The sequence below is a fragment of the Lactuca sativa genome, chromosome 5 (assembly GCF_002870075.4).
Source record: "Lactuca sativa cultivar Salinas chromosome 5, Lsat_Salinas_v11, whole genome shotgun sequence".
Classification (NCBI taxonomy): domain Eukaryota; kingdom Viridiplantae; phylum Streptophyta; class Magnoliopsida; order Asterales; family Asteraceae; genus Lactuca; species Lactuca sativa.
Window position 1 is genome coordinate 357,427,954 of NC_056627.2, and position 72,089 is coordinate 357,500,042.

Here is a 72,089-nt window from a genome sequence, read left to right on the forward strand (position 1 = left end):
CAGATGACTAGCTTCTACCCCGAGGGGTCGAATGTGAGGTTCATAGCAGGCTGTCTGAGGGAGCGAGCCCGTGATTGGTGGGATGAGGTTGGTTATGCTCTAGGAGAACCAACCATCGAGGCCATGACTTGGTTGGATTTTGTGACCGGCTGTTAAGGTACCACAATTGGTGAGGGAGTTCCATGATGTGTGTCACACGATTGAGACCATGGTGGATATCACCTCCAAGTTCCAAGAGATAGCTTTATTGGTACCCCAGTATGTTGCAGATGAGGAGATGAAGAAAACTCGATACCACGATATGCTGAGATCAAATATTAGGGAGTTTGTTAGCTATTCATCTTGTCCGACATTGGAGGACATGATATCCAGGGCCTAGGAACGGGAAATCAATTTGGAGCATATCAGAAAGAGGAAGGTAGAGCATGTGTAGACGATTAGGGGTTCAACAAAGAAACCCAAGATTTTTTTCTAAATCGAGGGGTCAGTAGGGTCGGGTCCATTGTAGCAAGTACGACAGGATGCATAATGGGGTTTGCATGGCAGGTGGTTTGGGTTGCTATAAGTGCGACAAGAGATGGCACTTCGGTAGAGATTATACTGCCACCACCACCATCACCCATGATTCATGTCTGATATGCTTCCATTACAATTAGAGGGGCCATAAGAAGGCTGACTGTTGTGAAAGAAAAGAACTGCACGGACAAGTTTTGAGAAATCAAACCTTGAATTAACTTAAGATCAATTTCTTCTAGTAATAAAGATACGGTCAAGTCTAGTAAACCAATCTTGTCTCATAATTAAGATAATCAAAAAAGTGGTCAATATGAAAAGGATAATGATAAGTATGAATAATGTAAAGTGATTTAACAACAAGAAGAATGTAAGGGAATGATTTAAATAAATGATTCTCGACAATGGTGAAAAAAGGTGTACACTTCTTAATATGAGATACAAGGTATATGACTCCTTAAATAGATAAGGAGTAACTAAAAGACAAATTAAGAAAAGGTGCACATAGACTGAGAGACATATGAAAATCAACAGACTGACACATCTGTTGTTGTTGATCTTGTATCTTGTACAACACTAGAAAACAACAAGAATCATACAAAAAAAAATTACTTGCAACATTAAATATATTACTAAAACAAAACATTTCTAAACAAATATTCTATCTCAGACTAATCTTGACTTTGGAATAGACTCCAATGCAGTTATCTCAGACATGCTTCACCTCGGATTACATAAGGATCACTTTTCATGTTCTAACAATCCCCCCCTAAGTGGCCTTATAAATCTTGCACCATTTTACTTATATTCTTGATGTGTTCGGAAGAATCACTTTTGGCAGCATTCGAGATAAACTTCTAAAGAATCTTGGTGGGAACGAGATGTTTGTCAAGAACTTGGAAAATTTCTTTTTGATTAGACTTTTTCTTGAGATAGACATAACCAAGTTCAAGTTCTTCAGTGGGAACTTCTTCTAAGATTTGAGCTTCAGGAAGCTCATAGGTGATTTTGGCTAAAAGCTTTTCAGTTCCAAAAAGATGAGCAAATCCACATCGGATCTACAGTACTCAATAATGTAGTCCTTGAGAAAGCGGAGTGTGGAGTTGTAAGCTCCAATTCTTGATTCATTCGTTTGATGATCTATGGGATGAGCGACTATAATGATAATGTCATTTGGATTCAAAAAGGGAAAGTTTGTATCTATGATGGTGATAAGTGATTGCTTGTTCAGAGATACGAAGTATTTGTGAAGAAGACAGTCAATATCAAACTTGCTTTAAACCTTATTACCATAGCCAAAAATATTGGTAACTCTTTTATGAGACAAGAATTCCTTTTGAGGTAGTGCGTTGGTGGAGTAGAAGGTTCTCAATCTCTCACGCTCAGTTCAATTGATGGGTTGAGGATCATCTGATGGATGTAAAGGTGCGCACTTGATGTAATAATGTCCACGAGGAGAGATTGGTAAGTCAAGTTGGTATGCATCGTTTGTTGGAATCAAAGGACATGAAGGGCACAAAATTGATATTGTGTAAGATTCCTTCTCGGAAAAGAGGATATATGCCCAACATCAGATTGAGATTGTATTTTAGAGATTGAATTCCGATACTTTCTTCTAGTGCTTGCTACAAGTGTTCTTTGGACCATCCCTCAAAAGTTTTAAACTTCACTGGGATGTCCGATTCAAATGTGATCCTTTTTCCTTTGTCTTTTGATTGATCTTCAAGAGTAGATATGACTGAGATGATTTGGTGACCTAATTGAGTTATAACTAGCTCGGATGGAGGAGGAACTAAATTTTCTTCAATAATTTCATCAGGTTTCCTGATAGGATATCCTCGTCAATTTGAACAACCTTGAAATCTTGAGTGAAGAAGATCTAGCAACAATTATGATGATATTTGTGTAAGGAACCCATGATTTGAATGAAGAAGTATGGGATAATAAGGTCAAGGATGAAATTTACTTACCAAAACTGAAGTGAAAAGCTCAAGAACAACCTTGAAATCTCGAGTTCTAGCGAGGGAAAGTGAGAGAGAGGTGTTTGCTTTTTGGTGAGAGAGAGTGAGTATAGTGGAAGGAGATATGAGAGTTTCCAGCTTTTGAAGAAGCTATGCAGCTGGAGGAGGGGTGTCAAAGGACAAATAGTTACCTAGGTAAGGGAGGAATAGTGATTGAGGGTTGTCCTATGAGGGTATGGGTGTTAACTTGTGTAATACATTAAGGTAAAGTCAACACTCCACCTCAAAATCTTACCCACTAGATTTCATTCTTATGCAATGATTTTCCTCCAGAAATGATTAAAATATGATTATATAGGGTCTCATATGCCAAAATACGAGTTTGGGTGAAAATCCTGCGTCAAAATCATGAAAAATGGGCTTAAAACGAAGTTGGGGTCGAAAACCGGGAAAAGGGGCGAAGTCTGCGTAGTCAAGGTCGGAGGTTCGGTCCTAGCCATTAGAACCGAAGGTAGGTTCACTTGATGCATTAGAACCGAGAGGAGGGCTCGGTCTGAGCAGTCTCGCAGGCGAACACGAAAGAGGGACCGAAGGTATACTGAACCGAAAGTGCTTGTTTCGGACCGAGAGGACTTAACCCGAACTGAAGGTGAGTTCGGTCCTATAAGAGGAGTTCGGTTCTAAGAGGTTTCGAGTCTAGGAGGTTTTGGTTCCTTAAGGGAGGTTCGGTTCCTAAGAGTTTTCGGTTCTATATAGCTGATTTTCCGTTTATCTTCCCGTTTTGAGTTGTTTTTGACTAAATTAAGGGTCGGGATGCCCCGAGTGATTATAAAAAGTTAAGAGAGATTTGGGAGAGATTTCACATACTTAGAGAGATTTGGGAGAGATTTCACATACTTGGAGAGATTTGGGAGAAATTTTGAGATAGAGAGAGATAGAGCGAGAGAGGTTTGAGAGAGACTTCGTTTGTGACCTTTTTGGATGTTTAGCTTCGCTACACAAGGTTTGTAAACCTCGTTAAGCCTCATTATGAATGCTATACGTCCCCCGAGGGGTATGGAATAGTGTTTTATTGAGCTGTTCCATCTGTTACACTGATTAGAGTTTAGATTTTCTGAACACGTGAAGACTCAAAGTGATACTTTGCATAAAGATAGTGCGTTGTACAACAGTAAACACGATGTAAACCCGAATACACAAGGGTTAATTGAGTTGACCGGTTTGACTTGTTGACTTTATTTGACTATGACTTAACCGGAAATTGACGGTTGTCACACAACATACATCGAAAATTACAGGATTCAAATAACATTACATTCTTCCAAAGTATGGAAAAGAAGAAATACATTGTTTAGTAAATCCCAAACGACGACTAATACATAATCCAATTTCTTTAAAGCATATATCAAGAGGACCGGTTACTCGGTCAATAGTTTATTTAAGGAGAAATATTCTCCGTACCCTGTAGGCGTTCCTCCAACTTTTAAGTTCCTGAAGATACATACATTTTAAAAACACATCAACAGAAATGTTGGTGAGATTTATAGGTTTAGACTCCAAGGGTTTATAATCAAAAATACATTTGTGACCTTTTAAGATTATAAGTATGTATTTAGTCCGCACTTGTAATCCCATACAAGTAAAATAGTTAGGTTCAATGTTCATAACCAAGAAATCATGAGTCGTGAGTATCGTGTTGAAAATATTATAAATACGAATTATATATAATAATGTTTTCAACACTTATCCATTTTGTTCAAAAGTTCCCTTTTAACGATAAAACTTCTAGATTAAAATTTATGGGTTCTAGTATGAGCCTATAACTGAACTATGTACGTGCATGCCTCTGTAAAGCCGTACGGTGAGCAGATGTAGTGTGACCATCACGACGCTTCATCAACGTCGTGAAATATATAAGTGACTAAACGATTACGCCCGTTTTGACTCGTTAGATGATGGTTGTAGCTAGCAACCGCAGGCCGGACTATCAACCTGTATAGATCAATACCAATGTTCCACGTTCCTTTCGGATTAACGGTTATAGCACAGAGGGCTTTGTACTAAGTTTTTGAGTTCTTAGCAATGAAGTGTTTCTCATATAGAATATCCTTAAATTTTTAAGTCTATGATTTTTGTCATCATTTGCATTTCGAGCCTTAACAATGTTTGCATTTCTTTGTCGTCACATTCGAATATATAGTTGTACATACACTATTATACATATATTTTAAGAGTATGTAAATATGTATGTATATATCATTGAAGGCATAAAAATATTACTTCAATTCTTTGTTTTTTTGAAGCGTTAATAGCATTTTCATAAGTTTTCTTTTTATATAAAACTAGACGAATACCCGCGCGTTGCGCAGAAACATCTATATAGTAGAAGTCTTTCCAAATATATGTTTTTTTTAAATATAACAATAACGTTATTGTTAAATTTGATATAATAATTTGTATACTAAATTGATATAATATATAGATTATTTTGAACTATATGATAATATATAAATTTATTATATCTACATAATCTCAATCGTTTGAATGACTTCTATCAGCGAGTTACTCGTGAATAAATTTAAATATAATATATGGTTTAATGTTATTTATAGTTGTTGTTATTAATAATTAATTTTTAAAATTTATTTGCTTAATGTTTTAATTTATATCATTATAACTTGTTAAAATATCAAACATTGTTTTTTTTTTATTTTAAAGGTAACAATGTAATTATTTATATAGATTTATTTTTAACTGTTTTTATTGTAAATTATTTGAAGCTACTTATTTGAAAATTTTTCATGATTATAAAAATATCTTTAGGAAATATTTTAGTTAAATTGATATTACAATTTAGTTTTTGCATTTATCACTACAATTTATCATTTTTAACTATTTACAAAATATTCTTTGGTTTTTTAAGTGGAACTGAAATTTATATTTAAGTTGACACTGTAATTTTATATTTAAATTAACAATTTAAGTATTTTGTCCAAACTGTTCAAAAGTTGTAACTTTAAACTGATAATGGTTTACATATAACAACATTTTAAATATATTAAATTAAGTATAATATGTTAAAACTTAAAGACATAAGTTTATAAGTATAAGTAAAGATATTATTTTAAAATTGAAATTTAGTTTATTTATGATTACACTTTAGGTTTGATATTTATTTCACCTTAATAACCAACTTATAATTATTATTAGAAAGACACTACAATTTTTCATTTTGTCTATTTACAAAATATTTTTTGGGTTGTTTAAGTTAAACTAAAATTTATATTTAAGTTGACCCTATAATATTATATTTAAATTAATAATGTAAGTATATTATACAAATTGTTCCAAAATTGTATCTTTAAAATGATAATGGTTTACATCCAACAATATATTAAAACTAATAAATTAACTATAATATGTTAAAAGTTAAAAAAAATAACTTTATAAGTAGAAGTAAATATATTATTTTAATATTGAAATTTAATTTATATATGATTACACTTTAGGTTTGATATTTATTTAACCTTATTAACCAACTTATATTTATTATTAGAAAAAATTGAAAAGTCAAGGAAGTTTCAAATGAATGTGGGGAAAGGAAAAATGCATGTGAGTTTCAAATGAATGTGGTGAAAGGAAAAATGCATCATTTATAAGTAGAAGTAAATATATTATTTTAATAAAAAACATAATTTTATAAGTAGAAGTAAAGATATTATTTTAATATTGAAATTTAGTTTATATATGATTACACTTTAGGTTTGATATTTATTTAACCTAATTACCAAATTATAATAATTATTATTATTATAAATAAATTGAAAAGTCATGTGAGTTTCAAATGAATGTGGTGAAAGGAAAAGATAATGGATGTTTCAAATGCATGAGATTCAAAAAAAAATGTTAGCTTTATAAGTATGTATGATATCTTATTTATATAAACAATCATATTCTATAAAACTACTCATTTTTATAAAATACTACAAGATCTCCTTATAAACTCCATTTTTATATAAAATATCATTTTTATATAAAAATTATCATATTTTATAAAAACTACTGATTTTTATAAAATGTTACAAAATCCTTTTATAAACTCCATTTTTATATAAAAAATCAAATTTATATAAAAATAATCACATTTTATAAAAAAACTACTTATTTTATAAAATGTTACAAGGTCTTCTTATAAACTCCATTTTTTATATAAAATAACATTTTTATATAAAAATAATCATATTTTAAAAAATCATTTATTTTATAAAATGTTATAAGACTTTTTATAATCTCCATTTTTATATAAAATAACAATATTATATAAAAATAATCATATTTTATAAAGATTACTTATTTTATAAAATGTTATAAGACTTTTTATAAACTCCATTTTTATATAAAATAGCGATTTTATATAAAAATAATCATATTTTATAAAAATTACTTATTTTATAAATCGTTATAAGACTTTTTGTAAACTCCATTTTTATATAAAATATCAATTTTATATAAAAATAATCACATACAATTCTTTTTTTTTCCCCATATATACATAACATTAATCTAGTTAAATCCTTATGTATATGTAAATCTAGTTATGTCTTATTATATTTATGTTTTTGACCTTGCTTGTAATTATATTAACAATTTAGGTCCTAATTCCATATTTTTCTTGTATTATCCTACTAGAGACCATTCTAAGACCAATGATTAACTTTAAATATCTCATGTATATTATGGCACAAGGATGATACCCAAATAATATATATTTATATCTATGTATAATAACTTTATACCAACGTTTTATTACGTCATAATATAATATGAAAATTTGTTTATAATGCATGTAACCATTTCATAGACTCATTTGCATGTCAGTTCAATATAAGTAAAGTGCCGTGTGCTAACCAATTATAAATAATGTTAAATATGTATCATATAATGATAATAAAATTTCATATTTAGCATGCAGGACATGTATGTATCTCCCTCCAAATGTTTATAAAACTTAAAGAAAATGGGGCCATAAAGACTCACTTTGGTTGCGTGTTTTGTTTCGTTTTTGAGGAGTGTTTCGTAGTGAAATGCAAGGGATGATCCGGGGTTGTTTTGGTGACCTTTTATCGTGATAATTCTTCTTGTTTTGCAACTTGTCGAAGGAGGAAGAAACCAAAAATCAGCAAGGTTGTTTACCTGTGGCAGTGGGTGGCGATGGGGTTGTTTTCCGGCAAACTCTTGTTGCTTTCTGCTTGCTGCCGTGACAGGTAACGAGTAAGGAGGGCAGCAACGGTTTTTGACAGCTTCCAAAGGTGTTTTTGGGTTGTTTGGTTGTTGGAACAGGAAGGTGTAATATAAAGGTGTTGCACTCTTTTATTTTCTGTTGGAATATTCAGATGTGTGCCTCCAAATGGGTGTTCTTTGGGGTGGTCACAAATAAGAAAAAAGGCAAAGGAATGAGATGTTTACGTGGGTTATGGTTGCACAAATGAGGAAAAGTATTGGGTTTATATAGGCTTTTGGATTCCATCAACTTGCTCCGGTGTGTGTGAGGGTGTGGTTGCATAATTGAGGTCATATGCATTACATACTCAATAGAAAAGAAAAATGCATGGGAACTATTTTTCATGATGATCATGGCATTTACACCCTGTTCCCAAGTTCAACTTAACGAGAGAAAGGAAAGGAAATGAGTGGAAATAAGAAGAAAATAAAAGAAATTGATGTTCCCGTGTTTCATTAAAGGAGGGAAGTGGAAGGAAATGGAGGGGAATGAGAGTATCACTTTCCCTCCTAACTTTCTTTCCGATTTGGGAGGATTTGGAAAGAAAGAACAAAATGATTCACTTTCCTTCCACTTCTCTCCAACTCGGGAACACGAAAGAAAATTTTGTTTTCCTTTCCTTTCTTTTCTTTTCTCTCATGACTTTCTTTTATCTTCTTCTCTTTTCTTTTGTTAAACTCGGAAACGAGGTGTTAAAGACACGACGTACACAACCTTTAGTGGTGATTTAAGATGTGAGCATTGCTTGGATTTGACAATGCATCTACGCACACTCTTAAATGATAACACAAGGAACCATGAAGGTGAATAGAGTTTTTGCATGCAGTCGAGTTTTTTTTACAATGATTCAACTAGTAGTGTCATAGCTTAAACTATTCCCAACATTATTGATTCTAGGAGGTAAGTTCCTAGTACACTATTTAAATTATCATAAGAATATTAGTACATCAAATATACTAGCACGTTTTTATGGGTTGTGTGTGATTGTTTTAAAAGTGGGAATTTATATAATTGAATTGAAATGTCTTTTCTTTTTAAACAAATAACATTTAACCATTTTTTTAAAACATTATTAACAGTTTGGTTTAACGATAAATTGTCAAACCATATTTATATAACGATAAAATTTCCAAATTTATGTATCGTTGGAAAGCTTTTTTACCACTTGAGATACTTGGTAAGTGTTTAATAATTTAAAATGTTCCACATATATTTTATCATTCCATCATTTTATTCCTTGGTTCATAATAAAATAATTTTATAACGGTGGTTTGGTTGACGCATTCCGACCTAAAATTACCAACTATTACAACCTTGGAGTTGAGAGGACTATAACACGTTTCGAGCAATTTAAAATGCTTATTGGATCTCATGAACTATGAAAGTTATTATCTTTTGCCTTCCCAATAAGCCGTGGAAGTTGTCCTTTAGGCCATTTTGGTGTAATAAAGTTTATATATTGAATGTTTGGCATGTCTTAATGGATAGATGTGGGAACTTTATCCATTAATACCTTGTTAAGGAGCATATCTAAAAGTTTGAGCTTTGACTTAATGGATTAAGTTGAGTTTCCCTCGTGTTTATGTCTTGGACGAGATGTGTCTTTCCTAAGCGTGACGCGTCTTATGAAGTCTTCTGATGCTTGTCTGATTTAGACTAGAAACTCGACTATATTGTCTTGTAATGGGCATGGGGTGTCCCTTACAGGGCGTAGGGTGCTTGTTTGACCAAATGTTGACATGTTTACTTTTTAACTAAGATTGACATTGGGTAAACTTTAGGGCTTTAGGTCACAGACTTAGGTTTGAACTTTTATTTAATGTTTAGGTGGTTTGTGAGACCAACATCTCGAATAACTGCTCCAAATATAGCGAAAATGGAAAATAATAATATCTTTTTTCGTGAACTCATCTGTGATGTTCCTTAGATAACTTCAACCTCATTCTCAACTATACATACTTGGATTACTCTTCCTATCACATGAAAATTAAGGCATGATGCATTCCAACATTACAAAACAATATTGTTAACACAATTTATATTAAATTATTTTTAAACATAAAATATTATAATATTACAAATATTATATATTTATTAATACTATAATATTAAAATGATTCATTAGGAAAAGACAAAACTGCAAAAATGGTCCCTGTGGTATGCAATTTTTCCGAGGTTTGGTCCAAACCTCGACTTTTTTGGATTGGTGGTCATTTTCACCTAGTTCCGATGCATATTTGGTCCCTCGGTAAACTAAAATGACTGTAATGCCCCTCATGTATTTATTTTTCATTTTTCTTTCATTTTTTTAATTTAATATATATATATATATATATATATATATATATATATATATATATATATATATATATATATATATATATCTATTTTAATACTTAAGGAATAAAGAGAGGGCTCTCTTTCTCTCTCTCTCTCTTACGCATTCTTCCTACCCATCACCCACTCATGAACACCAAATTATGAAGATTAACTACATATTTTTCTTAATGATTCAACATTGCGATTCTATTTTCTTGTTTCGTTTTAAATAACACTGCAACATGTCCAAATACTTCTTTCCAGCATGAAGGAACCCAAATCAAAAGAACCTCAATCATCATAAGATCCAAAAATCACACCAGCCACCACCACTGTCACCCACCTCTATCTCCATACACACAAAATCAGAAATCGAGATACCGTCTTCATGAGTGTGTTTATATATTTGAAGACAAACCCTTTTAAAATCAAGATACCCTCTCGAGGCCACTTATTGAATTATTGACTTTAGTTGTTGAAGAATTACAACTACCGATGAACTTTCACCTGTTCCAACACCACCTGGCGGTAGTCCTCTCCTCTGTTTTGCGACAAATTGCATCGTTTTTTAGGTTGATTGTTCTTCCCCTTTGATTTAACAACATGCCAAGACTCCACACTTTTTTCCTCACTAGATTTCATCTTTTAAAACAAACCCTAGAATTTAACCCAAGTGGTATCATTTGTCAAACTCGTGTCCAAATCAGAATCGAAGCTCCGCTTGGAACGAGGATATGTGTCCAAATCGAGTTGATTCATCTCATCGGAGGTGGGTTTGATCGAACTCACTGCTCTGATTCTTCTTTGTTGTTGTATGTGTTTGATGACGAGAACAGGCGAGATGGCGGTGAAGATTGACGTCATTGCTAAAAAGATAGTGGTGTTGGAGGTGGGTTTCAACAAGAAAGGGAGTGGCAGAGCAGGAGGACCACGATGGAGGTAGGGGCTAAGGGTTTCTGGGTTTTTTCTTTGAGTGGGTGACGGTGTAGGAAGAATGCGTCCAGGAGAGAGAGAGAGAGAGAGAGAGAGAGAGAGAGAGAGATGACCCTCTCTTTATTTCTTAATTATTAAAATATATATATATATATATATATATATATATATATATATTAAATTAAAAAAATTGAAAGAAAAATGAAAAATAAATACATGAGGGGCATTACACTCATTTCAGTTTATCGAGGGACCAAATATGCATCAAAACTAGGCTAAAAGGATCACCAATCCGAAAAGTCGAGGTTTGGACCAAACCTCAGAAAAATTACATACCATAAGGACCATTTTTGCAATTTTGTCTTAGGAAAAAATAGTCTTACGAATATCAAAAAAATAAGTCCATCTCACATAAACATTTCTCTCTCTCTCTCTCTCTAATATATATATATATATATATATATATATATATATATATATATATATATATATATATATATATATATATATATAAAATCATAGAATAACTACAATAACAATAACATATCGATGGTTGATCCGCTGATAGGAATCCATCTACTATCAGCATACAAGTTGAGGTTAGTTTATTTGGCTAACAAAGTATCTAATAAAATATTTTTAAAAAGATAATCACGAGTTCAATCCCTTTTATATATATATATATATATATATATATATATATATATATATATATATATATATATATATATATATATATATATATATATATATATATATATATATATACACGCGCTAACTTGTCATTTTAAAAAAATACTATTGGCAAATTGTCATTTTTAAATTTACTTTTCAACCACTATTAAATATTAACGAACAATGATAAAAGAAATATATTTACTATTATTGGCATTATCATAAATAAATCGATGATGCTGGTTACTCTTATCACATAAACATACAATTTCTTTTATAGATCAAGATGATATGATAATGATCATTCGGAATTACAATATTTTATAATGATACAATCAATGTTTAAATACTACAATCTATTGATTCAAGTTTATAAGTTCTAAATTATGTCTTACAAGACATAGGTGTATTTAAAAGTAATATAGTAAGAATAGATTATATATATATATATATATATATATATATATATATATATATATATATATATATATATATATATATATATTATGAATTTAATTTATAGTCAAATATATTATTACAGTATATAATCATTTAATAGTTGTACGTTTCAAGAAGAATGATGGGGCATTTTGGTTGCTGGAATATTTTAAGAGGGCATTTGATACACTAAATACTTTTAAACTAAATACTTTTAAAGATAATGAAATTTGACAGAACTAAAATCTGAATGAATAAAATTTCAAAAAGATTAGAATTTATGATTTATTTGGTTGACATAAAATTGATTGGAATTATGTTTTGTTCTTTGTTTGAGTTAATTTTATTAAATAAAAGATACAATGTTTCTGGATTGTGGTAGACTTTTATGATATAATTTTATTAATTAAAGTTAATAGAAGACTATAGGGAAAAAAAATTAGAACAAAGATATTTTATTAAGCTATTAAGGAGCTAAGCTAAACAAAAACAATTATATCAAGAAAATAAACTCTTATCTATCTAATTGTTTCAAACGTATTATCTTTAATTTGTTGATTTTTATGTAAAAGTCATATTTGATGTTGATTTCATTTTAATATGATATATAGTTTTATAAATAAAGGACAATAAATTTATTATATGATTGTAATGTTATGTTTATTTGATTTGATTATGTTGACTATTGATCAATGTATTTAATAAATATTATATATATATATATATATATATATATATATATATATTAATTTTGATTTTGCATATAAAATAAAATAAATTACCTAGTCAAAAAATAATTAATATTTAAATTTGTATTACTATTAAGAGGGAAACAAATTATTATTAAAAGTGGGGATAAAATATATAAATAATATAGACGATCAAATGGTTAGAAAAAAAATAAATGGTTGGCTAAAGCTTCATAAAGAATATATACTTAAATGATAATGATTGTATCAAATTATTTTAAATAGTAAAAAAAAACTATAAAAATACCTTCTATAAGAGTTGCTATTGCCTTTACACTATTTTGACAATTTTAATAACCCTCACAAAATTATATCTAGAAAATTAAATTAAATTTCATTTAATTTTCTATCAATAAAACACCTAACACATTTCTGTTTTTCTTTTTGTTCCTTTTTCTTTTTTAATTTGATTATTTTCAAAAGCAACTTTTGTACCACATATTTTTCTGAGTGTTTTATATTTCGTTAAAGTATATAATATCTTTTTTTGGAAAGAACCCAAGTCTCGGCAAAAAAGTATATAATATCTTATTAAACCAAATAGATGAATAACCAACTAACTTATAATTATTAATTATCCCACCACTAAAAAGAATCGACATATCATCAATTGACATCATACCCGATTAATTAATATACATAAAGACGAGAGATAGCAAAAAAAAAATAAATAAGATAGGACTTGCTAAGTCGAAATAAACTCCATACAAAAGTTCATCTCATATTAAGAATGTCTCAAATAATGATAATAATAAAAAAGAATATTAAAGAGATCATATATATTTTTTCTTTTATTAAGATCGAAGGTAAGTCTCATATGAGACATAAGGTGGAATTAGAAATAGCTAGAAGTAAATTATGTTTGAGCGTTAAAAAAAATAATAAAAAATCATAGATCAAAACATTATTATTACTTAGTTGTTTCAAAAAAAAATCACCCATTAGGAAAAAAAGAACAAAAGGTATAAGAAAAGTTACAAATAAAAATGTTATACTGTTTATTAAGATTACAGATAAAATATTACTATCATTGTGTGCTGTGTTAATGAAGGAAAGTAAAGTATGGGGGTTTTAAGGAAGTCAAATAAGGAATGTGGAATGTGGAATGTGGATGTATGTATTTTAGTTACAGTGAGTGGAGATACAGCAAGGATCCATCAGCGAACACCGTCCAATTGAAAATAACACTCTTTCTTTATGCCCTAAAAATGTAAAAGCTGCTGATTATGATTCGCAATATCTCCCCATTGGACTCAATTTATATACGTCGGTAATATTCTCATTCTCAGTAAAACTTCAATTCACATTTCGATTCTTTAACCCACTTGATCCTATTATATTCCCACTTCATGATCTGCTGTTTTTTCACACTTCTTTGATATCTTCACTCAACACCGGTCGTCAAATCAGAATCAGTCCCTGTATTGTATCTCTCTATTAATTGCTCCGGTGCCGGCTCCGGTGAGGTCTGGAGTGGGATGAGAGTGTGAGCTGCTTTCCATTATAAAGTATAAACACTCTCTTTTGTATTTGACAATAGGAAAGCCCACAGAAAGTCGGTTTTTTGTATTTTTCTGTTAGGGTTTTGATCAATTTTAATCTTTTAAATTCAGAATTCTCTCTCTTCCTCTCTCTTGTGTTTGTTTGTGTCTGTCTGTCTATATAGAGATAATCACGCAGAGGAGGAGAAGAATACAAAACAAGCTGAGAGGAGAGAGAGATTTGAAGGTTTTGTTGTTCATAGAGGATGAAGGTGTTGTTTGTCTTCATTTGCTAATTCCCTGCTATTGCTTTGGTCTCTTTCTTTACAAACCCCCCATCTGTAAGAATCAGTGCCACATGGTAAAATGCTCTTGCCACGATTTGAAAGCTATCTCACTATTAAACTACTCACTGTATCATCGTTTTGATTCCAATTGCAATTCCAATTGATGATTCCTACGAAACTCATGGGTTCTGACAAGGATTTGAAGGTCTTGGAGAACAGTGCAACCGTGTTCAATTTGGCGTTGGTGGTTTTATCTCTTCTGATTGTATTGGTGAGGAAGATTGCGGTTTATACTTGGCACAATAGAGTTTCAAAGGAGGAAGCTGATGAAATTGGGAGTAGGGTTTCTGCAGTAGAAACTCAATTTCTCAATGTCGAAATCGGTAAAGTTTATAAAGCATCAGTTTGTTGTTGCTTTTATGTTCTCCTTCTACAGGCTGTGGTTTTATGTTATGATGGTGTTTGTTTAATCACAAAATCTGCACAAGGGGAAAAGGGTGTGAGCTTGGAACCTCTGTTCTTGCCCGCATCACAGTTTTTCGCTTGGTTTGTTTTGAGTTTTTCAACACTTAGTTGTAAGGTTAAGACCCTTGAAAGACTTCCATTACTTATCAGGGTATGGTGGGTTACCTCTTTTATGATCAGTTTACTTACCCTTTATCTTGATGGGAAAGAATTTGCAATTGAAGGGCTTGAACACTTGAAAAACTCCCATCTTTTAGCTAATCTCGCAGCAACCCCAGCTTTGGGTTTCCTGTTTCTTCTTGGTCTTAGAGGTGCGACTGGCATACACATCATTAGAGGTTCTGGTCTTCAAGAACCATTGCTGGTTGAAGAAGATGCAGGGTGTCTGAAAGTGACACCATATAGTGAGGCTGGTATCTTTAGTTTAGCCACATTATCATGGCTAAACAATCTTCTTTCGATTGGTGTAAAGAGACCACTCGAGCTTAGAGACATCCCACTTCTTGCTCCTGAAGATCGCTCTAAGTTCAATTACAAGATCTTGAACATAAATTGGGAACGTTTAAAGGCTGAAAATCAAGCTTCATTAGCTTGGGCTCTTCTTCGATCATTCTGGAAAGAAGCTGCCAAGAACGCGATTTTTGCAGGGTTATACACACTTGTCTCATACGTAGGCCCTTATATGATATCCGATTTTGTTGATTACTTGGGTGGAATTGAGCATTACCCTCACGAAGGGTATATCCTTGCTGGTGTGTTCTTTGTAGCAAAACTAATTGAAACTTTAACCACACGCCAGTGGTACCTTGGTGTTGATATTTTGGGAATGCATGTGAGATCAGCTCTCACAGCCATGGTTTACAGAAAGGGACTCAGGCTTTCAAGTTCAGCTAGGCAAAGTCACACCAGTGGCGAAATCGTAAATTACATGGCTGTTGATGTACAAAGGGTAGGTGATTACGCGTGGTATCTCCATGACATATGGATGTTACCATTGCAGATCATTCTTGCCCTTGCAATTCTTTACAAGAGTGTTGGTATTGCCTGTATTGCAACCTTAATTGCAACCATCTTATCTATAGTTATAACCATCCCTCTAGCACAAGTCCAAGAGCTTTACCAAGATAAATTAATGGCTGCAAAAGATGATAGAATGAGGAAAACATCCGAATGCCTTAGAAACATGAGGATTCTGAAATCACAAGCATGGGAAGATAGGTATAAGGTGAGGCTGGAAGAAATGCGAAGTGTTGAGTTTAAGTGGCTGAAGAAGGCTTTATATTCACAGGCTTTTATCACTTTCTTTTTCTGGAGCTCACCTATCTTTGTAGCTGCGGTTACTTTTGGAACATCAATCTTGATTGGTGGACAGCTTACAGCTGGTGGTGTTCTTTCGGCTTTAGCCACATTCCGGATTCTTCAAGAACCTCTTAGAAATTTCCCTGATTTGGTTTCGATGATGGCTCAGACGAAAGTCTCGCTTGATAGAATCACAGGGTTTTTACAGGAGGAAGAGTTACAAGAAGATGCAACAATTGTATTGCAACGAGGCATGTCAAATGTGGCAATAGAAATCAAGGATGGTGAATTCCAGTGGGACTCATCTTCTCCAAGGCCCACATTGTCTGGTATTCAGATGAAGGTGGAGAGAGGGATGCGTGTGGCGGTTTGTGGCAGTGTTGGGTCTGGGAAATCAAGCTTTCTTTCTTGTATTCTTGGTGAAATCCCAAAAACTTCTGGTGAAGTAAGTCCCAACTTTGTATATTTTTTTAAAGTTTTTTTTGGTTGTTTTGCATCCGTATTAATATTAACATCTTTCTTTGTGTTTTTTCTGTTTTGATTCAGGTTAGAATATGTGGTTCTGCGGCTTATGTATCTCAGTCAGCATGGATACAATCGGGAAATATAGAAGAAAATGTGTTATTTGGTAATCCATTGGATAAGGCCAAGTACAAGAGGGTACTTCATGCGTGTTCCTTGAAAAAAGATTTGGAGCTTTTCTCACATGGAGATCAAACAATCATTGGTGATCGAGGTATAAACTTGAGTGGTGGTCAGAAACAAAGGGTGCAGCTAGCAAGGGCGCTTTATCAAGATGCTGACATTTATCTACTTGATGATCCATTCAGCGCTGTTGATGCACACACGGGTTCAGAACTTTTCAAGGTTTGAATTATTAAAAAGAGTATCAAACAGTGTCTATATGTTATTGAAACTTTTGAAAGTGATCTGACAGTGGAATTTGGTTTTCCAGGAGTACATACTGACAGCATTAGCTACTAAAACAGTAGTTTTTGTAACTCACCAAATTGAATTTCTGCCAGCTGCTGACTTGATTCTGGTAAAACCTTCTTCTTTTTCTATCTTTAATGCATAAAGATGTGTGTGGGTCTTGAGAGTTAAGAAATGTAGATGAAAATGGAAGCCATTGTCACCTTTATACAAACGTTTCCCTTGCATTTTTCACCTTAGGGTTTGTTTCTGCAACTCAAAACCATGAGTTTTCAGTAAAAAAGGAATAAACTTTATAGCGTTTAACTGTTTTCATGGGGTGAAATGCATACTTGTTTGTAATATTCTTGGTTACATCATAAATATAGGGTGGTATTACTATTATTTTACCATGGTTAATCTTTCTGTAGGAAAGTTATCAGAAGCTAATCTTTTGTTTGAATGATGATTTGATGATATACTTTTTCAGGTTCTTAAAGAAGGTCAAATCATTCAGGCTGGAAAATACGATGAACTTCTGCAAGCAGGAACCGACTTTAACACATTGGTTTCAGCTCACCAAGAAGCAATTGAAGCTATGGATATCTACAACCACTCAGACGATGAGTCAGATGATAACCATGGTTTGATTAAGAACTGTGAGTCAGCTGTAAGCAGCATAGACACTACAACAATGGTTCCAAACGAAAGCATGTCCGCTTCAGACAAAAAAGCCATCAAAGAAAAAAAGAAAGCAAAACGTTCACGAAAAAAACAACTGGTTCAAGAAGAGGAAAGGGAACGAGGGAAAATCAGCATGAAAATTTACCTCTCGTATATGGCTGCAGCCTACAAAGGCTTATTAATCCCACTTATCATCATTGCACAAACTCTATTTCAAGTTCTTCAGATTGCTAGTAACTGGTGGATGGCTTGGGCTAATCCACAAACAGAAGGGGACACAGCTAGGGTTAGTAATTTGGTCCTAATTGCAGTTTATATGGCCCTTGCTTTTGGGAGCTCTTGGTTCATATTTGTTAGGGCTGTTTTAGTAGCTACATTCGGTCTAGCTGCTGCACAGAAACTGTTTATGAAAATGCTTACTAATGTGTTTAGGGCACCCATGTCATTCTTTGACTCAACTCCAGCTGGCCGTATACTAAATCGGGTACAAATGAATCATGATTTATCGATTTAATTTTCAGTTTTCTTTCATTGGTTAATAATAATGTAGTATGTAATGTTCAGGTGTCTGTTGATCAAAGCGTTGTGGATCTTGACATTCCATTCAGACTTGGTGGATTTGCTTCAACAACAATCCAGCTTCTTGGTATAGTTGGGGTGATGACTCAGGTGACATGGCAAGTGTTGCTTCTAATTGTCCCAATGGCAATTGCTTGCTTATGGATGCAGAAGTATTACATGGCTTCATCTAGGGAGTTGGTGAGGATTGTTAGCATACAGAAATCTCCAATTATTAATCTTTTTGGAGAATCGATTGCTGGAGCAGCCACAATTCGGGGTTTTGGACAAGAAAAAAGGTTCATGAAGAGGAATCTTTATCTTCTTGATTGCTTTGCTCGTCCGTTCTTCTGTAGTATTGCAGCTATTGAATGGCTTTGCTTACGCATGGAGTTGATTTCAACATTTGTATTTGCTTTCTGTCTTGTTTTGTTAGTCAGTTTTCCACGTAAAGCTATAGATCCCAGTAAGTTCTTCCTTCCATTTGTTTAGTTATATTATGTTTGATCATTGATGTGCAAGTGCAACTTGTTCTTATTACATGTCTACTTGTTAATCAGGTATGGCAGGGTTGGCTGTGACTTATGGGCTTCAATTAAATGCGCGTTTATCAAGGTGGATACTTAGCTTCTGCAAGCTTGAAAACAAGATTATTTCAATTGAAAGGATTCATCAATATTGTCACATTCCAAGTGAAGCTCCCCCAATCATAGAAGGAAATCGTCCCCCGCCCTCATGGCCTGTCGAAGGAAAAATTGAAATCATAGATTTGAAGGTATTTTTAATAGTTTTATTGGCGTGCTAAATAAATAGAAAAAAAATGAGCTTTTTTACTTTTATAGGGTTAAAAGGGTAATTTTGTATTTGTTAGGTTCGTTACAAGGAGAGTTTGCCAGTGGTACTGCGGGGAGTGACATGTGAATTCCCGGGAGGGAAAAAGATTGGGATTGTCGGTCGTACGGGAAGCGGTAAATCAACTTTGATTCAGGCGCTATTTCGACTGATTGAACCAGAAAGCGGGAGAATTATTATCGATAATATTGATATTTCCACTATTGGCCTTCATGATCTACGTGGCAGACTTAGTATCATACCCCAAGATCCTACCTTGTTTGAAGGCACCATTAGGGGTAACCTTGATCCCCTTGAAGAACACACAGATCAAGAAGTTTGGGAGGTTAGATATCTACTTTCAACTTCATGTTAATTTACACTTTTGTAAATATATATATATATTTTTTATTTTGTTATATGAACAGGCACTTGATAAATCTCAACTTGGAGATACGGTTCGTGAGAAGGAGCAAAAGCTTGATGCACCAGGTATTTATTTATTTTGTACCAAAAAAAAAATAGAAATAAAATGAGGAATGTTTGGTATGTGGTGATGAAAATTGTTGAGAAATGTTGCAGTTCTTGAAAATGGTGATAATTGGAGTGTGGGTCAGAGACAGCTTGTGTCACTGGGGAGGGCTTTGCTAAAACAGGCACGGATCCTGGTGCTTGATGAAGCAACTGCTTCTGTGGATTCAGCAACTGATAATTTAATACAGAAGATCATCCGAATGGAATTTAAAGACTGTACTGTTTGTACAATTGCTCACCGCATCCCCACTGTAATCGATAGTGATCTTGTCCTTGTTCTTAGTGATGGTATGTTCGTTTCCATTTCCATCATGTCTTTTATGCTTTTAAAAAAGTTGCTTTCTTGATTTTGTAATTGATATTGGTTTGACATGTTTTTATAGGGCAAGTTGCGGAATTTGATTCGCCAATCCGGCTATTAGAAGATAAATCATCAATGTTTTATAAGTTGGTAACAGAATACTCATCTAGATCAAATGGTATCCCAGATTATTCATAACCATGATACAAATGTCAACTTGGAAAGGAATATACACACCCTTCAACACAAATCAAATGGGGGACCATGGGACCATGGCACGTGCACGGGCCCACCTCAAGCTTATGTTGACCAAACTCAAATCAATGAGGTAGTACCCACACACGTGCCAAAATCGTACATTCTAAAGACCCGAGTCTATGAATCTTGTGACTGATTCGCATGTTGTTGACATAATTTTGTAACATAAAATAAACCTGGACTAGAAACAAACTTGGGATTATTTTGGTAATAATAATTAGTGAAAAGAAGCATTCAGCAACAATCTATTTTTGTTATACTCCTTACTAATGATTTTGCAGACCTTTTGACTTTTAAGTCCAAAATCTAATTTAAGGGATATTCATATGCCTTTAAACTTAATAGAACCTGTAACAGCAATTGGGTAGGTTTTGTTAGAATTTAGAAATACCAATAGTCAAGACTTTATTCGAACAGTAGCATAGTCATTGACACATAGTACATGAAGATGAGGTTTTACAAATCAAACAGCATTGGACTTGCAATGTTGCCAAGTGATATGGGTCATGGACATTTCTGGCATCTCTTGTTCATTATAATTTTGCATAATTATTTAATATATTTTGGAGTAGTTTCTTCATTCTTGTTCGTATATTTGGTATTCAAAACATAATTCATTGGGGAAGGTAAAAAAAATATATTAAATTAGAGAATTGGTGGAAGGAAATTTTAGGTTTCATCAAAAACTAAAATTATTGGCATAATTGATTTTAATAACCCTGTGTCGACATAAAAACTTGTAACGTTTAACAGTACATGTTGCTATGAAAATTTATTATTTTCTTAAAAACGTCACTTTTTGTAAAAGGTTGTTAAAGAAACTTGGTTTTATTTTTTAAGATAAAGAAACTTGGTTTAGGTTTATTTTTTAAGATAATTAATTTTAATAACCCTGTGTCGACATAAAAACGTGTCACGTTTAACGATACATGTTGCTATGGAAATTGATTATTTTCTTAAAAACGTCAATTTTTGTAGAAGGTTGTTAATGAATTTAGAAAAGTAATCTTTAAGTTTCAATTTCGGGCCACGGTGATCTATCTATCGGTAGGACTCTCTCGGATTAATGCGGTATAAAGAAAATTCGAGATAGGATGATATTTATTCTCATATAAAATCTATCATTTTAGTTTCATTTACACTAACATTTATATTTACACTAACATTGGTGAAAAAAATTAGGAAATCACACTAGTCAAATAATTATGTTTTGTATGGTCAAATCATAAAAGGTAGAAAATTTTAAGATTTTATGTATTTTATCTTAGAATTGACAAAGATACGGGTTTGGAACGAATCGACCTTGATCCAAACATTTTTACCAAATTTTAAAATTTGATCCAAACTCATTTTGTCACCCGCATGATTTTGAATAATCAAACTTATACTCTTATCTACTGAATCAACAAACATCCAAATCTTCCCCATAATCCGTAGGTTTTTTTGAATAACCAAATATATTTTATTTAATTCTTAAAGTTACATTTTTAAATAAAAAATGCCTACTATAACTTAATATCTAAAATAACATTTCTTAAATAAAACAAATGTTTGTTTAGAAAATATATTACGTATTCGAGTATTTACGATTGGAATTAAAAAAACATTATTACAAAAAAAAAAAAACTTCAAATTGATTTCTGATTGTCGAGATTGCAATGATAGATAATAATGCTTGCAAACTTTATTCAAATTGATAAATGATTTTATTGGTTTATAAATGACATTGGCGGTTGCTTGATGAAATTTAGAAGGAATGACATCATGATTCTCTACAGAAAACTGAAAATCTTGATTTCGACTCTTCGAGCCTTTCATAAACACGGTTTGGACTTTCAATTAAAATTAAAAATATAAAATATAAATATATAATTCGAAAATTTATAGGGGACGAATTATAAACGGAGCAGATCAATAATGATCTACATCCGATCCTTATAATAAGAAATGGTTATTGGGTACGGGTCGTTAACGGGAAAACAAATAAAAAATTACGCTCAAAACTCATATAATTCTTAGGCCCCGTTTGATAGTTGCTAACTAAGAAAGAGCTGACTGGTAAATGTCTGTTTGGGTAAGAAATCATAAATGAGTAAGAAACCATGCTGTTTGATTGTATATCAAACTTAATGTGCTGACTGATGAAAAGTGATCATTTTACACTTCTACTCTATACAACGATAGATGAAGTTGTTGAAAAATTATAAAAACATACCAATTGTCATATTAAAATCCAAATAAAAATTATAAAAGGAATCATTGTTTTTATAAAATTATATGGTATGTATTTCAAAAGGAGAAATGGACTTTGAAGCACAGTAAAAGGGATAGAAGTCTACATGGTATGTAGAGATACAATTGGTTTTCATTGAGCAATCAATCAAACACATGATATGTATTTCAACAAATACTAACACATTAAGATGATTAAAGATAAAAGAAATCCATATATAATAAATATATAAGAAATCAATTAAATGTGAACCTATACATGCATATTGAAATCAAGAATAAAGAAATAGTTCTTGATTGAAATTTATAAGGAATAATCCAAGCGCATAGGACCAAATAGCACGTCGTCATTTACCATATCCAAGGTTGTAAAAATCGTTCGGCAGTGGACTTGCGATAGACGATTAATCGGACTAGATGAGTATCAATCGGAAACTAATCGGGGACCCTTAATTATTAATAAAATTATTTAAAAAATTAATATTCCCTAAAAAACTAAGTATTTGAAAATTTAAAATTTTGAAAACTTTAGTTTAATATTTTAAAATTTGAAAACATAAAAATTTGAAAATTTAAAATTTTGGTGTAATATTTGAAAATTAAAATTTTTTGAATTTTTTTAAAAAATTTCCGCCTATAACCGCCGAAACCGCCAAGCCCGACTTTGACCGATTTCCGCCAAGCAGCCTAATCGTAATCGGCTGAAGGCCGTCGAACGATTAATCGACCGTCAATGCCGATTTCTGCAACACTGACCATATCCAATACAAAGCATATGAATTGATTTCATAATCACGTAATCCAATTCGGCATGTCAATTTTGACTTTTTATTTGATTTTTGTATTTCAAGATCAAAACTTTAAGGCTTCAATCAGGTGATCATTAGAATCCATTACATCTTCGTTATTGACCGGAAAACCTTGATAACATCCAAATTCACCAACTTAAAAAATTTATTGATAAAAAATTCAATGCATGTATGTGTTCAGGCACCCACATAACAAATAAGAACAAATATGTATGTATGTGTTCAGGCATGAAATAACCAACAACAGAAAAATCACTTGATAACTCGAAACTTTTATTCCTCTCAACAACAAATGACATTCAAGAGCAAAAGAACATTCAAGAACAAACAACAAAAATTGGAACTTGTCCATTCAAAATGAAAAATCAAGAGCATAAATCGGAACATTCAACAACAAAATAATCAGAACTTTTATCCCTCTAAACGGAAAAAACCGGAACTTTCCCAAAAATCGGAACATTCAAGCGTACCTGATGTGATGAGAAAGGAGCTTCGATCGATCGATGGGTGGAAGAGGAAGAATGGGGTCGACGATGCTTGTTGGTTGGGGAGAAGAAAGGAGCAGCTGAAAGAGGATGGAGAAAGGAGTTGTTGGAAGAGACACGTTAGGGAAGGGTACTATTGAAATCTTTCTCAGTCAGCCTATTTTTCACTTCTTTCTCATTCAGATATTCCTTTGAGAGTAAGATGCACAAAAGTTGATTATCAAACACTTATAGCTGACCGAGTCAGCTAAAAAGGTCTAACTCGGCTCGGTCAGACGATTCTCAAACACGACCTTACAGTGTTGGATCGGATCAGGGTCAAATCCGCTCTATTGTCAGGTCTAATTTAATATTCATTTCTAAGAAATTGTTAACATGTACTGTTTTTTGTCACGAGCAAACCGATTTTTATTTATTTATTTATTTATTTTTTTTTTTGGGGGGGGGGGGGGGGGAGGTGTCGAACCAAGCTTTGCCACCTAAAAACCAACTTTATTGAACTAACAAATGTGACAAAACTTACCAGACTCGAATAAATCGAAACTTTGAGAAGGCAAACAAATAAGATATTCAGTTGATATTCACCAATATGATCAGTCCAAAACCAGGCGGGCCTTTAGGAGTTTAGGTGGGTTCTTATGGCCCAAAGAGTTTAGGGGGGCCATGAACCCTTATTATATCTGTATATCTAACACATAAATATACAAATTTCTTAGTTAGAAATAAAAAAGCCGTAAAAGCAAATTGTTTTGTAAATAAAAAAGCCCAATTATTTAATCCATAAACAGTTAAACAAATTCAAGAAGCACTGTATATAAGCACTATTTTTTAGTTCAACTTGAACACACCTCAATGGTCATTATTCCGAGTCTTCGAAGTTGGCGAGTTGATGTTAATCAAACTCTTTTTGTGTGTTTGTGTAAATATGACTGAATGGTCAAAAGACGATTACAAAGAAGAATTTTGTTAGTGAATTGTCCTCATGATAACATGATTATTCTATTGTTATCTAGTATTATGAAAGCAGTGATCGTAAATATTAAACCTATAAATCCATTTAATTTTCCAATCGAAATCAACCGTCACTATCAGTCATGTATCTTCCAATCGTAAATGTTAAACCTATGCACACACATGGACCAATGTATCAGAGGACCTGACCTAAGGGTTGACATCAACGAAAACGGGTCATCTTTTTGAAACAAAATCACCTAATGGTTTCTCAACGAAATGAATCGAAGTCGCTACCGAAACAAAGATCAAAATATCAAATCTACACCCACGAACAAGTGGTACTAGAGTTTGGCGTTGTGTTTAGTTTGTAAGATGTAGGTGCTAACAGTGCGTTTGTTACATTTTTCCAAGAAAAACGAAAATTTTGAAGTTTTCTAAGGTTGCTAAGAAAATAAAAAAAATTCATTTTTCCAAATTGTATGTAAATTAGAAAAGTGATTTTTATAGTTTTCCAAAGTTTTCTAAAATTGTAAGATGAAAAATGAAAACTACATCGTTTTCAACCAAACACGTTTTCTAAAATTTTCATTGAAAAATAAAAATAAAAACCTAACTTTATTTTTTGAATACATTTTTTTTTGAAAAATGAAAACAATTTTTCACAACCAAATGTATCCTAAACAATGCTCTTGCAATTTTCTGTGAAGAAAAGAACAAACTTTTTCGGTATGTAGAGCTTTGGGAAGTTACCAAATGTTGCGCAAAATGGCGTCAATATGTAAATTGAACTATTTTTTTAATGGTTCATGTTTCTTCTTATTATTTTTTTAATTACAAGTGTCTTATCTTTTATTATCATGTAATTGCCCATTCAATTTAATAAAAATTTAACTTTTATATAAATTAAATTGATTTAAATAATAATTAAAATAAAAAAAAATATTGTATGGAACCCCCCCCCCCCCCCCCCCCCCCCCCCCCCCCCCCTCAAATGACAATAAATTGAAATAGTGTGACAAAAGGTGACACTACTCCGCATATTTGTATGTTGTATGTTCGTTTGCAAAATGAATTTGAAGCTTTTAAAAAGTGGATACCATCTTTCTTGGAAAGGATTTATTATTAGGTCAAATGAGTGAGTTACCTGACACTCATATCCAACTTCAAGATTACGGTGAAACAAATTGTTTGAGTGCATCAAGAAGGTGGAAAACAAAGTGATTATTGGGTATTTCAATATATATTTTTAGAGATGTTGGTTAGCGATAGGATATTGGCTAGAGGTGGTATTGACAATATAACTGTTATGATGTTTCATAGTCGATTAGTGAAGATTTATTAAGGGTCTCGGGAGAAGAAGACAAACATTTTTTTTGTACTTTATTTTTCAAATAATTTGATAAGACTTTTTTACCTTTGTATTTTATTCATTGAAAGCTTATATTATTGCAATAGATGTCATGTTACATTAATTAGTAAATAACCATATAATAATTAATTTAATTATTAGGATTCACGAAATTGTAATGGATATAATGATTTTGAACCATTAATAAAACTTTTCCTATTCCCAATAACATTTCAAGATGATTTTGCTCTACAAGAATTTTAGAGAGGTTTATATCAACATCATAAATCTATTTTCATGTAATTTTATTTATTTTTTAATATTAGTAACCTATATTTTTAGAATCTCTATTATCTAATGTGGGGGCATTTTTTAATATTAGTAACCTATATTTTTAGAATCTCTATTATCTAATGTGGGGCATCTCTGCATGTGTTAATTACTGATATCATTTTGGGTTTGTTCTTGTAACATCCGAATATTCAGGTATTTAAACTTTTAACCCTTAGTGTGAGAAATTGTCACACCCCTAAGCCAGGATGACAGAAAACGTCTGGGGGTGGATGACTTCATGAACAATATCACAACATAATGTACAATAGTGATCAAAGCAAACAAAATCATCATAAATATAATTGAAAATGCTACATTGTTTCCAAGTGTTGTATGTTCCAAAACCAATTACATTATGATGACAAAATGAATAGCACGACGTCGTAGCGTCCCATCCTCAAAAGCCTTGTGACTACCTGTTTAACGGTTTCCTGAGAACACAAATAGTTTTGAAAAGTGTCAACAATTAAGTTGGTGAGTTCATAAGGGTTTTGTATGTAAAAAATCTGTAATTTTTTCCTTGTAAAATGATAGTGTTTGTTCCCAAAAAAATCCAATATTTCATTAAAAATGAGTTGTAGTCTTAAAAACCCTAAGACCAAAAATGTATAAGTATTTCTATACTTAAAATAGTATTACGTAGTTTTATTCTTATATAAAACCATTTGAACACATGTTACCCCGTAAACTAAATGTATCGTTGATTTCCCATGTGAGTTATTACAATCATGCTAAAACCGAAGTTGGCCAGCTACGACGTTCTTCAGGCATCAGAATGTTAGACATTTGTCACCCCAGACCTGCCGGCCTAGCTGTAGCTAGCAACTTAGGTACGAGATTGTCAGTCCCGTATAGATTTATACACAAGTATCACGCTCTCTTATCGAGATTCTTGTTATAATTCAGGACTTTAGTGTGTACTCTAAAAGGTACGGTGAAGACTTTGTCTCACATAATTGTTGCAACATGTTTACGTTTTGTTGTAATGAAAACCCTTGTAGGTGTAATTATCATTTTTCCATAGTATTAATATAGTGTATAATAATTATATACTTTTATATAATTATTCGTCTTGTCCCAAAATATTATAATAGTGTTAATGACCCATAAACTCCACCTATTATAGTTTATTATAAATATTTCGTTGTACCTATAAATACACACACACACACATACACACACACATATATATATATATATATATATATATATATATATATATACACTTAGGTTAACATGTTTATATGTTCATAAATAACATATATTATATATCTAACACAAGTATATGAACTTCTAATATGATAAAGTTAGTTTTCTAGTTTTGACTTTTTACGTCACCAAACGGCAAATATTTAATTTTAAACTTTGTAAAATTTATTTTTACCTTTTTGTGACGTTTAAGTCAAGTTAACCTTATATGTTTAAAACAACATATTTTATGTCAAATCTCACAAAAATGGTACCATAACCTGGTTATGACCATTTTTGTTAGAAAACTCTAATTTTTACATAAAATGATAGATTTTTAGGTTTTCTATTTGTAAAATCAAATTCTTAGTATTTATAACTAGTTTCGTAACATATGTCTAAAATAACATGTTTTGATTTATATCCCACAAAAATGGTGTAATAACTTAGTTATAACCATTTTTACTAGAAAAGTCATATTATGTTCATAAAAACTATAGTTTTTTTATAGCTTTGTTTTTATGACTTTTTCTTAAGAACATATAGCATGTTTATACTCATTTTTCATAGATTTGTATTTTAAAAAACATACTACACATAAATGTTCATAATACTAGGTATTAACATTATTTCATGTAGATAACATTTTTACACAACATGAAAGTAAAGCATGCATAACAACATGTACAATTATACAAGTTTACTTGTATTCTCCCCCTAAAACTTGGATAAAGATGAAAATGAGGGGTATGAACTCACCTTGAGTGTGTTTCTTGGTGGATAAAGAGGTGAAGATGAAAGATTTCAAGTTAAGAACACTTGAAGTGAAAGACCCACAATTTCGTATTTCTGAAAGACCCAAACTTTCATACTTGACAATATAGTTACTCTAAAACATGTTACTTGTAGATTCATAAAAACAATATTTTACATTGATAAAGTGATTACAAACGACTGGATACAAATTGACTATTACAAAGTGTTATATATTACACAACTACCTAGGATATTATACTTTTATACATACATGATCCCTAAATACTAAAGTAATATTACAACTATTCTAAACCTTCCAACAGTATATGACTATACTGGTTACTTATCTCCTGTAAATTTGTTAAAAATTGAGATGGTAAGCGGTGACGCTTAGTGAGTTCAATAATAGATACAATATAACATTATGCCATATATATACTTTAATATGGCAGAAGCAAAGATGAACAAGGAACAATAAAGGCATATGTGAATCATGTAACAAGCTTTCCATATCAATCAATGATTTGATTCAAAGATATACAGTCAATGAGACATAACGGTTTTCATACTTGATATACATCAATAAAGCTTTGGCCCAAATGACACAGAAGACATACAACTTCTGATTAACATTTTGGTAGATTTCAGGCTAATAGCTTTGTCTAACCTTCTGCCAATGCCATAGAATAGAAGTCATTCTCTTACGGAGACATGCTCTACATGGCCAAAGGTTACATACCAAAACCAATGTGAATCTAAGTCCTTTCACTGATCACATGGTCAAAGGTATTACTTTGCTATTAAAATAGCGAATAAAAATAACACGAGAAAATAACCCAGAATAATAATATTGAAAAACACATAGCACATATAACACATAACAGGAAATTGTTCCTATATATTGAAACTCACCGTGATATAACTGGGGGTTAAAATAGTAATTTGTGCAACACTTCGTTATAATAAATAGCTTTCTTCGTTGAAAACCGGGAGCTTTCTTGAAAATCGGGCTTTACGAAGGTTGAGCTTCAAACCGAAAAGATAAATTTCTCGGGCACTTTGGAAAGTATTTCGGGTGTTAAAATTGATACCAGGGCTTCGGGGGAAATAGAAGTAGTTAAAATATGAGTTTAAGGGTGAAAAGTGACAATTTTCCAACATTTACCGGGAGGTCTCGCACCCTTATATATGTACGAGCCTCGGATCCGAAGCAAGAGGAAAGGAAGGCAGGTAGCGCGAGGCTCGGTACATGCGACAGAAGCGGTGAGGTTCGGACGACAGGTGGCTCGGTTCGGACGGAGGCACGCATCCGAGTTCGGAGGCTACAACGCGACGTCACGCATCAAACGAGGAGAGGGTCTCAGCTTCGGTCGAATCGATAGCGACGCGTGTTGGATTCTCGGCTGCACAACTCATCGACGTCAGACGCGCGACATGCTCGAAGCGAGGTGATGTGTCCGGTCCGAATAAGGCTTATCCATGCGAAAATTCTCGGAAATTGTGTCAAAATCTTCTAAAATCCATAACTATCGCATACGAGCTTCGTTTTTGACGTTCTTTATATGCACGCGTAGGCGAAAATATATTTTACAACTTTCGTTTAGACTCCGTCGGCTAATTTTGACTTTATTTTTAATATTATTATTTTTAACACACAGAGACAAGAAAATCCGTTAAAATTCATAACTTTTTCATCTGACGTCCGTTTTCGTCAGTCTTTTTACCGTTGTACTACTATTGACGAGACCTTCGATTCTCGTTTAGGTTGTTTCGGCTAAATATCGCTTGATCTTTATTTTGAGTTTTTAACTGTCTACTGCTATTCAAAAACTTAGAAAAATCATAACTTCCTCATACGAAGTCAGATTTTGGCGTTCTTTTTATCAAAATTCTCGGTTTAACAAATACTACGACTTTCATTTAGATCACTAAGGCTAAAAAGTAGTTTATCAAAAACTCACTTTTTACATCATTCGGTGTTGTGCCGGTTTTATCGCGGATATTCGATTGGTCATAACTTCTTCGTTATAACTCGGATTTCGATAAGGTTTTCGTCGAAATGTTTCTAACGAGATTCTTTACAACTTTCAGTAATAAAATTTTACTTATTTTAAATATTATATTTTCGTTAAATTTCAATATTTGCCTTTTGATTGGAATCTCATAAGACTTCTAATATTTTTCGAGTGATTCTAAACATAGTTTTACTTCATTTTAGTAAAAACTATCTGTTAGAACTCAATACTCAATTTACATAATATTTCATAATATTATTTACTTTTAACATTTACAAAACACGATTTCAAAACGTGTATGTTACATGAAGATTGAAAGATCCTGTGTATATTTGAAATAAGTGAATTTTATTACTGAAAGTTGTAAAGAATCTCGTTGGAAACATTTAGGCGAAAACCTCATCGAAATCCGAGTTATAACGAAAAAGTTATGACCAATCGAATATCTGCGATAAAACCGGCACAACGCCCGAATGACGTAAAAAGTGAGTTATATATATATATATATATATATATATATATATATATATATATATATATATATATATATGTATATGTATGTATAGAATCACTAGATTAGTAAGGAAAAACTTACCAAGAGATCAAGAACTATCTTATGAAAAATTAGTCGATATCGAGAGAGAGAGAGAGAGAGAGAGAGATGATATAAACAAAAAATGAAGAAGATGGGAGAGGGTGGGGGGGGGGGGGTCGGCCGAAATAAAGAAAAAGAGTGTGGGGGGGGGGGTGGTTATGGGGGCATGGAAAGGACTTCTTGAATTTAATATTCAAGTATGTCTCATTTACTCAGATAATTAAAGTTATAAATGGGTAATAATCATTTAAGACAAATGTGGTGTTAGGTTTATTTGTATAAAAAATGGATAATATTTATAAAAGTTGGTGATTTTATAAAAAGTGTGGTAGAAATGATGTATAGTAAAAATCATTATCATAAAAAATAATAACACATTACACGGAAGTTAGGATGATTCCTAATTGTTTTCGTTAAAGTTTGAGTGTTTAAGTCGGGTAAATAATTTGCCGTACTTGGTTACGAATTCACCAAAAATTTGAATATGTAACATTTATTATGAATTTGTCATGTAGTATAAGATTTATGAACTCAACTACATTGTACTATGAATATTATTTATACATAAATAATATTTAATTGAATTATCGAATTTTTACGTTACTAACCCTAATTAGGGTTTATATTCAATAATTGGTAAAAGAAGGTACTTTGTATTATAACTTGCCAATAGTACATTAGAAACATTAAGGAATGTCACATTTCTCCTAAAATTCTAATACGAGTTAAGTTGATTTGGTTGACTTTGTTCGACTAAAATTGACGGTTATCACATCATCTCCATGTTAGAAGGAATTTCGTCTCGAAATTAGCACTCCGAGGAGGTTCTCAAGTGCTAGGGAAAAGATGTGGGTATTTCTGTTTCATGTGGTCCTCACGTTCACAGGTAAATTCAGGTCCTCGTTTGGCGTTCCAACGGATCTTTAATATTGGTACGCGACTTTGCTTCGTTCTGTTGACTTCATTGTCCATGATTACCACAGGTTCCTTGACGAAATGGAGACTATCGTTTACTTTAGTTTCGTCAAGTGGAATGACGAGAGTCTCATCGGACAAACATTTCTTCAAGTTGGACAAATGGAAAGTAGGGTGTACATTGCTGAGTTTTATTTAATATTTTATAAAATAAAAATTGATAATGTGTCATTTTTTTTTTCTAGTGAAAACTCAAAAGTTTTTTATCTTTAAATGGTAAAAGTCAAAATTAACTTCAATTTTTTTTTTTCTAGTGAAAATTACAAAGTTTTTTTTTTTTTTTTTAGCTTTGTAAAAGTCAAAATTAACCTCAAAATTTAGGGTAATACCGTAATAGTACTAATGATAATAAGATTTAGAAATTAGAACCTCGAATTGAAAAGTGGCTTTTTATACACACTCAGGCGCAAGTTAGAAGAGGCGTCTGTTGGGTTTTTCATCGTATCACAAATCTCTTCCCCCTTGGAGTTTCTTTGGATTGGAAAGATGCAGACGATCTCGAGAAGATTAGCTCGTGAATCCTTCCCTCGGCCGGCGATTTACTCTCTCAAATCGCTTTACCCTATTTCTGATCAGTGTAATTTGTTTTCTATCGGTTCATTTCTAGGGTTCATTTACCTATTTTCTACTGATTTTGTTTAAATTTAATTTAACTGATGTAATGTAGATTATGGTGCTTATGATCGGCGGTACGCGTCTACGCTTGCTACCAGAGGCGTCGGACATTTGGTTCGAAAGGGTACAGGTGGAAGATCATCCGTTAGGTATTTCTGTTTGCGTATTTGTTCATTGAAATTTTAAAGCTTTAATCTCATTAGTTCATGAGCTTGGTGTATTCGGTTTTGGATTTAGAGGAGTTCGAAAATTTGTAAATCTTCAGCGGTAAATTTGGGACAGCAGCTCGATTTGCTTTAGCAGCCCGTAATTGGTTTAACAGTATAAAAAGCTACTCTATATATAACTTAATTTGTTTATAATCTCAATCTCATTAGTTCCTTAGTTTTGTATACTTGGGATATTTGTAAATCTTTAGTGCCTTTTTGGCTCAGCAGCTCGATCTTGATTAGTAGCCCATAATTTTTTTTAACAGTATGAAATTGTAATTTGTTTCTTGTGCTGCAATCACGAAAAACATATACCGTAATAGATGTCAAATCCAGTAGTTGACAAATTCAAAATGTTAGTACCAATCTTATTATGAATGTTATACTCTTTGAAATGATAGGGTAAGACACACTTAGCAAGCATTTTTATTGAACGGTTTACAATCAAATCATATTTGAAGTTGAAACATAATACATTTGACATTTAAGTCAAACTGCATCTTCTTTCTTGAAACTATGGGATTAATTATGGTTTTCTTCTTTTAAAAGTCTAATGCGATTTGTATATATTTATTTGTTGGCAGTGGCATAGTTGCTACGGTTTTTGGAGCTACTGGTTTCCTTGGGCGTTACTTGGTGCAAGAGCTTGGTTAGTGGAATGCTGAACTTAGTTTACTTCTTTAAAAGATTATAAGATCATATTACAGATAATGCAATAAACCAGTATATCATAGAAACTTGTAACATTCTATATTGAACTGAATATAGTTTGATAAAATTGTGTACTGATATTGAATTTGTATTTATTTGCAGCTAAAATGGGATCTCAAGTGCTTGTACCTTTTAGAGGTTCTGAGGATGCACCTCGTCACCTCAAACTGATGGGTGATTTGGGACAGGTAACTTAGAAGTTAGAACATTAATTGTTTTGTTAGAATCAGTGATTGATTGCTTACTCTTTTTAACTCACACAGATTGTTCCCATGAAATATAACCCAAGAGATGAAGACTCTATTAAGGCAGTTATGGCCAAGGCAAACGTTGTTATCAATCTAATAGGTGCATACGTGTTTAAGAATCTTATCTTTTATTGGGTACCCCTTGATTACTTGTTTGACATTAAAAACCATTTTTATTTTTTATTTTATTAAAGGAAGGGAATATGAAACTAGAAATTATAGTTTTGAGGTGGTGAACCATCATATGGCTGAACAACTTGCAAAGGTATGTTTTTGCATCTCCCTTTTGTTTATAATAATAATAATAATAATAATAATAATAATAATAATAATAATAATAATAATAATAATAATAATAATAATGTATTCATGCTTTTAGATGGTTATATGGTGATATGCAGATTTCTAAAGAACATGGTGGAATCATGAGATTTATACAACTTTCTTGCTTAGGAGCCTCTGAATCATCTCCCTCCAGAATGCTCCAAGCTAAAGCTGCTGCAGAAGAATCCATCCTACGTGAATTGCCTGAGGTGTGTGATTTTAGCAGAAATATATGATACGAGACATTTAAGTGCATTCTTAAAGAATAAGCCAATTAATTAATTAATTAATGATTTGTTTATGTTCAGGCCACAATACTGAGACCTGCAGTGATGCTTGGCACAGAGGATCGGCTCTTGAATCCATGGGCTCAATTTGCAAAAAAATATAACTTTCTTCCACTTATTGGGAATGGATCCACCAAGTAAACGGCTTAATTCTCTTCTCTTTACTTGATATGATGAATTATTTCTCTCAAACAGTTTGGTAAATATGTGTGTTTTTTTTTTTTTTTTGTACAGGATTCAGCCTGTGTATGTTGCTGATGTGGCATCTGCAGTTGTTGCAGCCTTGAAAGATGATGGCAGCAGCATGGGAAAAGTATATGAACTTGGTGGGCCAGATGTGTATACATTGCATCAATTGGTGATTGATTCTCATCATTTCTTTTCTCCTGTTCAAAATTCAAATTAAGTTTTGACTCATCATAATATTATTTTTACAGGCTGAACTTATGTATGAAGTGATTCGAGAATGGCCTCATTATGTTAATGTCCCTTTCCCAATTGCTAAGGTATGAAGTAGCAGCACACTTCCATTTATTTGTGTATTATTAACATTAATTCTGTTGTGTTTATGTTATTATGATATGATACACAGGCAATCTCAACGCCTCGTGAGTTGCTGCTAAATAAAGTTCCTTTCCCATTGCCAACACCATCTATCTTCAATCTGGATTTGATTCATGCTCTTTCCTCAGATAAACTCGTCTCACAAGATGGTTAGTGTTTCAACTTTCAAATTTGTTTCTTGATTTTATTAAGATTTAAGTGATAACTTTTGGTGTGTTTTGCAGCTCTAACATTCAATGATCTTGGAATTGTGCCACATAAAGTGAAGGGATATCCTATTGAGTTCCTTATTCAGTACCGAAAGGGTGGGCCCAATTATGGTTCTACAGTCAGCGAAAGAGTCACTCCAGAATCATATCCTTAAGTGGAGTTGAGTTTGCTTCCATCTTTTTGATGTATTTCTTTTCCCCAATACAAACAAGGGAGGAATAAAAAGATTTCATGTCTCATTTCTTGAAGCATTTGAATCATTTGTATAATTTCGATTTTCTTTTTACACCCTCCTGTTATGTTAAATTTAGAAAGAAGCCAACTGAAATTGTTTTTGGCATCCCACCCTTCTTGAGAATAACATGCATGATATGCTTTTATCCTGAATATTATTTATGTGAATGTATGTTGTCTTTGCCACAAGTCTTTATGTGCTAGAGACTATTTTATGGCAAACTAAAACTTAGGATTTATTGTCTTAATCCTTGCCACAATAATATGAGTTAATTTAAAAAAAAAGTTAAATATGAAGATTAAAACATTTAAGAACTTTGAATTTATAAGAAAATAAGAAAAATATTGAATCGTTATAATTAAAATGTTTTTTTTTATCTTTTAAATTTGAACACATAATTTAAATAAATAAAAAACTAATGAGTTTTAGTTTTGGAAAATTTGAAATTACAATATAAGTTCATTGATAAAATTGATATTTATTTATTACTATATTTATTACAATTATTATAATAAAATATTATGTGGAATTTAATAAAATAAAAAAACTTATAAAATGACATGTAGAAAAAAATAATTCAAAATACCATAAAATAACATTTGGCAAATTGAATGAAAGCGTGACAAATGATAAAAAAAACTTTTATTTATTAGGGAGGATTTGTCTATGTGCTAAAATGATCCAAGTTGGAATTTTTTGTGTTTAATCAAACAAATATATGATTGTTGAAGCTAATTCATAATTGTCAAGTTGGGAGAATTTGTTTGCTTAAGTTTATTTGCATGACTGATCTTAATATTCATCTGAAACGACCCAAAATACGATCCAAAATTTTTTGTTTTAATATAACTAAAAACCCAATCCTCGAATATCATATATATATATAATAAAATCATGGAATGAGTAACTCAAATGTCATAGTACCAAGTCAAAACAAAACTATATCAATCATAACAATATTTGACATAAACTCCCAAGGTAAACTGAAGTTGTGGTGTGTGCGATGCCATCAACTCGAGCTCTTCCCCTTGCTAGCGGAAGTACCTGAAACCAAAACTGAAACTGTAAGCACGAAGCTTAGTGAGCTCCCCCAAACTACCACATACCATACAATAACATATAAAGCACATACTGGGCCCTGCCCACTGCCTCAAACCGAAATCCGGACTAACCGGGGCCTTGCCCCCTGCATCAGACCAAAGTCCGGAAACTGCATCGGGCCGAAGCCCGGACTAATTGGGGCCTTGCCCCCTGCGTCGGATCGAAGTCCGGCTAACTACATTGGACCGAAGTCCGGACTAACGGGGGCCTTGCCCCCTGCTAACTGCATCGGACCGAAGTCCGGACTAACTGGCTGAACATAGCATAACATAATCATCACTACTAGCATAAACACATATACTGCATACTGCATCGGACCGAAGTCCGTAACACATCACACAAAACATGCTTGAATCACAAAGACATCAAGCACACTGAACTACTGCATCAGACCAAAGTCCGGAACTATTGCTAACTAAACGGACCGACATTGTGGCCGGAGACCCATTCCTATTGGAAGGAAGACTCACCTCGTAACGCTGACTGAGTCCCATGCATGCTATTATTATACAGTCGATTCCCATGCATGCTATTATTATACAGTCGATTCTTGAAGAACAACTCGTCGAGTCCCATGCATGCTATTACTATACAATCGATTCTAATTGATTTTGGTGCTTCCAAAACATAGATCTGAGCTTCTAAGACTCGTTTTACACGTAAAGTTTCCAACTTTACGTGCATGCACAAGGGTATGAGGCTAAAATACCCAAACTCATCAAATACTAAGCACTTAAGGTTTGGAATAAGGCCAAGATTGCATAAAGGTGGCTATAATGAGCTCCTGGAGTTCAAGAGAGGCTAGATCTGAAGTATAACTCGATCCCAAGGCTTCACTACAAAGGATTGGGGTTCTTGAGCTTAATATCAACAATTTGGGGACAAAATAGATCTATTAGCTCAATAAGCAAGATGGAGACTTTATTACCAGAAAAGATGACCACAAAGGAGTGTGTTCTGGATCTACTTCCTCTTCCTTGAACTCTTCAACCTTCTCCTTCTTCTACTTGCTCCAAAATGCACCAAAAGCTCCTTCACAAAGCAACAATCACTCACACACTCCTTAAGAGGGCTAGGGTTTGGTAAGAAATGCTCTGAGGGTGATGGAGGCAAAGTTGGGGCGCAATAAGATGTTTAAATAGGGTGCAAACCCTTAAAATTAGGGCTTCATCCAAATAGGCGGACTCACCGAGTCCCAACATATGGACTCGTCGAGTAGCCATCTCCATTTGCGTGATCATCCCGTCTCTACTCGACGAGTCGGGCTACAGACTCATCGAGTACCCCTTAAGAAATGAAAATACTTATTTAAATTACATACCAGAAAATGGGGCGTTACATCATCGCTTTCAAAAGTTGTTAATGGAATTAGATCTAACTGAATAAAGGTTAGACTGACCGAGTCAAACACAACTTTGTATCTGACCGAGTAAAAAACATATTAGAGAAAACATGACGAGTCAAAGGTTTTTAAATCTGTATTAATAAATGATTTTTTTGTCATATGTCAAACTCTCATTAATTTCGGTATATTCTAATTATTTTTAATTAAATTTTTTCCATGACATTTTATGATTTTTATTTATTTATTATTATTTTTTATTGTTTATGTAATAATAATAAATGTTTTTCAATTTCAAGATTTAGTAATTTATTCGCCTTTTTTATAAATTCAACAATTGACTCACTTTTCTTATAAAATTCAAAAATTCTTAAATTTAAAGATATCCTTAGAGAATTTTGATTCATGACAATTTTGTAAAATATGTCATTAGTTTTTTTTATTCGTATAGATTAAAGTACTTATTTATCATGCTTAATGTTTACATCTTTATTTAACATTTTTAATCAATTCGTATAATATATAGGTTTTACAACTAGTGTGATATCAAACAATTTAAATCTGATAAAATCAGACTTAATCTCTTACCATACTTAATAAGAGACATATCAAAGAGCCTTATTTTTAAAATAATGTTATGATAACTTGCATTATTTGTGTCTTATATTACTAGCAAGTGGACATTTATGTTATTTGGTGAATTCATTGGTTATATGTTGTGATAACTTGTCAATCTGAATGTCTAAAATGTTTAGAATATTTTGGTAGAAATTTATATGTTTATGAAAAGCCTTTTGATCAATCAATTTATCAAACAATGACAGTAAATAAGAATAAGAAGAATTCACGAAGAAAAACTTTCACTAAGAAAGATAATCTCACAAAGAGATTATCGTGTGCACAAAGCAGCTATATTAGGGTTTTGTGAAAGGCGTGACCTTTCACAAACCTATACAAAAGATTATATACTGCTATTCTAGTCAATCCCTATAAATCAGGGATACGCCAGCTAACTAATTTACGCTAACTATGGAAACAAGATAAATACAAAATTTGTTACAATGCACTGAATAAACTAAACACACTGAACTGCTGAAACGCTGATGCTGATACTGAGATATGCGCTGATGCTGAAAGATATATTTCAAACATCATCATATTTCAAGGTTTGACCTTACAATCTCCCCCAATATGATGATGTTCAAAACCAACTAAATTAGAACACCTCTGGACAAGAACTCTTCATACTCAGCTTCAGCTTCTATTTTTACCGGCCAGTAAGGACTATCCAGCAACTCCTGTCTTCTATTCAGCAGCTCCATAGCAATAAGGATGTGAAACTCTCCGGAGAGATCTTGATGACTCATGCACATTTACCTTAAGCCAACGAGATGAGTGGTTGGAGCCTTTGGAATCTCAGCAGTTCGCTGAAAACACATTTTTCTGTTTTTATCGAGATAGAACATCCCGTGTTCAGGAACTGAGATAAATTTATGTTGAACTGGGTCAACACTGATAGGAAGAGAGTTGTTTATCCCACCAGCACCAAAGTCCAGAACCAACACATCTTCACAATCAACTTGAAATTTGGTTCTTCGAGTTCTAGGAACAGATGACCTTTGGCCTTGATGCTGTGGTCGTTCTTTAGGAACAAGGTCCAAACGCTGAACTTTCTTGATCAGCAGATGTAGAGCACATGTCAGTTCAGAGGAGTGAGCTGAGGTTTGCTTGGATGCTAATTCGAGTAATTCCATCCATTCAGAATATCCATATTTGATCAGCTCATCCCTCTTGACAACTTCAGTGTATGAATGTTGTGGACCTTGACGAGTAATCAGCAACGTAAGAATTTTCTCGTTGCGTGGTTTGGAAGCTTTAACTTTGATGATTTTATCACCACACACTCGTCGTTTAAGAACATCTTCAAACCTCTTTCGATCAATCCTGTCTAGAACACTGTCAGTCTTAGGCTTACTGCTGCTAGGAGGAGGCTGAGAAGATTGAGATTTGGACTGAAATTCCAAGAATTTCTGCATCTGAGCTTCAAAAGATCCTTTGGCCTGAAGTTTATGCTGAATGAGAGATTCATCAGCTTGAGCAATATTCTTTAGAAGCTGAGCTTGATTAGCTTGATCAATAATTTGTTTAACTTGATCAGGAGACATGTTCCATTCAGCCGCCAAATTTGATATACTGACTATGGACTTGGGTTTCTTGCAAGACAAAGAAGTATCAGTGTGTGAATGAGCCAAGTCAGTATCTGCTACCTTGTGCTTGCGAAATAGCGGATGAGAATCTTCACTAGCAACGTCTGAATCTTCTCCTTGGACCGGAATAATGGGATCAACAGTGGGATCAACGAATTTCATGTCTGGCCTTTGAGATTCATTATCAAGATCATCTGAATCTTCTTCTTGGACTGGAATAAAGGGATCAATGAAGTTCATATCCAGTATTTGACATTCATCATCTTGTTCATCATCATGCTCACTATCTTCAACAAGCTTTTCAGTACCTGTTGGACTATTAGGCTTCGTGAAGTCAGACTCGTGCATCTGCTTTGGTGGCTCAGACTGAACTAAGGAGTTGTCAACATATTCAGTGTCTCTCTCTTTTGGATTATCATCAGCATTATCATGATCAACATTATCATCATCATCAGCATTATCATCATCATCAACATTATCATCAGTATCAGTATCTCCCCCTTTTTGAGCATCATCAGATTGGGGACTATAGGAAGGAGTATGCAAGAGAACTTCCTTTAGCTGATGAACATCAGCCTCAATGCATAGAAGACGCTGACTCATGTCCCGAGTCAGTGTCAGAAGTTCAGTAAATACTGAGGCCGGAATTTGAAGGAATGAAGTACCTGGAGCTGCTTGTGAGCGTGGTGGCATCCCCAGAGAAGATTGGTCCCCCTGGGGTGGATTCTCCCCCTGTGAAGGATGCTCCCCCTGAGATGGGTGCTCCCCCTGAAATTGTTGCTCCCCCTGAATCAGTGAATCCTTTTGAGTTGAGGGAACTTTCTTAGTAACAGAGACGATATGATGAGAAAGTTGAGGAGAGAAATGACCACCATCATGTGGTTCATCCTCTTAACCGGCATGATCTTCATGGTTACCATCAGCTCCTTCATTAGTATCAGCGGTGAGTGAAGGAACAGTATATGGATTTGCAATCCATTCTCTCATCCTATCAGAGATTCCGATGTCAGTATCCAGTGGATCATCTTGATACATTCGAATTGACATGCGAGGGCATTGGATGGGATTTCCAGGGTGTGAGAAGTAATCTGCAGCAAAAAATTTATCGAGCACAAGAGCAATCCAGCGTGGGAAGGGAACGTGATCAGCGCGTACATTTGCATGAAGAAGCTGAACAAGTTGATCAAAGAATAAGACCCCATAATCAAGTCTTTTGTTGAGAAGAAGTGAGCAGACGACTTGTTTCTCATAAGTGCTCAGTTGATCACCACTTCGAGACTTGTGACCCACACATTTGCACAGAGCACCGGTGAAGAATTTCCATCCGGGGGTCATACATTGGCGCAGAATAAGAGCTGATCGAGCACAATCCTTTGAGTGATCATATCCCAGTTGATCGAATAGACGTCGACAACGTTCAATAGAAGGAAGTTCAGAGAATGGTTCAAAGATAGGTAACCTGAGTGCATCACTGAGGAGTTCTGCGGTAATAAAGACAGAGTGTCTTCCATGGCCAATAGTCCTGGTGATGACATTGTTTTCATCATTGACTGTTGCGGTGTAGTAGAACTCACAGACTTGTTCAGGTAAGAACTCTGATGGAATGTCACTGATGGCGTATCGTAGGCGGCAGGAGGCTAAGAAATTAACAAAATCATCGAGTCCAAGACCTCGATGAACATCTGGAATATCAGGGTTGAAAACAATGTTGGTGGCTTTGATGTATATTCGGAGAGGAGGAGAGTTTGGGGCAGGGATTACCCTTCGTGAAGTAGAGGAGAAAGTGAACAGAGAAGCCGCCATTAGAGAGTTTTTAGGGTTCTATGGTTTTGAATATAAGTGAAGGAAGTTTAAATTGTGGAAGGAAAGTTTGAAATAAGGGTGGAAAGATGTTTAAATATGGAATTAAATGGGCCTTTAAAAAGGTAATGATTATCTTCTTCAAAAATAACGGCGTATTGTAACAACCTGTCAGATCAGAAAAATAGTCGTTGGATAAAAGAGCCGTTGACTGAAAATGAAACGTCAATCAGTGTTTGCGGAAGCGCTGAGATCAGTGTCACAAAAGTTATATGCTGAAGATGATTCTCCGTCAATTCAAGGTACAACTTGCTTGATTGGGGCTAGCAAGGAGATTGGTGCATGTGATAGATACTAGTTGTATTATCTAACCATCGGCACAGAGTGTTGTGTCTTTATCGATCAGTGAGTGGTTTATCTTACTGAATCATTAGACACTGAATGAGAAGAAGGTAAAGAAAGGATTGTTGCGTGTGATAAGCCTTGGTGTTTTGGTCTAACCATCGGTAAAGATTGTGAAATTCTCATCAGTGTGTGTTTTGTCACACGGAATCATGGAATCAGTGTAAGATTGGTAAGAAGAGATAGTTGCGTGTGATAGATCTTGGTGTTTTGATCTAACCATCGGCAAAGATTTTTAGATTCTCATCAGTGTGTGTTTTGTCACACTGAATCACGGAATCAGTGTAAGATTGGTAAGAAGAGATAGTTGCGTGTGATAGATCTTGGTGTTTTGATCTAACCATCGGCAGAGTTTCAAGTTGTTATCAGTGTATGGTTTAATACAGTGAATCATTCAACTTTAGTTTAGAAGAGTTGAAGAGGAGAGAAGGATAGGAGATCAAACCAAGTACTCAGTATGCAAATATCACCAGCATGTCATCATCAGCACAATGTACATTAGCTTATAAGACAATACCAAACATTAGCGAAATTAATCAGAAAAATTAATTACAAAGTAATCATTCCAAGTTCTCCAATAATGTAAGCAGTTGTTTGAGAATCCAGTGCCTTGGTGAAGATATCAGCAAGTTGCTCTGAAGTCTTGACATGTTCAAGAACAACCTTTCCCTTCTCAACATTATCTCTGATGAAGTGATGTCTGATTTCGATATGCTTCGTCTTTGAGTGCTGAACAAGGTTTTGTGTGATTTGAATGGCACTGGTGTTATCACAATATATGGGAGTCTTTGAGAACTTGATCCCATAGTCTAGAAGCTGATTTTGAATCCATAAGAGCTGTGCACAACATCTCCCAGCTGCAACATACTCAGCTTCTGCAATCGAGATGGCTAGTGATGTTTGCTTCTTGCTAGACCAGCTGATGAGACGATTTCCAAGGAAATGACATCCACCAGACGTACTTTTTTTTTTGTCTAAGTTGCATCCTGCATAGTCTGAATCAGTGTATCCAAAAAGTTCAAATGCTGAGTCGCGAGGATACCACAGTGCTAAGTTTTGAGTTCCTTTCAAGTATCGAAAGATACGTTTGATGGCCATGAGATGAGATTCCTTGGGATTAGCTTGGAATCGAGCACAGAGAATGGTTCCAAACATGATATCAGGACGACTTGCCGTGAGATATAAAAGAGATCCAATCATTCCTCGATACAGAGAGTGATTGACATCAGTTCCAGTTGAATCAACGTGCATCTTGTCAGTCTTGGACACTGGAGTAGAGGCTGGTTTGCAGTCACTGAGAGAATACTTAACAAGCAAGTCAGAAATATATTTACTTTGGCAAATAGAAATACCTGATTTTTGTTGCTTAACTTCAAGACCTAAGAAAAAGGTCATCTTCCCCATCATGCTCATTTCGAACCTTTGAGACATGATCTCTACAAATTCCTTGCTTAGTTTCTCATTTGGAGAGCCAAAGATGATGTCATCGAAATAGATTTGAACAAGAACCATGTCTGAGCCTTTGTTTTTGATGAAGAGAGTATTGTCGATTGCTCCTCGTCTGTATCCATTTTCAAGAAGATACGATGTCAGCGTCTCATACCAAGCCCTGGGTGCTTGCTTCAGTCCATAAACATCTTTGTCTAATCGGTACACATAATCAGGGTGATTTTTGTCAACAAATCCTGGGGGCTGATTGAGGAATATTTCTTCTTCTAACACACCATGAAGAAATGCTGTTTTCACATCCATCTGATAAACAATGAAATTCATGTAGGATGCATATGCGAGAAACAATCTGATTGCTTCAATGCGAGCAACTGGAGCAAAGGTTTCCCCGTAGTCGATGGATTCAATTTGAGTAAACCCTTGAGCGACAAGCCTTGCTTTGTTGCGAGTAATGATTCAATCTTTATCAACCTTGTTGCGATAGACCCAACGAGTTCCGGTGATGGTCTTTCCTGATGGTCTAGGAACAAGAGTCCAAACCTTGTGCCTTTCAAACTCATTCAATTCTTCTTGCATGGCTTTAATCCAGTCAGCATCTTGAAGAGCTGAGTGTATCTTGTCAGGTAAGATCATTGAAATGAAATTAACATACATGCAAAAGTTATTAGATACACGAGATCTGGTTCGGACACCATCATGAATATTCCCAATAATTTGATCAACAGGGTGATATCGATGTTCAGAAACTGATGCTGATTCCAGAGAGTTTGACACTGACGAGTTATCAGTTGCAGGAGAGTCTTCAGCTTCAAGGGTTTCATCAGCACCTGACGAATTATTTGATGATCTGGCTGCAGTATCTTGATTCAAGGAACTTGGAACTGGAATGATAGAATCAGAAATATCAGCTTCATCTCCAGCAAGAGGAACTTCGTCAAATGGGCAAGAGAGAAGCTCTTTAAAAATAAAGGAAGAATGAGTGACTTTTTCATCAGTGTATGATTCCTCATCAAACTTCACATGAATGGATTCTTCAATGCATTGCCTGTTCACATGAAAAACACGAAAAGCCTTTGAAATAGATGAGTACCCAACAAAAATACCTTTGTCAGCCTTAGGTACAAATTTAGATCTTGTGTCACGCTGATTTAGAATATAACAAATACATCCGAACACGTGAAAGAAGGATACGTCTGGCTTTCGACTTTTCAGCATTTCATATGGTGTCTTCTTGTGAATCCTGTGAATTAGAGATCGATTCTGAGTAAAGCACGCTGTATTGACAGCTTCATCCCAAAACGACATAGGAAGTCCAGCATGAATCATTAAGGTCCTTCCTGCCTCAATCAGTGTTCTATTTCTTCGTTCAGCAACTCCATTTTGTTGAGGAGTACGAGGAGCTGAGAAGTTTTGCCTAATGCTTTGATGATCACAAAATTCTTCAAGAGTTGAATTCTAGAACTCAGTACCATGATCACTTCTTAGTTGCTTAACTTTGAGACCTGTCAGTGTCTCATTTTTACGAATCAGTGAGATAATTTCCTGTGCAGCATGACTTTTCTTCTTCAGGAAAACCACCCATGTAAATCGAGTGAACTCATCCACAACCACTAGAGTATGCTTATTTCCACCTAGAGAACGGATAGGAATAGGTCCAAACAAGTCCATGTGGAGTAAATGAAGAGGGACAAATATACTGGAACATGACTTGGGTTTGAAGGATGACTTGGTTTGTTTTCCTTGTTCACAAGCTAAGCACATCTTGTCTTTAACAACGCTGAATTTTGGGAGCCCTCTAACTAGATCTTGATTGGATATTTTGGATAGGTTCTTGAAGTTCAGATGAGAGAACCTTTTGTGCCAAATCCAGCTGAGATTGGTCTGAGACTTTGTAAAGAAGCATTGCATCAGCGCCTTGTCACTTGAGAACATATCAAGAACATATATATATATATATATATATATATATATATATCATCTTTTCTACTTGCTGAAAGTACGATGTTCTTGTTAGTGTTGACAACTCTACCTTCCTTCTTTGTAAAGTGAACTTCATAGTCAGCATCACACAATTGGCTGATGGAGATAAGGTTGTGTTTGAGACCCTTTACATATGAAACGTTTTGAAAAACCACGTTATTGCATTTGATATTTCCATATCCTTTAGTGAACCCCTTTCCATTGTCTCCATAAGTTACTGCAGGACCAGTTTTCTTAACATAGTCTTCCAGGAGAGACTTGGATCCTATCATATGTATTGAGCAACCACTATCTAAGTACCAGAGATGCTCCTGACCCTGCAGTGCTGAGAAACTAGTTAGAACACACTGACCCATTTGAGGATGGGTCATTCACAAAGTTATTTGATAATAGATTATAACATTCCTTAGGAAGACAGTTTAAAGAATTTGACTTAAGAGTCCATTTTTCATTTCTAACTTTAATATTATTAGCTCTTAAAGATAATTTATCAAATGAACACTCACTGATCTTATGAGAGGTATCACCACATCTGTAACAAACTCTAGTACCAAAGTTCTTCTTGGTGAGCAATTTTTTGGACTTAACACATTTCGACTTGTAAGATTCACCAAGAGAGCTTTGTGTCCTTTTGTTTATCATTGAATCACAATTGAATTCAGTGTCAGACAAATTGTGATCAGTGATAGATGATGAGCTATCATCAGTGTCTGATTTGGACTTATTCACAAATGCATTGCAATCAGGAAAATGCTTAAGTTGTTCATGAACAACATGAAACACTCCATTTGAGATAGGGAAGACAATAATATTCTCAGTGAGAGGAGTTGGTCTTACAAGATGTGTAGGGTAAGAGGTTGGATCAATTCCGGTAATTTCAACATTACACTCAGTAACACCATTAGAGTTAGTAACACAGTATTCATCAATTAGACTCTGATTAATAAAAGAGTTACTGACAAACTTATTTTTGAAATTGTTTTTCATCTCATTCATGGAATAAAATTCAGATTCTTTTTCCTGTGATTTAAAAACTTTTTCAGCTTCTGCAAAATTACCCCCAAGAATTTTCTCACATGAATGTGGAATTTGAGCAGAAATAATATAATTAGCATTTTTGTGAGATTTGGCCCAAGTATGAAGCACAGTTTGTTCTTTGATCAAAAGATCTTTAACATTATCAATTTCAGCAGACAAAGATGAGTTTGACAAACTAGTGATTCTAAGATTTTCCTGAGTGGAATCAATAATGTTATCTTTCATGGATATTTCAGTTTTAAGAAGATCAAGTTGATTTTGCAAATCCCTTATTGTTTGATTCTTCTTAGAATTAATAACACCCAAATACTCAAACATTTTGATTTTTTCATTCATTGAATAGGAAACAAAGTTTTTAACCTGATACATTGAAGGAGAGTCAGTGTTGTGCTTCCTGGAATTTTCAACTGCATCAGACATATCAGCATCAAATGTACTTGTGCCTTTTTCAGGAACATCCGTGTCTTCTATCTTTACCATTAGACACTTGACTTCATCATCTGATGACTCCTCATCAGTCTTCCATTTTTCTTCTTCAGCAACAAGAACTTTATGTTCCAAGTTCTCTGCTTTCAGTTTCTCAATCAGCTTGTTGTATTTCTGCTTCCAGTATTCATCTGAGCCTTGTTTTTTTTGTTTACATTCCTTCGCAAGATGATCAGTGCTCCCACAGTTAAAGCACTGAGCTTTCCCTTTCTTACCAGTACCATGCTTTTTATCAGCTTCTGATCTTTTTGAAAACTTTCCACCCATATTCTTCTGAAACTTTGAGAAGCTTCGGCCTGATTTCTCAAAAGTCTTCACAATCAAAGCTGCACTAGCCACAACCTTTTCAAGATCATCAGTGTCAGTTTTAGAGGAATCAGTGTCTGAATGGCTTTCAGTGTCTGAATCTGACACTAGCTTTTTGTTTGAGAACAAAGCTACAGATGATTCACGCTGAGAATCTTTCATCAGCTCCTTTCTTTGAAGCTTGGATTCCTCATAGTATCGAAGATTTCCATAGACTTTGTAAGTCCATAGTGTTGATCTTCTCACTATTTTTCAGCACATCAACATGGTTCTCCCAACTTGCACCCAGAGAATCCAAAAACTTCTGCACTAGAACAGTTCTATGCTTCAACTGATCTAATCTCCGTAGGTCATTAACGAGAGTATTGAATTTGTTAAAGGTTTGAGTCAAAGTTTCACCTTTCTTTGCAAAAAAATGTTCATACCTTCTATTAAGATCATTTATTTGAGTAGTCTTGACTTCTTCAGTGCCTTCAAAAGATACAGTCAGAGTATCCATCATCTCTTTTGCTGAGATGCAATTTTGAACCAGACCGAAAATATTGTATGGCAACGCGTAGCTGATTGCAGCACGAGCACGAACATCTAGACCATTTTTTCTTTTGTCATCTGCCGTCCAGTTTTCTCTAGGTGTTTTCTTCATAGCACCATCAGGAACGTTGTTTTTCAGAGGCTGATACATTGGGATGTATGGACCTTTTTCGACGATGTCCAACATGTCTTCATCTACTGACTCCAAAGCATATAGAGCCTTTATTTTCCACATGGCAAAATTTGTTTCATCAAAAGGAGGAATTTTAGCGGAAGGATGATTTGATGAGTTTGACGAAGAAGAAGATGAAGCCATTTGTTTGATAAAAGAAACCTGCTCTGATACCAATTGAAAAGCCTTTTGATCAATCAATTTATTAAACAATGACAGTAAATAAGAATAAGAAGAATTCACGAAGAAAAACTTTCACTAAGAAAGATAATCTCACAAAGAGATTATCGTATGCACAAAGCAGCTATATTAGGGTTTTGTGAAAGGCGTGACCTTTCACAAACCTATACAAAAGATTATATACTGCTATTCTAGTTAATCCCTATAAATCAGGGATATGTCAGCTAACTAATTTACGCTAACTATGGAAACAAGATAAATACAAAATCTGTTACAATGCACTGAATATACTAAACACACTGAACTGCTAAAACGCTGATGCTGATACTGAGATATGCGCTGATGCTGAAAGATATATTTCAAACATCATCATATTTCAAGGTTTGACCTTACAGTTTATTACTTGTCTTACGTGATAGATACAACTTGCTTGCTTATGTGTAGTTTCTTAGTACATTGTTAGTTGGGTATGTAATGTTCTACAACTACAATTTATGTAATTAATTTAATTGTTGTACGACTAAATATTAATTTTGTATCTTGATTTGTTTTTGTTAATTTAGTTGGGTATGTAATGTTCTACAACTACAATTGGTATGTAATTAATTAAATTGTTGTACGACTAAATATTAATTTTGTATCTTGATTTGTATTTGTTAATTTACGTGATAAAGTCAAAATTTACCAATTATGTGAAAATGTACGTGCTCATCCACCAGCTATTTGAATGCATTGTCTCGTAAGAAATAATATTTAGAGACAAACAATATTAAGTGTTTGTGGTTGAACACACAAAACAGCGGGGGTCTACATCTTAATGTGAAGACATGAAGTGCATTAAACTATCAATATCTATAGTAATGCTTGGATCATGATTAAACCATAAAATATTATTAAAACTGAATTTAACTTCGACCAATATGCTTATGAATGGACATTAATATTTAACGAGTTAGAGTATTTTCATAATATTATAATTATTACAATTATATTTAACATATTAGTGGTTTACAAAAAATGAAAAAATAAAAATAAAAATAAAATAAACACAACGTATCAAAAACTATTTATTTTGAATTAATGTCATTTTAACTCCTACCCGAGGCAAGAGAAAAATTAAGGCTCCTTAAAAACATAAATTTTACAAAAATCCACTAATATATGAAAAATATTTTATTTTAATATTTTTAGATGCCATGAAAATATTTAGACAAATTACATAAACAAACTTGGATAATGTAATCAAATTTGTGAGGTAAAACAAACAAAATTCACAAGATCCAATCCCTCTCACCTGATTGAAGCTGATATGTGAGAATTTTGATCATGATTCAACTATAAAAAACATTCATTTCTTCCATAGTGTGACAAGGAGATGTTTTGATTCCCCATTTCATACTGTTTTCACATTTTGATCGTAGTTCCTGCCTCTTTTGTTTTTCAACTTCTAAGTTTTGGTGCTATGCTTTCCTTCTCCGGTTCTTAATTTCCGTGTTTATGAATTATGATCCAATTCTCCCAAACATCAAAATTGATATCATACAGTACAATATACAATTATTTGGGTTTAGGAAGCTAATTTCTTAAATGAAGAAGATTAATCAAATAATAATATGAGTGTATAATATGGACTAAAAGTTTTGGGCTCCTATGAACAATATGCCTAGGACAGTCGTCCATGTTATCTACCATCTGGAAATAGCATGCACAACACTAACATGATATTATTCACGAAAATATATTACCTAAAATTTGTTATTGGTTTATGCATTTAGCCTTATTTTTTAATCTCATTACCATCATCAAAAAACAAAATTATAATATCTAATTATCTATGACTGTTATTTAGTAAGACCAATATACTGTATTAATAAACAAACTACTACAAGGTTATCCCATGTTTAATAATAACGAATGCAAACATAATGTAATTTTTGTTTCAAAACACAAGTATTTTCGTTTATATGAATATTGTATTCTATCAATTTTTTAAGGTAAACGTCATTTTAATTTTACTATCATTCGGACAAGATATAGAGTTTTATTACACAAAAATCATTATTAATAGAACTAGTTTACAATATTATTTTATTCTATATAAAATGACAAATATATATTTTTTAGTATATTACAATGATTGAGAGATGCAAGGTGATAATATAATATAAAAAAATATATTAGTATTACGTTTCTAACTTATATTTTACGGTAACCGACACTATGCGGGGAAATAGGCATGAAGCACCCGTCACGCTAACTTATACCATTATACTAACCTACGCCTCTCAGGTTCTTCTTCTTTGGACTTTTGCACAGCCTCACCCTAACTTACGCCTACGATGATAACTTACGCTCCTCCGGTTCTTCTTGGACTGACTGCACACAATTGACGCAGTAAAACCAAAGCGCATATATTAATATGCAAATCCCTCGTCGGTCATCATCACCTACACTTGAATCTTCTCTTTCTCTCTTTCTCTATAGATTTATATTTCTCTCTCTGCAGTTGGATCCTCAAGTAAGTATCATCAATCACTTCATGTTTGATTCTGTTTTCATGACCTCGATCTGCTTTCATTGACTTGTTGATTTCAATCAAGAGCGAACTGCATTCACCTGAAAAATTTTCCGTCAATTATAGCAATGTTGCTAATCTGATCTTACTTTGGTTTCATTCTGTGCTTCGATTTTCGTTTTGTCAGGTTAAGTTTTCCCTTTTTTTTTTTTTTTCCACTTTGTTTTAGATTCATTCTCTTGATTCATTGATTTTTTTTATTGTTATGTATGTGTTTATGATTTTGTTGATTTAAAACCTAATGAGACGCCGTTCACCGGTGACTCCTTCAACGGATCATATGGAAAAGGGGACTAACAAGTCCCAACAGTCTCGTCTCTGTGTATTAGGGTTGCTTTGTGCGTTCTTTTGGGGTTTCTTATTGTACTTCCATTTTGTTATTATCGGTGGTAGATCTTTTCAAGTTAATCCCATTTCATCTGAGTCTAGGACTCTTGAACCTATCCCCGTTAGTCGTCCAATTCCGGAGATTGATATCGACCATGTAGAGAATTATGATAAATCTGAGAGTAGAGATTTGGTTGTAGCTCAACTGAAAACACCCAAACCAGAGCCTGTAATTGAACCAAAAACTGATGATCTTGATAAGCCAGAGGTTTTTCATTCCGTTACACCTCAGCCTAAAATCCCCCAACCAGACCCTGTAATTGAACAGAAAAACGATGATCTTAACAAGCCGAAAGTTTTCCCTTTTGTGAAGGCATTGAAAACCACGGAAAACAAAAGTGATCCATGTGGTGGGAGATATGTATATGTTCATGATCTTCCTCCAAGATTCAATGAGGATATGCTTAAGCAGTGTAGGAGTCTTAGCAAATGGACTAACATGTGTAAGTTCACCACGAATGCTGGACTTGGACCTCCATTAGAGAACACTGAAGGGGTGTTTTCAGATAACGGATGGTATGCCACAAATCAGTTTGCAGTGGATGTTATTTTCAGTAACAGGATGAAACAGTACGAGTGCTTGACTAAAGATTCATCCCTTGCTGCTGCCATCTTTGTGCCTTTCTATGCAGGTTTTGATATTGCAAGATATCTTTGGGGATACAATATATCAACCAGAGATGCTGCTTCTCTTGATCTTGTTGATTGGTTACAGAAGAGACCTGAATGGAGCATAATGGGGGGAAAGGATCATTTTCTTGTTGCGGGTAGGATCACATGGGATTTCAGGAGATTAAGTGAAGAAGAAACCGATTGGGGGAATAAGCTTTTGTTTTTACCAGCTGCTAAAAACATGTCAATGCTTGTGGTAGAATCAAGTCCATGGAATGCAAATGATTTTGCAATTCCTTATCCCACCTACTTTCATCCATCAAAGGATTCTGAAGTGTTTGCATGGCAGGATCGGATGATGAATCTAGATAGGAAATGGCTCTTCTGTTTTGCTGGTGCACCACGCCCTGATAATCCTAAATCCATTAGAGGTCAGATTATCGATCAGTGCAAGAATTCAGATGTTGGGAAGCTTTTAGAATGTGATCTTGGAGAGAGCAAATGCCATTCCCCTAGTAGCATTATGCAGATGTTTCAGAGCTCGGTTTTTTGTCTACAACCTCAAGGAGATTCTTACACAAGAAGATCAGCTTTTGACTCGATGTTGGCTGGTTGTATTCCTGTTTTCTTTCATCCTGGTTCTGCATACACACAGTACACTTGGCATCTTCCCAAAAATTACACAAAGTATTCGGTTTTCATCCCGGAGGATGATCTTCGTAAGAAGAATATCAGTTTAGAGGAACGACTGGGTCAAATCCCTGTTGACCAGGTCAAGATGATGAGAGAAGAGGTGATAAATTTGATCCCGAGGCTAATATACGCAGACCCACGTTCAAAGCTAGAGTCTCATAAAGATGCTTTTGATGTATCTGTTCAAGCGATTATCAACAAGGTGACACGATTGAGGAAAGATATGATTGATGGGCGCACTGATGATGATTTTATTGAGGAACTTAGTTGGAAGTATGCATTGCTAGATGAAGGTGAGTATGTGGGTGTTCATGAATGGGATCCCTTTTTCTCTAAACCAAAACCGAATGATGGAAACACCGATTCAGACGGGTCTTCAGCTGAAGTAGCAAAGAATTCTTGGAAAAACGAGCAAAGAGATCACTCATGAGTCATAGAGATGTAATGGAGGAGGAGGAATGTTTGGTTAAATGTCGTTTATACATGTCATATTAGAGGTTACAATCTAGTGTATTGTCTACTCGTTCAGTTGTTGAAGCAGGATAAACTATAATTTTGCTACTAATATATAGTTTGTCATTTTATCCGATTTGTGATTCTTTGTAATGATAATATATACACATACAACATGGTATTGCATGAACTCTTGTTTCTTTTTCAATACCATTTAAACAAGAATGCCCGAGTTTACCTCTGTTTATCTTTATCTAGTATGATTTTATTTAGGGTTGATTGTAAACAACCAACATTGGTTGCTGAAATGGATCAAATGTCTACCTAAAGTGTATTTGGATGTTTACGACCTTCTTATGTATATATTTATCTTTTATTTTAGTACGTGGTAAAGAGAAAAGGTGTTGAAAGGTCAAACTCACCATCCATATATAAAAGTCAGTCAATTGTACACATGGCAGTTTTGGGGAGGTTGAGGTTGTAGACAGACTAGTGTATGTATGTAAGTTGTAGGGAAGAAAGTAGAAAGTTCATCTCCAGGCTGTAAACGTGTTTAGCACCAGTATTGGTATTGGTGTTTGCAATTAATCGGACACATGGCAGTTTTTGGGGAGATTGAGGGAGGGAGGTTTTTGACTATGTTGAGGGAATCTCCGGTCTCCAGGTTGTAAACGTGTTTAGCACCCCTTATTCGTACTTGTTGAATAAAAAACATAAAATTCCAATTAAGTACGGCTTCCCCTGTATTTCGAGGTTATGGAGGAATGGGGGATTTGAACTTGGATCGCTTCTTGGGGGTGCTTACCATGTTATCCTCCACAACCACTTTATTATTGTGTTATAGAGTTGAACAGAACCAGTATCACACTATGAGACCGGCCCAATCTTGGGCGATCTTTTTCGGTCTCGATCTGGTCTACATCCGTTCGGTTCCGCTTTTTGCATTTGCATTTTTAGGTTCAGATTTAGGTTTCTTTGGTTTGATTTCGGGTTTTTTCTCCACATTGTCTTTTTGGGAGGTTTTATCTCATAACATTAACTTATAAAAGCTCAATATTTCATTAATATAAAAACTTAGAAATTATTAAATAACTTTACATAATTTGGAAGATAAAAAGCATATCATTGAAACAGCATATCTATAGGGAATTTTCAAAAATTGTAGATGTTGCTATATGGATAATCTTGCTCGGGGTTGTAATATTCTTGGTTGGTGGTGGTTTTAGACAGGGTCCTTTCAAACATAAAGGTTCGTTCGAAGATAAAACATAATAAAAATCCATTATTTTTTTTTATATATATATACTTCTTCAACAATGAAACTTAATAAAAATCAACTAATTTTTTATATATAGTTTTTCTGACTTTTTAGATATAAAATTACAAATAATATATCAAGATCAGCATTGAAAAACGAATAAGCATGATCATGGTCTTAGATGATTTCCCTTTTAATAAATGTCTTCATCATAGTTTATTGTTATTAATTGATATTCATAATTACATGTCTTACAAAGAATGTCTTTATATGTTTCTTGTCAACCTCTACTATAAACATACTAACCATAAAACTACCTGTCAAGAGAAAGGATGCACCCTAATATATAAATCTTTTCAACTCATGGGGCAGTTGACTATAAACAAAATTTGTGATTTTAGAAGAAAATCAAAACTAATCATACCATTAAAAACTTGCATGCTTACCATACATATTTAGGGGACTGTAAACGAATCAAACGTCCAATGAATTTTTCGTGAACCGTTAGGCAGAAGGTCCGTTTATTTAATAAATGAACGGGCATGAATACAAGTTATCGTTCGTTTAATTATGTTTGTGAACGTTCGTTTACTTAAGTTCCTTTTATGTCCATACATGTTCAATTGTCCTTGATTACATTACTATCTTATATGTTTGTCTATGTTTATAGATCTTCAATTATGTTTGATTATCTTTGTTTGTTTATGCTCGTTTAGCATGTTCACGAACATAAACGAATAGACATGAACAATGTAATTTGTTAAACGAACGGACATGAAAAAAGACAACTCGGCCGTTTATCCGTTCGTGTTTGTTCATTTGTTCGGCTAACTTAAACAAACGGACATTAACAAGCACATGTTTGTGTTCGTTTACAACCCTACACATATCCAATATTTTAATTTGATAAACCAATTCATAAGAATGGTTTGATAAGCATGGGGGCTATTTGTTTTGAATTATGACAAAAACATGTTGCATCGAAAAGCACATGCTTATTAATAAATTTAAGCTCATAAAAGATATAATTATGAATAATACATATTGTTAGTGAGTCATATGCCATAGTCTTGAACATATATCACTCATAAATTATGAATTTCGTCTCTAAGCTTAAGATAAAAAAGGAAGTTAGAATGTTATAAATCACTTAGTACTTCTAATGATTTCCTTTTTCGTTCATAATGTAGTTGACACCTGACGAATTTTGAGCTTCAGAAATGGGAAAAAAATGTTTGCTATGTGATTGCTACTACTTAAGGCCAAAAAATTTGGGGCCTCTTGGAATGATGGACCCTTGGTGTTCGCTTATGTTGTCCACCGTCTAGGACGACCTTGGTTTTAGACGATGTATTTGGTCTGTAATTTGGATTTCGTTCCTGTTTGTCAACAATAAAATCTTCCTTCGTTTTTTCGACGTTGGTGTTGTTAATATATGATGACATTTCTGACTATCTTTCCAATTTGTCTTCAAAAATCTAGTTTTCCATATCGGTTAAGCATTTTCTTCAAAATATGAGTAAGTTTGTGCACTCTCTGTCACATCGTAGTAGTCTTTATGCATCAACATTTGCACCAATTCTTGCGTCAAAATACACTTTTTAGAACTTAATATACCTTGTCACTAAGATACAACTAATATTTTGAAGTTACGGTACTAGGCTGAACCGTTAGTACATTCATAGCCACTGAACCGATGTTAGTATTTCATATTAAGCAAATTGTTCTCTTTACTTATACCATTTAAAAAAATCAAATTTAGCACATTTTTTTGGTGTTAGTATTTCATATTAAACAAATTGTTCTCTTTAGTGATACCATTTTAAAAAAAAATCAAATTTAGCACATTTTTGGACAGTTATATTACAAGCATAGTCGGTCAATTTATAAATAGAAAGTTTGTCTTGGGACGTTTGAACTTTTGAACGTTTTGATTGAGAATAATGCTCAAACCATGAGATCCTGATGATACTCACATGATACAAGCCCGTTTGAGAATCTCCCAAAGAAGAAGACAAGAGAATGAAGCAATTTTTTGGGGTTTTTCACTCATGTACCAAAAACGATACTTACAAACAATTTAAATATGCATGCACCTACTGGAAACTAGGAACAAACTGGTCATGGACCTTGTGAAAATAAACATGATTAAGGATTGACTAATTCAACTAAGAGACTTCTTCTGTCCATGTGCTCTTTGTTATTCTCTGAACCTTGCAGACCTTTAGTGTTCCTTTTGGGCCTTGCATAGTCATCTGATGATAGCAATCAAACCCAAAATGAGAGCGTGTATCAACTATTAGGCCAGACCAAATATGAACCGAATCGGTTCAAATATATATTAGGCTCACAACAATAAAAAAGAATTAGAGCTTTTCAAGGTATACACACTTCCTTAAAATATCTATGATCAAACTATCAACAATCATGTATAACAAAAACAATAAGTTACTTACAATATAAATTGAACGAATTTGTGAAAGATAAATATTTATTTAATGTGTGAGACTAATCCACCTAATAGAGGCTTTGCCTTTTAGATTAAATATCTAGGGTTTTAATCCGGACCTTGATGATTTCTTTTAATTTGGTGATACTAGTTTGTAACCACTAGCCAGCCGTTAAATAAGTAATAATAATAATAATAATAATAGTATCATATCAACATGATTTAGTATGTCTTCCTGATGTAATATTTTCTTATGACATTAATAATATAAAGTAATTAACAAACATATATCTATAGATGCTATACTATACACCTTAACTTCTATAATTGTTAAAATATGTCATCATACTTGATAAATGATTAATTATAGTATCAAACCACAAAGTTTTGTATTACATTTTTTTTTTACAAACCATATAAACAGTAGAAGGAATATCGTAACAAGTGTGCAAAGTATTATTTTTTTGGACCTTAAAATCTAATTGGTATATTACTTTTTTCTTCTAATCTTTCAACAATTATCGGATAAAAATTTCAAAGTTAAACTCGAAACCTTATCTACGTCACACTTTCCATATTTTAAAATAACTAGGAAAATAATGCATATACACTTTATAGAGTTTTGTTTGTTTAATCTCTCAAAACTCAAAAACCTGCTTTGTGATCATTTTCCATTGGTATTGGAGTATCGTCAAAGAACTTAACTTCTGTTGCAGTTAACAGTCCAAATAAAGCTCGATGCAAGAAACATGGTAGGGTAATATCTCTAAGAAGAACAAAACTCGTCCCATATAGGCAAAAATGTGCATTGTTTGAAAAAGACTATTTAAGAGATACAAAATATTTCACCCCTTGGCAAAAGCCGGAAAACAAATATAAAAAGAAGAAAATAGCACATATAATTGCTTCTAACAATTCATTTAAAAGTCCAAAAACCAAAAACAGTTATTTTTTATATGAAAAAACTAAAGAAAAGAATCCATGCTGGTCCGGTTCCAGTTTAATTTCTCTTTTTTCTGAATCTGAAGTCTGAACCCAGCCAGAGCCACTCGTAGTCGTAACTTACTAGCCCAATTCTGGCCAATTCTACTTTTTTAGGAAAAAAATACTTTGGTAGGAGCCTGACGAGAAATAAATGTACAACAATAAATATGATGGAGCCATTTTCCTCATTAATAACTACTGTACTACACATATGTGTCTCACCACTAACCAAACAAAACATCCTTCCTTAAACCCTACTCGCCTACTACACTTATTTGCATCCTTATATATCCTTTTATGCTTAATCACCAAAATAACCTTAATCCTTACCCAAATTTTGGTTCATGGGCCGGGTAATTAACTATTAACTATTAACTATTAACTAAACAAAAAAAAAATCTCGTGAAAACCAAGCTCCTGCAACAAGACACTCCCACTCTCTCTCTCTTCTCTCCAATCCATGCAACAAAAGATCCTCGTGATGAAGAGCTCTTAATTTTCACGAGTTTTATCTTTCTTTCTCAGAGCCTTCAGACATTTGAATTCTCTTCTTCAGTTTGAATTCCATTCTATTCCTCCAATCCTCCTACACATAACATAAATGATAAATACCCCCCAAATCCACCATTTTCTTCTCTACACATTCCACACCACCTTCAATGGCAACATTCAAAACCACCTTCCTTTTCTATTATTCCATTCTATTACTATCCTCCATCTTTTCCACCCAAACCACCTCCTCCCCTGATCACCAACCCCTCAAAACCTACATCATCCAACTCCACCCACAAGCCATGTCATTATCACCCTCCCTTTTCAAATCCAAACTCCATTTCCACCTCTCCTTTCTCCAAAAAATCATCAACGACCCTCCTTCCTCCCGTCTCTTATACTCATACCAATCCGCCATGGACGGTTTTGCAGCCCAGCTCTCAGACTCCGAGCTACACTCCATGCAAAAACTCCACCACGTTATCGCAATACGACCCGACCGAGTCCACAAACTCCACACCACCTACTCCTACAAGTTCCTGGGCCTGAGCCCAACGATAAAAACCGGTGCTTGGGTCAAATCCGGGTTCGGACGCGGGTCCATCATCGGTGTACTCGACACCGGGGTATGGCCCGAAAGCCCGAGCTTCAACGACCAAGGAATGCCACCTGTCCCTGCCAAATGGCGAGGCCTTTGCCAACCTGGAGACGACTTTAACACCTCCAATTGCAACAAAAAACTAATCGGGGCTCGGTTTTTCAGTAAAGGTCATCGGGTCGCTTCATTGACTCCAACCGAAAACGAAGTGTCCGAATATTTATCTGCCCGAGACTCCCACGGGCACGGGACCCACACCGCGTCAACCGCAGCGGGGTCTGCGGTCCCGATGGCGAGTGTCCTCGGGAACGGGGCGGGTGAGGCGAGAGGTATGGCACCCGGGTCACATATCGCGATATATAAAGTGTGTTGGTTTAGCGGGTGTTACAGTTCGGATATTTTAGCAGCAATGGATGAGGCAATTAGAGACGGGGTTGACATTCTTTCGTTATCTCTCGGTGGGTTTCCGATTCCGCTTTATGATGACAGCATTGCAATCGGTAGTTTCCGGGCCATGGAGCATAAGATTTCTGTCATATGTGCTGCTGGGAACAACGGGCCGATTGCAAACTCCGTGGCCAATGTGGCTCCATGGGTTGCAACCGTTGGTGCTAGCACACTTGACCGGCGGTTTCCGGCGGTGGTTCGTATGGGCGATGGAAGGTTTCTGTATGGTGAGTCTATGTACCCCGGGAACCTACACCCGGGTTCCGAGAAGGTTCTAGAAGTTGTTTACTTAAATGGCGGAGATAGAGGAAGTAATTATTGCTTTAAAGATTCTCTTCCTAGAGATAAAGTCGCCGGAAAAATGGTGGTTTGTGACCGTGGTGTCAACGGGCGGGCGGAGAAAGGGCAAGTCGTGAAGGAGTCTGGTGGTGCCGCCATGATTCTGGCCAACACCGAGATAAACATGGAGGAAGACTCCATTGATGCCCATGTTTTACCCGCGACATTGATCGGGTACACAGAATCGGTTCATTTGAAGAGTTATATAAACTCTACAAAAAGACCAACGGCACGGATTATATTCGGTGGGACCGAGATCGGGAAAACCAGAGCCCCTTCGGTGGCTCAGTTTTCATCACGGGGTCCAAGTTTCATGGACCCCGTGATACCTAAACCCGATATGATCGCCCCGGGTGTTAATATTCTAGCGGCTTGGCCACAAAACCTAGGGCCATCGGGGCTTCCGGAAGATTCTAGAAGGGTCAACTTCACGGTGATGTCGGGGACATCTATGTCATGCCCTCATGTTGGCGGGCTTGCAGCTTTGATACGGGCCGCACATCCGAAATGGAGCCCGGCTGCCATTAAATCCGCACTTATGACAACAGGCGACACGACAGATCATTATGGGAAACCTATCATGGATGGAAACAAACCGGCTGGGATTCTTGCTATGGGGTCTGGACATGTGAATCCAGAAAGAGCTATACAACCTGGATTGATATATGACATCAGTCCAAATGATTACATCATTCATTTATGTGGCATTGGGTATACAAAATCACAGATTTTCACCATTACTCATAGGAACGTGAGTTGTCATGATATCATGAAGAAGAACAGGGGTTTCAGCCTCAATTACCCTTCCATTTCTGTGGTTTTTGGAACCGGGATGAACAGTAAGATGATTAAAAGACGTGTGACAAACGTGGGAGACCCCAACTCGGTTTACACAATCAAAGTGGTTCCACCAGAAGGAGTCAAAGTACGTGTCAGACCAAGGAGGTTGACATTCTCACGTTTGAATCAGAGTTTGAGTTACAGGGTTTGGTTGATTTTAAGAAAATCATCAGGGTCAAAAAGAGGGAAGTTTGGTCAAGGGCAGTTGACATGGATAAATTTGAAGGATGACAAAATCAAGATCCGAAGTCCTATTCTAGTCACAAGGTCATCTAACAAGAACAAGAATCATATGTAGTAGTAGCAGCCTTAGCCTAGGCAAATTTTATTTTAAAGTATTGCTAGATTCTTTATCATTTGATAAAGATCCACAACATTCGATATAAGGAATGTATTGTTCCGTCATCCATGCCAATATATTTATTCAAAACCCCATGAATGATATAATATCTCGAAAGAATTGAATTTGAAACTTTATCCGTAGATTGTACTCATAATATCTCAAATGTGTCACATTTCGGATGACCTAATTACAGTAAAGAAAAACACAGGGGTAGGGTAAGGTAGGGTAGGATATATACATTGCCTTTAGCTTTTGATGAACTGCAATCCATTGACATTAGCATAACGCTCCATGAACCTCATGAACCTGTCCCAATCTCGTGGAGTCCGCATCACATACTTGGCTTCAATCCCTGCGGGTCTTCCATTGACGAATTTGGCACTGACATCAACTGACTGGAGTGTCCCTTCATCATCAATCATGAAAAAACCAGTAATATCTCCAACTTCACCAGATGAGTCAAACACAGATGGTTGGTCAAACTTGAAAATCGCCATACCATTAGTCCCATCCCTTGATTTCGTTAGCTTCACGTCTGGTATCGTCTGTTCATCTTTACCTGGTATGAACTGGATTGATGGTTTCACCATCTGTATAGTGAGTGTAAATGTGCGACAGTTGTTCAATCTGTTGGGATTTTGCCTTGAAATCGGTATGCTCAATGCTTGACCAGTGAATGCAGATCGCGAACTGTGACAAACAACTCCTGATATCGTTCCTGTGCACAAACAACAGAAAATGTATCAGCTACAATACAAAATCGAGTTCTACCACTATTTTTCATCAACAAACAAGAGAAAATCTACAATTTACAGATTCGTGTTAATCCTAGTTGATTACAATTTACAAAGATGAGTGAGCTAAATGGAAGCGCCATTGGAGGTAGAAGTACCTGGAAGAAATTGAGGTTTTTTACAACAATGAGAGACCGGTGATGAGAACGCCATAGTTTGCAGAGTCGCCATTGTTGCAGATGCCAGAGAGCCAAAGGTGGTTTTATGGTAGTGCAATTGTGGGTGTGTTCAAATGGTAGCCATTCAGTTGAAGGGATAAGGGAACTGCTTCTTCGAAAGGAAAATCAAGTCGAGTGACGAGAAGCTATGCATCGTTAATGTGTACGTAACGCATATACAGTTGTATCTTGTTTTGGATACTAATTAGCTTGGACTAATTAACTTGGATGCTTCTAGGTTTGCGATATTGTAAAGTCGTTAATAATGTTTCATCTTGTATACCATTTTTTATACCAAATCTAACAAATTTTTCCTTAGTTTGACTACAATAATAAGCTTTTTGATTTTATTTTTATTTTCTGTTGATATCTAGAGAAAACAAAATAACATATATGTTAAATTATACATTTAAATACACGCCAAATACAAATTTCTTTGAATAATGTCTAACACTCTAACCTAAAATAAAAGGAAGAATATTTTCGTATATTGCTGAACAAGAGAGTATAAGTGTATATATACATGGATACAGAACCGAAAGAGAGTAAATGACTCCTAACCCTTAGGAACTAGTTACAGATTATTTCAACTGTACAAGACTATTTCAATTTATACATGTGTTAAATATTGTGTTATTACCCCCCAGCTTGCAAGCTGAACAGAGGGACGAACTTGAAGCTTGGAACGAAGAAAACAAACTCTATCATTTCCGAGAGGCTTTGTGAAAATATCCGCAACTTGATCAACTGAGGAAACATAAACTATCTTCAATGTGCCTTCTTCGACTTGCTCACGGATGAAATGAAAGTCCAATGCAATGTGTTTTGAGCGAGTACTGATAACCGTATTTTTGCTCATGAAAATAGCCCCAACATTGTCACATAACAGAAGTGGTTATTGAGTGATTGGTGCTTGAAGATCTGCTATTAGCTGTTTGATCCACAATAATTCAGCAGTAGTATAAGCCAAGGACCTATACTCAGCTTCCGTGTTTGATCTAGCCATAACTTTTTGCTTTCTGGATGTCCAACTAATCAGATTTGAACCATGAAAAATGGCAAAGCCATAATGAGAACGACTATCATCACGATCTGAATTCTAACCTGCATCAGAATAAGCATGAAGAGCACGAGCTGTAGTGGGTTTGGAGTGAAGACAATGATCAATAGTCCCTTTTAAGTATCGAAGTATACGTTTCACTACTTGCCAATGTCTAGTTGTTGGAGCATGCATAAACTGACAAACTCTGTTAACCGAGTAAGCAATATCGGGACGCGTGATTGTTGCATATTGAAGAGAACCAACTATCTGTCTATACAATTTTGGATCTTCAAATGGGTCACCTTCTAATTGAAGACGATGATAAGGATCAGCTGGTGTCGACATTGGAGCTGCCATCGCTATGTTGCTTTTGTTTATAACTTCTTGTATATATTCCTGTTGAGAAATTTAGAGACCATCTGCATGTCGATGTATTTGAAGACCAAGAATATAATGCAAGTCACCAAGGTCTTTTAATGAGAATTGTTGATTCAGGGCTTTGATAAACATCTGAATATGAGATGCATTTGTGCCTGTTACAATTAAATCATCCACATACACAAGAACATAAACAGTGGATGTAGATGAAATATTCACAAACATAGATGTATCAGATTGACACGCTCTAAAACCACGCGTAACCAAGTATTGCTTTAGTTTTGTAAATGTGACATCCCCATTTTCTCGGCCAGAAAAGACCGATTTTGTTTACGCTTTATAAAAATCAGAGTACCTCTTGTAATAAAAATGTTTCCGGAATTTGTTTCCAGTAAAACATGAAAAACACGTTATCAAAGCATTTCCGAATAAAAGTATTTTTATTCATTTTAAAACATTTGGGATGTCATCGTCAATACAGAAACATAAGCATAAACATAACTTACATTCATTATCACTAGTGATTTATATCTCCTTAATCTCTCAGTGTAATGTGACTTCATATCAACACCTGTGATATAAATAAACTGAGTGGGTCAGGTTGGAAAACCTGGTGAGTACATAAGGATTTCAATCCCACAATGTTATATCATATATATAATTTAGAACTCACAAAATATACAATTTCACCATATATGTATAAGCAACTCTTATCCCACCCCGTCGATCCTCACAATGAGACTATCCATACTCTCAAACCCAAGATTAACCGTTTTACCTAATCCATACTCCCGGATCATAAATGAACGGCTTTACCTAATCCATACTCTCAAATTAATGACGAATGGTTATGCCTAATCCATACTCTCGGACTAGGGACGAATGACTAATCCATACTCTCGGATTAATGACGAATGATTATGCCTAATCCATACTCTCGGATTAATGACGAATGATTATGCCTAATCCATACTCTCGGACTAGGGACGAATGACTATGTCTTAATCCATACTCCCGGACTAAGGACAACTGGCTATGTCTTAATCCATACCCCTGAATTAATGACAGTTGACTATGTCCAATCCATACTCCCGGACTAGGGATAATGACTGTGTCTAATCCATGCTCTCGGATAAATGACATATACTAAAGTTCTATTCTCTGAGTATAACTCACTTGTACTCGTAAGAAAATACTACCCAATATTCCTCATAACTAATTTAGGTCTACTCTTTATCCTAAATCATCATATATAATCATGTATGTTCTTTAACACGTATTTCAAGCAACATCAATTAATTCGCACATAAACATATAATTAATACTTCAATCAATACTTGTATTAAAATCATGTTCATGAAAGGGACTATGCACTCACCTGATACGGTGGTGATTCTGAACTCAGATAGCGCTTCGCTTCTTAAAAAAATAATTTCATTCGACGAAACCTAGTATTATTACCACTAGAGTTTAGTCTATTATTCGCCGAGACTAATTAATAGTCTAGCTATTATTACTATTATATAAGTGTTAATCAATACTTATATAACCCATAATAATAGCCAAAGTACTTATTATAAGTTCCTAATAACGTTACTATAATTAAATAAAAGCTATTTAAAAAATAGCGTAGGCGTAGCTCACTTACAGCAGGTTTTATGGAAAACCGGGCTTCGCTGGAGCAACGTTTCTGAGCCGAAAGCTTTTCTTCTCGAAGCCGTCGGGCGCTCTGGGGCTTCCTTCTCGTGCTAGGGAGGTTCCCTAGACTTGGTAGGGGTTTAGGGAGGCTAGAGAGAAGTTAAAGAGAGAAAGAAAGGCTTATGGTGTGAAGAAAATATGAGGAGTTCACCTTTTATTTATAGGAGTTTTATAGTAAAGTAGTCTCTAAGCTTCGTCCGTATCTTCCGCGTACGAGCTCCATTTTCTACGTTATTTATATCCATGCATTGGTATTTACGAGTACTACAACTTTCATTTAGACCCATCGACTAATTCTTATTGTATCTTAGATTTACAAAACTGTATTCGAATTCGCCACGCTTGAAAAGTAGAGACTAAGCTGCGTCCATATCTTTCGCATACGAGCTTCATTTTCGACGTTATTTATATCCACGTGTTGGTATTTATGAGTACTACAACTTTCATTTAGACATTGTTGGCTAATTCTCATTCTATCCCGGATTTACAAAACTGTATCGAATTCGTCGCGCTCGAAGAGTAGAGACTAAGCTTCGTCCATATCTTTTGCATATGAGCTCCGTTTTCGACTGTCTTTTTATCGTTTAACTCCTATTAACGATATCTTGATTTCTCATTTAGATTATTTTGTCTGAAAATCAAACGATCTAAAGTTCGAATTTTCGGGTTGTGCACTATTATGCTAAATGTTAGAAAAATCATAACTTCCTCATACGAAGTCAGATTTTGGCGTTTTTTTTTTATGGATGTTCTCGATTTAATGTATACTACAACTTTGGTTTAGATAACTAAGGCTAAAATTTCATCTATCGTAAATTCACTATTTACGTCTCACGGTGCCGTGTCGGTTTTGCCGAAAAACTTCGACGGGCCATAACTTCTTTGTTATAACTCGGATTTCGGCGTTCTTTATATGTACGGAACCCTTGAGATATATTATACAACTTGGTTAAGATTAATCCTTCTAAATAATCTTCCATTAAAAACTCATTTTTGACGCTCATTGTCTCTATATTGGCCAGCCCGAATCTGCGGACGTTATAGTAAACCAAGCTCTTGGTGCTTGTTTAAGTCCGTAAAGAGCTTTGTGTAATCGAAACACATGGGTGGGATTATTCGGATCTTCAAATCCTTTTGGTTGTTTCATGTATACCTCCTCCGTTATATCGCCATTAAGAAAGGCATTGTTAATGTCGAGTTGTCAAATTTGCCAGGCTTGAGAAATAGCAATGGAGAGCACGAGCCGTATAGTTATAGGCTTAATAACAGGACTAAACGTCTCAAAAAAATCAATTCCAGCCTCTTGACTAAACCCCTGTGCTACTAATCTGGCTTTGTGTCGTTCGATAGCGCCATCCGATATTCTTTTAATCTTGTAAATCCACTTACAACCAATAACATTAGTATTAGTGGGACAAGAAACTAAAGACCATGTGTTATTTTTCATGAGTGCATCATACTCTGACTTCATTGCAATTTTCCAACATGTGTGCTTATTAGCTTGAGAGAAAGTTTGTGGTTCAAGATGAGATGATGTAGAAAGATGGAACAGTTTTGGTTTTAGTGAGTTTGTGCGAGCACGGGTCATCATAGAATGTTGATTATTGTCAGCAGGACGATAATGAGAAGGAATAGAAGGATTTTGTCGAGCTCTTGAGCTAATTGTGGATTGTTGATGATGTGGAGTGGGAGAAGGAGACATAGATGAGATGATTGGAGTATTTGATGGATTCGAGTTGGGGGTTGAAGGTGGTGATGAATGAGATAAGATGGTTGAGGACGATTGGATTGAGGATGGTGAATCTGTTTGAGTAATAATGGTAGGAGTATTGTCAAAATTTTGTGATGTTTGATGTGAAGAAGTAGGTTGAGGAATATATGGAAAGACTTCCTCATTGAAAACAACATAGCGGGAGATGTATATGCGAGAGTTTGGTTGATGAAAAAAAAGATAGCCTTTGTGTGAAGCACTATATCCTAGAAAAATGCAAGGTTTGGAACGAAAATCAATTTTATGAGCATTATATGGTCTGAGAAAAGGATAACAAAGGCAGCCAAAGGTTTTTAGAAAATCATAATCAGGAGATTTGAGATAAAGTTTTTGATAGGGTGATTGGTAATGTAATATTGGTGTGATGGTACGATTGTTTAAGTAGGTTGTTGTTTTAAAAGCATGTTCCCAGAAAGCTTGAGGTAGTGAAGCTTGAGCTAGAAGAGTTAATCCTTTTTCAACTATGATTCTGTTTCTACGTTCAGCAGATCCATTTTGTGCATGGGTATAGGGACAAGAAATATGATGGATGACGCCATTTGCTTGAAGAAAAGAAGAAATATTTCGAAATTCCCCACCCCAATCTGTTTGTAAGCTCTTTATATCATAGTTGAATTGAGTTTTTATCATGGTTCAGAACTGTAAGAAAGTAGAAAAGACTTGGGATTTATGGGACAAGAAATATATACATATAAACTTTGTGCAATCATCAACAAATAAAATAAAAGACCGATTTCCATTTAAAGAAAATTCAGGGGATGGCCCCCATACATCAGAATAAACAAGTTCAAAAGGTGCAGAAGATGTAACATGCGAAGATGCAAGATGAAAACGATGACTTTTTCCAAGTTGACAAGAGTCACAAACACTTGGAAATTTATTTGATGAAACAAGAAGATTAAATGAAGTCACAAGTTTACGCAGAACAGGTTCATGAGGGTATGCCAAACGTTTATGCCAGCCATGTAAGGATGTACGAACACCGGTAAATGCCATTGAATGAGGTTTTGATATGGTATGAGGCAGCCGATAGATATTGTGTTTAACATCCCCTCTGGGTATGGTTTGTCCCTGCAAGGTCTTAACAGTACAATGATTAGGTCAGAACTCCATATAGACATTATTGTCTACTGTTAACTTAGATACACTTGAAGGATTTTTAGTGAGTTTAGGAACAATAAGCACAGTTGGTAATTTTAAATTAGGCAAAGAAGAGGATCCAACATGAGAAATACACAGGTTTTTACCGTTTCCCACTTGCAGCTTATCATCCCCTTTGTATTCTTATGTAATATGGAGCTTGTTCAAGTCTGGAGAGACGTGATCAGTGGCCCCAATATCAAAATACCAGACAGGGTCAATGACAGTAGAAGGACTGCTGTTGTGTTGTGCTATATGGGCTTGTCGAGTCTGCTGTTTGGGATTAGGACGTCTAGAAGGATAATCAGTCTGATTTCCTCTTTGCCAGCAATCAATAGCTTCATGTCCTTGTTTGTTGCACAGTTGACACAGTGGTCGGCGTTTTCTGGAGTCAGAATTACAAATGCCTGAATTATGATTTTGATTGTTGTGATAGTTGGATGAACGGTTGTTGGATCGATTTACTGTAAGAGCATCAGGTGGTGATAGAACAGATGCTAATCTAGCATGTTCTTGTTCTAGGCGTGCTTCCTCCTATAACAAAAAACCTACAAGATCATCAACAGTCATAGCTTCAGTTTTCATCATAAACGCAGTAGTAAAAGCGCCATATGATGAATCAAGACCGGTCAATATATGACCAATAAGTTCCTCATTAGAGATTGGAGTAAGATTGGTAGCTAGAAAATCAGCAATAGATCGCTTTTTCTCAATGTAGTCGATCATTGACATTGACCCTTTAGAGAGTGTTTGAAGTTGGGCTCGAAATTGAAAACGAGAAGCCCTAGATTGAGCTTGAAAGTTTCGTTCAATGGCTTGCCAAGCCATTTGAGATGAAGTTGATAGAGTGACAAGAGCTAGGGCTCTATCATACAAGGTGGATTTCAACCATAATAAGACAAATCTATCCCTCTTCTTCCAGGTAGCATAGTCGGGATTAGGAGCTGTAGTGGCCGGAGTAGCAGTGACAGCAAGAGCATCAGCAGTAGCCGGAGAAGCAGAAACCGGTGGAACTTGAATGGTTGCAGGTGGTGGATTAGGATGAAGAACAAATTCTTCCAAATCAAAGGTTTCAAGAGCTGCAAGAATTGTTGTGCGCCAGAGAACATAGTTATCTTAGTTTGACTGTGATACCATAAAGGGAACTCGCTGCCATGGATGAAGTCACAAGAGAGAAAGGAAAAAAATTTGTGAGAGATTTTTAGTGCTCTGATACCATAAAGGGAAGAATATTTTCGTATATTGCTGAACAAGAGTACAAGTGTATATATACATGGACACTGAAAGAGAGTAAACGAGTCCTAACCTTCAGGAACTAGTTACAAACTATTTCGACTGTACAAGACTATTTCAATTTATACATGTGTTAAATATTATGTTATTATAAAACATTAGTACAAACGATGAATAAATAAATATATCAAAAAGTTCATGTTCTTTTATAAAAAATAGAAACTAAACAAATTGATATAGAGTTATGTTGCATTATAAATAAATAAATGATTATTATTATTATTAAATAAACCTAGTTATCACAGTATAACGGGTGAGAAGACAAACAGACAACAAGCTACGTCGCAAAGCCCTTGTGTATTATAAATCCAAATTTTTTTAGTACATGAGTGAATAAGTTATTTGTATAATACTAGTAGTAGTATTTTCGTTCCTTGCAGTGGAAATTTTTTGTATATGTAAAAAGAGAAAAGTTAATTAGTTATCCTTTTTGGTTTGAAATTGCTATCAAAATGTGTCTAGACCTTTTTTTTTTCAAATGCTATCAAAATGCTATTTTTTTTCTCAAAATATATGTTAGTTAAGAGAAAAAAGTTGGGAAAATTATTAAAAAAAAGTTTTGGACCATATTTGAAAAAAAATTAAAACTTGTGATGAAATATATGTTGCGAAAAATGTAGTATGTATAACAAACAAGACATAATTTTCGGTAGGATTACAATTAATCATAACATAAATATGCTTTCATTAAGATGTATTTTTGATTTTTAGAACGAATATCTAAACAAATACAAAAGAAATCTTAAAATATATGTATAAAAGCGAAAATGTAAATTTTTTCTATAAAATATTAATTTTGTAAAACGATTTGATAAAATAGAATGCATGAATTATTTTTTGTAAAGTATAAAAAATAAATTAAAAAATGTAGTCTATAAAACAGAATATCTTAAGAAAAAAAATACATAAAACACAGATAAAAGAAAATATTTGTAAACAAATAAAAAATGATTTCATATAAAAAGAAAGTTTTAAAAACATTCTAAAAGAAGTTTGGAATAAATTTGTAATACAATCTAAAAACTATGTCAAAATGTAAAATCGCATAATAAAAAATAAAAAGTTTGGGTTAAAGTAAAAGTCAAAAGTTAGGGTGTTAATCACAAATGTAAATGTTTTATTTATTAGTATCTTAATTTAGAAACACGTTCATTTTGGAAAGGTCATATAAAAGAATCGTTTGAGCTAGGAATTAAATCATCCGGTCAAAACCAATCCAATAAAGAAAAAAATTTATTTAACAAGCAAAAAAGGAGAGAGGGATTCGAACCCTCGATGGTAAACTATACCGGTTTTCAAGACTGGGGCTTTCAACCACTCAACCATCTCTCTGAAAGACAATTTTATTTTATTCCTCCGAATAGAACATGGTCATATGAGTGGATAACGCCACTATCAAAGATCTCGGGTGTGATGGTCAATCTATTTATCAAAGATCTCGGGTGTGATGGTCAATGTATCTATCCCGATATATGATCCAACATGCCCATAGGAGTAAGGTTTGACAGAAGAACTTTCTAAGTTTCCAAAAATTGAAGATACAAATCAAGAAATTGACTTTGAATTATTTTTGGAAAGATATCAATTGGTAGAACCCTCGATAAAGGAAAGAGATGCTGTGTATGAATCACTCACATATTCTTCTGAATTATATGTATCTGCGAGATTAATTTGGAAAAACGATAGAAAGGGTTGGGTCGGTGTATTGGCATGTAATATATACGTTCCTTCACTCTTCTCCTATTCCCTCATCACGTTGCTCTATCCAAACAGTGTTCTACGCCGGAGACATGTTTCTTTGAAGAAGAAGAAGAAGAAGACGCTTTTATTTGGAGGGGACATCTTTCACACAATCTTCTTCTCTTTTTCTTCTAAGGACACCACCATTTTTCTTTCTTTCATTCCCCGCGTTCAAGAATCCTCTGCGTTTCCCTCTTCGTCTCTTAGGTAACGTTCTTGATTTTTTTTTTTTGTGTTTTATTGATTTTGTTAGGTATTTTTAATTAGGACAAGATTCTTCTGGTTCTTTCTTCATTTCATTACTAGATTTATCGAGCTACTCGGTTGTACATTTATGCTTTGTAGTTGTATGACGTCTGGTTGCGGTGTTAGTTTGGTTCACCGTCATCGTTGATCAAGAAAAAGAGTAAATAACTACAGATCTTTCCCTTTGATCTCTAGGTAGTGTGTTTAATTGTATCTTTTCAATAATGACGTGTTTTAGGCAAAGTGTGTGGTAAATATTTACAACCTCTCTGGGTTTTTTCTCTTTATCCTCTACTTTTTTGTTCGCTTTTTGAATCTGGTAACCTAATCGTAAGCATCCATCAAACGAAGATGATTGGTCAGCAATTGGTGCTGTCAATAAATGTAAATAGTTTTGAATTCCAAAAAGGTATTGTTTAGTTGTAGTCTTGTAAATTGTTCTTTTGTGCAATATTGATGATTTTAGCGTCATCATGTCATTTTATGTAATTGGAACTAATAAATAAGCTAACGAGTTTCATAATTTGTACTCTAATATATGTATGGGTATGTGCGGAGTGACGCATGTATAAGATCGAATTAAAATTCGGTTCGACGACAATTCAGGGGTCCGGGGGCAGCATCCCTGGGTCTGGGGTTTCCAAATGGGCAAACTTAGAGCTGTATTCAAAGACAGAAGAGTTACCCTTTTTTAGGCGCAAAATGGAGTCTCTTAGGGTTTGCATACGTTCATGAGAATCATGACGATAGGAATGCTCAAGTCTCTGCCATACTTCAGACGCAGTTGCGAGTC

The 72,089-nt window shown here is 34.4% G+C and overlaps 5 protein-coding genes across 5 annotated transcripts; 4 read left to right on the top strand and 1 right to left on the bottom strand.

Annotated features, from left to right (window-relative positions):
* The first annotated feature begins 13,982 nt into the window (after positions 1-13,982).
* Positions 13,983-20,723, top strand: LOC111912549 (ABC transporter C family member 5). Its single transcript, XM_023908283.3, has 10 exons — positions 13,983-16,846; positions 16,948-17,268; positions 17,357-17,443; positions 17,804-18,481; positions 18,562-19,021; positions 19,116-19,330; positions 19,427-19,732; positions 19,815-19,878; positions 19,969-20,208; positions 20,304-20,723. The coding sequence occupies exons 1-10, from the start codon at positions 14,801-14,803 to the stop codon at positions 20,417-20,419; spliced, it is 4,533 nt and encodes a 1,510-aa protein (XP_023764051.1). The 5' UTR covers positions 13,983-14,800; the 3' UTR covers positions 20,420-20,723.
* An 11,825-nt stretch (positions 20,724-32,548) lies between these two features.
* Positions 32,549-35,724, top strand: LOC111912548 (NADH dehydrogenase [ubiquinone] 1 alpha subcomplex subunit 9, mitochondrial). The gene is made up of 12 exons (XM_023908280.3): positions 32,549-32,746; positions 32,837-32,933; positions 33,578-33,642; positions 33,807-33,892; positions 33,968-34,052; positions 34,147-34,217; positions 34,354-34,485; positions 34,585-34,700; positions 34,798-34,921; positions 35,001-35,069; positions 35,156-35,276; positions 35,352-35,724. Exons 1-12 carry the CDS (start codon positions 32,656-32,658, stop codon positions 35,489-35,491), a joined length of 1,197 nt encoding a protein of 398 aa, XP_023764048.1. The 5' UTR covers positions 32,549-32,655; the 3' UTR covers positions 35,492-35,724.
* Positions 35,725-50,938: 15,214 nt separating this feature from the next.
* LOC111912545 (xyloglucan galactosyltransferase MUR3) lies at positions 50,939-53,476 on the top strand. The gene has a single exon (XM_023908278.3). The coding sequence runs from the start codon at positions 51,383-51,385 to the stop codon at positions 53,261-53,263; it is 1,881 nt and encodes a 626-aa protein (XP_023764046.1). The 5' UTR covers positions 50,939-51,382; the 3' UTR covers positions 53,264-53,476.
* A 5,072-nt stretch (positions 53,477-58,548) lies between these two features.
* On the top strand, positions 58,549-61,098 carry LOC111912543 (subtilisin-like protease SBT1.2). Its single transcript, XM_023908277.3, has one exon. The coding sequence runs from the start codon at positions 58,637-58,639 to the stop codon at positions 60,989-60,991; it is 2,355 nt and encodes a 784-aa protein (XP_023764045.1). The 5' UTR covers positions 58,549-58,636; the 3' UTR covers positions 60,992-61,098.
* A 55-nt stretch (positions 61,099-61,153) lies between these two features.
* LOC111912546 (photosystem II reaction center PSB28 protein, chloroplastic) lies at positions 61,154-62,087 on the bottom strand. The gene is made up of 2 exons (XM_023908279.3): positions 61,929-62,087; positions 61,154-61,754 (listed from the first exon to the last, which is right to left on the bottom strand). Exons 1-2 carry the CDS (start codon positions 61,999-62,001, stop codon positions 61,282-61,284), a joined length of 546 nt encoding a protein of 181 aa, XP_023764047.1. The 5' UTR covers positions 62,002-62,087; the 3' UTR covers positions 61,154-61,281.
* Positions 62,088-72,089: the final 10,002 nt, after the last annotated feature.

Bases quoted from the DNA above. Each gene is read 5' to 3' on its own strand.
- LOC111912545 (XM_023908278.3), top strand. From the start codon at position 51,383: ATGAGACGCCGTTCACCGGTGACTCCTTCAACGGATCATATGGAAAAG.
- LOC111912543 (XM_023908277.3), top strand. From the start codon at position 58,637: ATGGCAACATTCAAAACCACCTTCCTTTTCTATTATTCCATTCTATTA.
- LOC111912548 (XM_023908280.3), top strand. From the start codon at position 32,656: ATGCAGACGATCTCGAGAAGATTAGCTCGTGAATCCTTCCCTCGGCCG. The intron at 34,218-34,353 runs GTATGTTTTTGC...GGTGATATGCAG, and splicing joins TGGCTGAACAACTTGCAAAG to ATTTCTAAAGAACATGGTGG. The intron at 35,277-35,351 runs GTTAGTGTTTCA...TGTGTTTTGCAG, and splicing joins TAAACTCGTCTCACAAGATG to CTCTAACATTCAATGATCTT.
- LOC111912546 (XM_023908279.3), bottom strand. From the start codon at position 62,001: ATGGCGACTCTGCAAACTATGGCGTTCTCATCACCGGTCTCTCATTGT. The intron at 61,755-61,928 runs GTACTTCTACCT...GTTTGTGCACAG, and splicing joins AAAACCTCAATTTCTTCCAG to GAACGATATCAGGAGTTGTT.
- LOC111912549 (XM_023908283.3), top strand. From the start codon at position 14,801: ATGATTCCTACGAAACTCATGGGTTCTGACAAGGATTTGAAGGTCTTG. The intron at 16,847-16,947 runs GTAAGTCCCAAC...GTTTTGATTCAG, and splicing joins TCCCAAAAACTTCTGGTGAA to GTTAGAATATGTGGTTCTGC. The intron at 20,209-20,303 runs GTATGTTCGTTT...ATGTTTTTATAG, and splicing joins TGTCCTTGTTCTTAGTGATG to GGCAAGTTGCGGAATTTGAT.